Genomic DNA, 63,767 nt, shown 5'->3' on the forward strand with positions numbered 1-63,767 from the left:
ATCACCCGCATCTCTGCCTGTGTCTTTTACGGCGTTCTCCCCGTGTCTGTCTCTGCGTCGTTGTGTCCACGTCTCTCTTGCTATACAGCCGTCGTTGCATTGGGGCCTCCATAATCTAGTGCGACCTCATCTTAACTTGATCACATCTACAGTGACCCTATTTCCAGACAAGATGACAGTCACAGGCACCAGGAAGTAGGCCTTGGACAGATCTTTGGGGGGAAGGGGACAATCCAATCCATTATACCAAGTTATCATTTTGTATAATGTTTGGGTCAGGCTTTCTGGAATTATCAGGAAAATGCACAATTTTGTGAGGCTTGTGGGAATCCAGAAAGGAGCTCCTGGACCCTGTGCCTCCCACGGAGACCCTGGTGGGCCTGCCACACCAGTGCTGGGGGCAAAGCCGGGGGTCCCTGGCTGTGTGATCTGCTGTTAATGACAGGAGCAGGAACTGTGTCACTTAGGGATGGTGAGTGTGACCTCCCTCCCTCTGCCCCACCGTGATTCACCGAGTGGCGTCTGTAAATTATCCTGAGAGTAGAAACCATAGCTTTGCAAAGGCCTCTGCCCCACCCCTCCTGTGCCAGCTACCTTACCACAGGAAAACAGGCGAGTCAGGGCAGTGGGATGAGCAGATGGACGGCCTCCTGAGATGCTACTGCCCAGAGCTGTCCCTGCCTGCAGGAGCCCAGCCCAGCCTGCCCGGGGGGCCTGTCTGCTCACAGAGCTGGCTGAGCTGGAGCACAGCAGAGCCTCAGGTGTGGAACCTGTTTTTCAGAACTCAGGAGGTCCAGAAAGAGTGCCCCAGGGTGGAGAGGAGCCAGAGCCAAAAGGACACACCTACTGAACCTGGGTGCAGCAAGAGGGGTGCATCGGGGCCAAGCACCTACAGTGTCTGCAGCCTCCTCTGTCTCAGGGTTTGTGTCTCCACTTTAATAGCATGGAGACGCCCCAATAGGAAGTGTTGGCCGTGCAGCTCCACCATCTGTGCTCGGCCCTCCCTGGCAGTTGCCTGTGTTTCCAGGGCCGAGGATGCCAGGCTTTCTTGTAGGTATGGACCAAAGGCACCATCTACCCCCAGGCTCCCTTACAGCTTGTACTGGGCCACACTCTGACGTTCTGTGCCCTTTACACTCATCGTCCTTCCCTTTGACAGACGAGGACATTGATGCACAGAGAGGTTAAGCCACTTGCCCAAGAGCACACAGCCCTAGGTAACCAAGCCAGGGTCTGAATCCAAGCCAGAGCATCCTCCTTTTACAGACAGGCCACTGGGCCCCTGGCTGGGCGCCCGGCCAGCGCGGCCCCCACGGGCCGAGCCCGCAGAAGCTTGATGAACGTGCAAGGGTGGAACTAACGGGCGCCCCCGGCCCGGCCCTTCTGCGGCGGGGGAGAGGGCGCTGGTCCTCCCGGCCTTCCCTGCCAAGCGCCCCGCAGCTGGGGGGAGGAGCCTGGGGCGGGGCCTCGCGCAACGAGCCAATGGCTGAGCGGGGGCGGGGCTGCAGCGCGTCTGGTGGGCGGGGACTCCGGCGGACGGGCCAATAGCGGGGCGGGGGCGGGGCGGCGGCGGCGGGCGGGGCGCGCGGAGGCGGCGGCGGCGGCGAACAAAGAGGCGGCGGGCGCGGGCGGCCGAGCGGGGCCGAGCGCAGCCGAGCGCAGCCGAGCCGAGCCGGGCCGAGCCGGGCCGGGCCGGGCCCAGGAGCGCGCGGGCGATGCGGGCGGCCGGGCCGGGCGCGGCGGGCCCCTGAACCGCGCGCGCCGGGCGGCGAGGAGCCCGCGGCGGCCGCGTGCCCGAGCGCCATGGCCGGGGTCAGCTACGCGGCGCCCTGGTGGGTGAGCCTCCTGCACCGGCTGCCGCACCTGGACCTGCGCTGGGAGGCCACCAGCAGCCGGTTCCGGCCCGAGGACGCCGACTACCAGCAGGTGACGCGGGGGCGCGGGGCGGGGGCCCGGGTCACGGCCCCTCCTTGCCAAGGGCTGAAGACCCCCTCCCCCATCGGGGGTCACAGCCCCCTGCGCGCCGTGGGTCGCGAGCCCCCTCCTTCCTGAGGGTCTAAGGACACCCCGCTTTCCTCCCATCGAGAGGCACGCCGCCCCCCTTCTGGAGGGTCGCCTCCTGGGTCATGGGTCACTCCCTTTCCAGGGTCAGAGGACCCCCCAGTGCCTCCTTCCAGGGCCCGCGGCCGTCTTGCAGATTCTGGCCTCCCTCCTGGGGTCACTTAGGCCCTCTCTTCTGGGGTTATGTCGTGGGGCCACCTCCCTGCCCTCCATGGGGCCCCCTCTGCCAGTTGTCAGCTCCTGCCCAGGCCCCTGCCCATCACGGGGAACCCTGCCGGGTAGAGCCCCTACCCATAGGGCTCCGCAGCTCTGAGCCCTGCGGCTGCGGGGCTGTGGGACAGTCACACGGTGCAGTGTGTGCCTCGGGGACACCTGGCCTGCCCGGGGCCCCTGAGGAAGAGGCCTGCCCATAGGGACACAAGGTGGACCTCAGTGTGGAAGGCTGGAGGGGCTGAGCCTGGGCAGAGCAGGGGGTGGCGGGGCCCTTTGCAGCCCTCTCCCTGTGGACCGGGCTCTCCCCATGGAGCCCTTGGCCTGGGGTCATGCCAAACCCCAGTGCCAACCCTGTCACTGAGCCACTGCCGAGTGAGAGCAGGGCCAGGGACTGGGCTGTGGGCTTTGCCTTCTTCCTGCCTGGGGATCCGGATTCCAGCGGCCTCTCGATCTGGGTGCCTGGTCACCTGGAACACCTCTGGGCTTCTGCCTGGCGATCATTGCACGGCCTTCGGGTGGGGTGGAAATGGCTTCGCTTGTCAGGATGCCCTGGGAGTCCAGTATCTCGTGGACCCTCTCACACCTCGCCTATTCAGAACTCTGTTCTCCTTGGCCTCCCTTCTGCAGGAGGAGAGAACCAGAAGCAGGGAGTGAGGATGCCATGGGCACCCTAGCTCTGCAGGGAGTCCCAGGCTCCCGGCCTCAGTGCTCACCTGGTGCCTGCTCCCCCGGCACAGCTGACCTGTGTCTGAGCAGATTAGAAAGGGGGCGAGGGATTGGCCCAGGCGTGCCCAGAGACGACAGAATTTTATAAAACCCAACACCTATGTTCTAGAAGCCCAGCCCAGGGGGGGCGACCCGTGTAGGGGCAACACCTCTGTGCTCCCAGGAACTTGTGTGCTGGCTCTGCCACGTCTGTCCCCTGGGGACTCTGCTTCCACAGGACGGGAGGTTGGGCTGAGGGAGGTTCCAGGCCACTTGTCAGTTCTGCAGCTCCAGGGCAGCCCCCAGGGCACCTGGGGTGTCTGGCCAGCACAGAGCTTTCCTCCTGGCCCGTGGGGTGCCACCTATCCATGCCTCCAACCACCCTGACTGGCTGCCTCGCCCCTGCCCTGGGTGCTGTCCTCCCGTGGGCCTTCCAGCTGGGATTCCAAGACACCTGGTGGGGAGTGAGTGAGAGCCAGACACCTGAAGCCCTGGGAGGCCTTGGGGTGGTGGCCAGGCACCCCTCAGCACAGCTGGCCTCCTGCAGGGCCCTTTGCCCTCGAGAGGACCCTGGCTTCTGCGCCAGCCTCCCTGAGCACTGTTCCCTCCTTCGCTGTGGGAGGGCTCTGACTCACTCTCTCCTGCCTCTTCTCTGAGGAGCAGAATTAGCCACTGAATAATTCACGGTGTGGAAACCAGCCTGTCTCCATCCCCCGCCCCCTCTGCTCCTGGCGGGGGCTGGAGGGTGAGCCAGACCTGGGCATGCGTCTTGCCTCTGCCCTCTGTCCTGGTGCTTGCAGACTAGCGCTCAACTTCTCTGAGCCTTCACTGCCTCATCCCAACACCTAGGCCAGTGCGCCTTCTATGCAGGGTCATGGTGGGGATGCGAGGGCGCCCGGCTTTGCTCCCTTTTGGGTGTGCAGCAGAGGGAGCGTCCTCCCTGGGTGGGTGGGCAGTGGGGCGCCATGTGCCATGGCCTGGGGCCCCTTCCTGCTTCCCCTGGTGAAGCGTTCTCAGCTGTGGGGGGCTACTGCCTCTGTCCCCCTGGTGGTGCGGACTCATCTCCCTGACCTCTTGGCCTGGGAGCCTGTTTGTCTCTGGCCCTGACCTGCGCCGCAGGGTTCTGGCAGTCCCCTCCTGCCATGTGGATGGGGCCTAGCTGGGGTGGTGGGGGCTTCTACTTCCTGAGCCATCCAGGGGGAAGGTGGGGCCTGGTACAGGAGTGGGGGGTGGGTGGCTTGGGAGACCAGACTTTGCCCTTCTTTGCTGTTTCTTGCCCCTACCATCTGCTATTGGGAGCCCTGGTGAAAGCCACTGGAAAGCCCCATGGGCCACCCTTTCTCGGAGTGCTATGTGGGGACATCTATCACTAGCCCTTTGTCACACAAGCCTGGGAGATGAGGACTGTCTCCATTGCACAGATTAGCAAACTGAGGCTCAAAGAGGAGACTGGCTCAGAGTCACATAGTGAGGTCATACTCTCTCTACCCCCAGTCTCTCATTCTTGCTTACTGTCTCCACCAATTCAGGGGGTTCTGGAAGCTACGAGCTGATGGAGAAAAACAGTTACCACCTGGCGTAGCAGTGCTGTGGTGGGGTCAGGACAAGGCCTGCAGGAGCCTGGCAGTCAGGGAAGGTTTCCTGGAGGAGGTGCTACCTGACCTTCCATGGAGGCTGCAAGCCAGACTGAACGCCCAGTGGGCTGGGACTTGCCTGGAGCCTCGCCTGCAGTGGGCACACTGGCCCACCTTCCAGGCCAGATGGTAGCAATTGCCTCAGGTTTGCCCAGGGTGGGAGCTGTTTCTTATTAGAGCCCTGAGTGCTTGGATGTTTCTAGCAAGACCCTAAAGATAAGACTGAGGTAGCTATGCAGAGACCTTGGGGAAGAGGGTTCTAGGCAGCGGGAACAGCACATGCAAAGGCTCTGTGGCAGAGAGAAGCCTGAGCCTCAGCCCAAAATAAGAGAGTCCCTCTGGTCCGAACATGCTGCCTAGAGAGGTGATGAGCTCTTCGTGGCCGGAGGTGTGCGAGCCCAGACTGAATGACTATTCAGGGGGGATTTGAGACCACTTAGGGGTCTCCCAGCAGAGACCACAGCACCTTAGTTTAATGCTGTGCCTGACAGCAGCCTAGTGGCAGAATGGTCATGTCCGATGGGTGGGGCTAGCCCTGATGTCATCCTTACCACTAATCGGAAGGAAATTTGCTCTGGTTAAACAACGGCATTCATCGCCTCTCTTCTAGTTTATAAAAGGGATACACATCCGTGGAACATGTGGAAAATAGGACAGAGCTTGAAGGCAGAAAAAAGCCCTCCCACTGGAGTCCGTCCATGCACTTAAACTGGGGAAGGGTCACGTAAAACTAGAATCTCACCGTGTGCCCTTTTAGTCTCCTGCGTTTAGTCTTCATGTATTGGGACCATGTCCACGGTCCTTGGTTCCTGATGCTTGGCCTGCATCCCATGGTCACCGTCAGGATTCTGAGGCTGCGAGTGACAGAAACACCAACCAACAGAGCATACAAGGACTTGTGTGGAAGCTTCTAAACACCCCCTGTGTAGATGGAGCTCCTGAGCTGGCTTTGGGGTGCAGGCCCATGCACAGGGGAGCAGGCAGGGAAGCCCTTGCTGGGCCAGAGTGACTCTGCCACTTTGGTCATTGTCAAAGTCCCGGGGAGAATCCAGTTGGCTGATCTGGGGTCATGTGCCTGCCTTCGGCCAGCGAAGGGCTGGGCTGCTGGTTGTCTCTGCCGCCAAGTGTACACCCGCCAAGGGGTAGGTGTTGGGGCCAAACTCTGTGTGTCCTCCGCCTGGCACCACCAGGCTCTGTTGTTGGGCCCGTCGGCACCTGGTTTTCGAGGTCTGAGGATGGGTGCGGGGAAGGGACATCAGCTGTTTTGTCTCTGACCAGGGCTGTTGGTCAGGCTCTGGGTGGGTGGCTCTGACCCCAGGCCACAGCCTCTCTGCCTGAAAGGCTCATGCTTTTTTATAAGCATTTTTTTAGGAAGCCACAGAATGGCCCTGGGCCCCTCCCCCCACAGGCAGCTCTGCTGAGTCCTCAACTGGACAAGAGGAACCGAATCTGCAGACAGGGTTGGGTCACTCACGTGGGAAGTGCCCCGTGTGGCCCCTGAGGAGTTGGGGCACAGGATGGGCAGTAGCAGGACCCCAGGAGCCCTTGGTTGTGCTGTGCCTGCCGTTGGCCCTGTGCTGGGCCGGGGCACACACAGCCTTTAGGTGTATCAGGGGCTTCCTGTGGTCTTGGGGAGGGTGAGAACCCTCAGTGTGGCAAGGCTCCAATGGGCACACACTGGGCACTATGTCACCCAGAGCAGGGGCCACTTCCCAAAGGACATCCCCGAGCTAAGGTGCTGAGGAAGGGCCCCCAGTTGCCTGGGCCTGCCCTAGGTCCCTCCTGGAGACAGAATGGCAGATGCCAGCAAAATTGGGTCCCCTTCCTGCCCAGCAGGCCTCCCGAGGGCTCCATGGCATGACAGACATCTGCTGAGGCAGCAAGTGTCCTTGTCATGGGTGGGACTGGGAGGGCTGCAGTGGGCCTTGGTCAAGGCCAGGCCTCTAGCACAATGCCAGAGGCAGGATGAGTTGCACTTGGTGCCAGCTGGCCACAAGGCCACTCTTGTTCTCATCTGGAGCCAAGGAAGGTGCCTGGGTATGGGGTGTGCCCTCAGCAAGCAGGGCCAGGTGGAGCCAATATGTGCCAAGGTCATAGGTGGGCTGGGTGAGCTGCAGCAGAGGGGCTGCACAGAGCCCTTTATGAGCCTCCCTTTCCACCACCCCTTGCCCAAGACCTGGGCTTTGTGTGCCCAGATGGGCTCGTGCACACACAGGCCTGCACACGTGCCACCCTCCACCCTCAGTGCCCCTCCCTCCCTACAGGAGGCTTGCTGAGTCCTGGGTTCCCACGGGAGGGACAGGTAGGCTATGAGGGGCAGGGGTGCCAGAGGGGCTGTTTCATCCGGACCTGTCCTTTGTTGGCCGAGGGCATGGGCTGAGGCCGGGCTCCCCAACGCCTAGGTGACCACTTCTGCCTCTGAAAAGTGTGGCTGCCATGGTGCCACCTGCCCGGCTGCCCACTCGGCCTGTGCACCCCTGGCTGGGTTCCTGACCATCTGAGGGGCACTCAGTGCAGGTCTGGCCCGGGTCTGGGGTCGGGCGGTGTCCCCCAGGCCTCATGTTCCTGGTAGAGGCAAGCCCCAAGGATGCCACCAGGCCCATCTGAAGTGGGGGCATGGGTCCCCAGAGGTGGTTGCTGGAGAGGCACTCGCAGAGCCCTGGTGAAGGGCAGAGGGATTTTCTGGGTGTCATGCTGGCTGCAGGGAGGCCAGCCCAGGTGCAGTTCAGTGGTGTCTGCTCACTCCTCCGGCCCAGTGTGGGTGGGGAGAGCGGGGCCTCTGCACTTCCTCCAAGCTGGCCCCAGGGTTGCAGGGTGGGTGGGTGGCGGTCTAGGGGTGTCCAGCCAGAGCTGCTCTGGGGTCCTGGGGCTCTGTCCATGTTGTTCCTGGCGGAGGGGAGGGGCAGCGAATGTACTGTGCACTGTGAGGACTAAGGTGCAGCTGGTGCCTGTGTGCAGCCTGCTGGCCTGGACCTCGGACCTTGGACCTTGGACCTTGCAGACTGGAGGGGGAAGGGAGGAGGGATTGCATAGAAAGTTGGGCCCTTCCCAGGCTCCCGCAGGGCCAGCCACTGGCTGCGCTCTCCCAGGCACGGCCACGAGCTCACCGGCATGGAATTCGTGAAACCCAAGCCCGGCTCGCTGGAAATCTGTTTTTAATTTCTGGCCAGCATCTGGGAGCTGCAGCCAAGCGTGTTGGAGGGGCGTGGGGCTGCGGCCACACAGCCAGCTCAGCGTCCAGCTCGGCTCCGAGGCCCTGGCCCTCAGCTCAGCACCCACTCGGCCTGGCCCAGGAGGTGAGGGGCCCTTTCTGGAGCTTTCCTCAGGTGGCATCTGCCGGCTCCAGCCCTGCCTCCATCATTTAAGTGTGGGCCCTGAGTGTCTGGCCTGGAAAGTAGGTACCGCCTGCCCGGGTGGCCTGCAGACCAGAGAGCCTGTGTGAAGCCAGCTTCAGTGGGTGCTAAGGTGGAGGGCTGGCCCTTAAGGGAGCAGGCAGCTGTGGGGTGTGGCTTTCCTAGCAGGGGACCCCAGACACGGTTCGGCCCAATGCCCCCTCCCTTCTCCTGATCCTGTGCCCAGAGCTCCAGCCTGGACACGTGGGGGTTCCCAGATGGTGCCTCCTGGATGCCCTGATGACCAGGGTCTCTTTCTGTGGAGAAGGCAGCTCTGGGGTTGGGGCAGGACCCCCAGATGCAGTGAAAGGGCCCACTGCTCCCCTTCCTGCCTGTCTGCCGGACCCTACCCACAGGACCCTCACTCTGCCCCCTAACACTGCAGACTCAGGCCTGAACCCTGCCTGTTCTCAGCTCCATGCAGCCTGGACCTCGTAATGGGCCTTTGCCCACGCTGTCCCCACCTCTCATGGTGCCCCGCTCGCACCCACTGACCCCATATAACAGTTTCAAGGATACCCCCTGACAATTCTGCACCCTCCACAGTCCTCTGCCTGGCTCCCCAGCCTCTGAGCTTCCACGCTTGCACTGTGGGGTCTGGAGAGACACGGGCTCAGCCCAGTGGTGCTGTCTGTTGTGCCCTGTGGTCCCAGTGCCAGGCCCGGTGCTGAATACAGATGCTACATGCTGACACTCCTCAGTCTCAGGCCGTTTGTGTGGTCACTTGGGCTGTCCTGCTTCAATGAGACAGGTGGGCGTGAGGCAGTGAGGCCCCCGGCAGAATTTGGACTTGCCCCCTCTGGAGGCCTGCCCTTTACCACCTGGCAGGAGCTGCCTCTCAGGGGGCTGGGAAGGCTGAGCCAAGGTGGGCAGGCCTGCTGGCCCGGGTCTTCTCCAGGGTTGCCAGGGCAGCTCCCGGGCCTCACTGGGCTCTCTTGCCACAGACTGCAGGCTGCTGCCCCACTGAGCTGGGGTCCTGCCTCCACCCCACCAGCTGTGAGCCCTGAGGAAGACCCCTGACCCCTTGGGTGCATGTGACTTCCCACAATGAGGCTGATCAAGGAGGGGTCAAGCGGCTGTGGCTGTGACAGCAGGGTGGCGAGATGTGTCCTCTGGGGCTGTGGTCAGGGGTCCCTGTGAGGGTATTCCTTTGGGACAGGGCTGTTCAGCCTGGCTGTGGACTGCTGGCAGGCAGAGGGGTGGACGGATGGGCAGCTCTCAGGGTCAGATGCTGAGGGCATGGAGGCTGCCGTACAGGGAGCTGTGGGTGTTGGAGGTGTGGGTGTTAGAGGTGTGGGGGGGTGTGTTCAGCAGGCGGTCTGTCTGTGCTTCTGGTGTGTGTACCACGTGCGGCGTGCTCCTTGCAGGTGGCACAGGGATGTGCTGGTAAGGTCAAGCGTGGCGCTCCTGCCTGGTGGCCTGGGGCAATTTGGTGTGCCCAGTGCTGGTGCTGAGTCCACCATTCTGCACAGGTAGGGGGCCCATGCAATGTGCTGACGGGTCACTGAAGGAGCGGAGCAGCCGGGCCCTGCAGAGGCCTCGCGATCTCATGCCCTCTTGCACTGCAGTCCCTTCTGGATGGAGCTGAGCCTCCAGCTGCACAGCTTTCAGTATGATTCTCATAGGCCCTCCCCTCATGGGGCTGGCTCGGGGCCTCCTTGCAGCCAGCTGCCAGCAAGCCTGGGGCTGAACCAGGGTCCCCCTGTCCCATGGGGCCACCTCATACAGGACAGCCTACCCTGGGCCCCTTCCTGCCCCCTGTCTCCCTGCCAGGACTGGGAGGACCTGCTGGGGGCTTGGACTTTGCTGGGTCACCCTTATAGGCCTCAGACCTGGTCCTGAACTGAGATGGGGAGAGGCTTCAGACCCCAAACTCTGACTTATAGGTGCTTCCAGAATGGGCGGGGCCTTTGGGGGCCCTAGGGCACCTGGACTGTGTGAGCGCAGGACAGGGCAGGGCACTCTCCAGGATACACTTTGTGGTGGGGTTGCAGGGCCCTTGAGAAGGATGGGATGGCCCAGGGCTGAAAAACGAGTGGTGCAGCCAGGAGGGGCGGGTGGGCTGCAGGCGCCTGGGCGCACGGTGGCCACCCCAAGTCCTCACTGAGCCAAGGCATTCCTGGTGCTTCAGGTGGCCAGTAGCCAGCACTGTGGCCGTGGTCAGGACACAGGCCCAGGCATCTCGCCTGGCCTGGCCAAGTGCTGACGTCACTTCCATCACAGACGGAAAATTCCATGTGGTCAGAGCCCAGATGCTGATGAGACAGTTCCCATCCTCTTTCTGAATGGGCCCAGGGAGAACCAGGGGAGGCCAGCCAGGGGGAGGGGAGGCGGGCCCCACAGGGAGGCCAGCGGAAGCCGATCTGAGAACCTGCCTTCAGGAAACCGAGGCAGAGGTCAAGCTTGGCACCTGGCCCTGGGACAGGAGGAGGCAAGAGGCTGCCTGGCCTGGTGCTGGTTCGAAGTGCTGAGCTAGCTAGGACTGGGGTCCCCTCCTGTGTAAACCAGAGGGTGCTGTCACCTCCCTGTAGGGCTGTGTGGGGCTGTCCTGGCACAGGGCCCACAGCTTGCATTCTGGGGCCACCCAGGGGCCCCACGAACCACCCAATGGGGTTGCTGTTGAAGGCTCTGGGGAGGAAGCGTCCTGCCAGAAAGCTGCCCCAGCTTCTTGGAGCTTGGGGTGGGAGTCCCCGGCGCCCCACGTTTCTGAGTGCCCACTGTATGCCAGGCTTTGGGGCCACAGGGCACCGCCCCTGCTAATGGATGGGCTTATTGGAGTAAGTGTGGGCAGAGAGGGCCAGCGCACAGGTGGTGGAAATGGGGTCCCGTCCTCACAGTCAGGAGGGGATTCCTGGAGCTGGGCAGACAGACCAGAAAGGGAGGGCTGAGCCCGATGCCTGACGCCTGGCTTCCTGTGTGCAGGGCCGCAGGGGCGAGGTGGGACACCTAGGCCTCCATCTACCGCCGCCTCCCCGGGCTTGAGTAACTCTCCTGCCCTTAGGTACCCCTCTCCAAGCCCAGGTTACATTCTCACTCTCAAGGGCCTGGGCCTGGGGTTTCTTGGGCGTTGATCCCACACCTGACTGGGTGCCTGAGGCAGGGGACAGATGGGCGTGTCCTCCCCCAGGCGGGTGGCTGCAGGAGGCTGCCCCTGGCTGGCCAGGCCTGTCTTCCCCTCCCAGTCTCTGGCAAGTGTCTGATGCCCAAGGCTCTTGGGATCCCCCCACCCACAACCCTCGGAAGTTTACAGTCACTGCTGGGAGCTCATGGGGCAACTCCTTTATGTGTGTCAGTGTGTGTGTGTGTGTGTGAGATACGCATGTGTGGATATAAATGTGTGAATGGTGGGTATATGTGCATGTGTGAACGTGTGGGTGGGCTTGCATGTGGGTGTGAAGGTGTGGGCCTGGACACGCACATGCTCCCATTGTCTGTGGGCAGCCCTGGGCTCCCTCCCCTCCGGCAGCCAGGGTGACCACCCGCCTCCCGTCCCCAGCCCACTAGGCTGCATGTCAGCAGGGGGCCGGGACGTCCCTGGAGGTTCCCCAGGGAGGCCCTTTCTTACGTCTTCACACATCAGCCCATTTGATCTGAGCAACCACACCAGGAGAGGGATGCCACCGCCTCTGTTTTATACGTGGAGAAACAGGCGCCGATGTCCAAGTCCCTGACCCAAGGTCACAGAATCAGGCAGAGAGGTAGCTGAACCTGGGCATTCTAGTTCCCTGAGAAGTGGGCTCCCCTCTGGGGCCTGAGTTTGGGGGGGGCTGTGGGAGCCGGGCAGGAGGCCCTCCCCTGGGCCTCTGTCCAGCAGCGGGAGGCCCCGGGTCTCCGGGTGGCCAGGCCCAGGGAGTTTCATGACCTCTGCTCCTGAGGCAGCGGGCACCGGCAGGGACTGTGCGACAGCGCCATAAACTGGGGGGCCCCAACTCTGCCCTGTGGCTGCCAGGGCCCTTCTCCCGCCTGACAGCCTGGGGGGCGGGAAGTGCTCGCCCTGCCTCACGGGGCACACAGGGCCTGACCAGAGGCCATGCAGAGTCGCACATGGCCAAGCTGGGCTCGGACCAGTGGCCTCCCACGCCTGGCTGGGAAGAGCTGCTCACAGGCTTCTGGTTTTGTGTTTTAATTATAAAGGTAGTACGTGTTTGTGGCTTTAAAAAAATAGAAAAGCCAAAAAGAAAAAAAACCCAACAACAAAGAAGTAACGAAATCAAAGCTGTAGAAGATCCAGGAAAGGTACCTGTGCCGCCCGCCTGTACGCCTGCCTTCCGGGGGCTGGGCCCTGGCACCTCCCAGACGTGGGAGCCCAGCTGCGCCACGCCCAGATGCCAGGATCTCGCTGGGCCAGCAGTGCTTATCTTGCCTCAGCTTTCTCATCAGGCAAATGGGAGTGGGTGGTCCTGGCGCCGCTGAGGCGGTGATCCAGCCTGTGAGCTCAGTCCTGGCCAGTGGCAGTGCCAACTGCTCACCCCAGGCTGAGCTGCGCGCCCTGACCTGCCCACAGGCCCAGGAGGGTCTCCTGGAGAGCACCTGCCTGGGTGCTGCCATTAAGCAGCAGCTCCAAGCCAGCTGTGTTCTGGGGGTGGGGGTGGGACCCTGCTCCCCCAAATTGTGTCCACTGAGGGAGCAGAGGCTGTATGGGGCCGGTTAATGTGGCCTGCAGAACCGTGGGAGCCAGGGTGGGCAGGGCTTCGAGGGGGCTGCTCAGTGGGATGGGGGCTTCTAGGTGGGAGTGGGCATGCTCTGATGGAGGGTTCAGGTAGGGGCCACAGAGGCAGGACCAGGTGACTGACGGGGGGCTGGAGGGTAACTTTGGTTACAGAGGTGCAGACATCCCTTGGGGCCAGGGTCCTGGGGGCAGTGAGCTGTCCTGCCCTTTGCCTCTCACCTGCTCGGACGGGCCAGGCAGGGCCTGAGGCACCTCCAGTCTGTGCATGTAAGCGCAGACCCAGGGACCCCAGGTGGTGCTCTTCCAAGCACCCTGGGTATTGACTCCCGGTGTTGGGTGGGGTAGGGGTGATGCTGGGTCCAGGCCCCTCAAGGTGAATGTGCCCCCACTGTGACTGGGACCTCGCGGGGGCCTTGGGCTGAGAGGTGGCTCCAGCGTCAGCCCCACTAGGCCTGCTCCCCTTGCGCATCCAGCTGGTGAGCGGGCAGTCGGGTGGTCAGGACCCAACAGGTTCTCCTTGTGCATGGCGGTGGGTAGCTGCACCCCAGCTTGAAGGGCCATGGAGGGCACCAGCCCCACGCCGACTGTGCCCAGATTGCTTGTTGGGCGGCGGGTGGGAAGGGCTGGTGAGCCCTCAGTGGTCCCCTGGCCTTCCCAAGAGTGCCGTCCTGCCCCGCTGCCTGGCAACCGTCTCCTGGGAGACGGTCTCTGGGCGCCGGGGATGGGAGGCAGCGGTCCTAGTGCCTCCGGCTGAGCTTGTCCCAGGGGCCCCCAGGGGTGGGTGGGCCTGGGTGTCGCACCCCCAACAGCTCCCCAGGCTGAGACCCAGGGAAGGCCACGCTGCTGAGTGCTCAGACCTGGGAGGGAGGGTGTCTCCAGGGCCTCCTGAGGTCTGGGCAGCGCTGCGGGTGAGCGGCGCCCTTGGGGAGGCCCCCCCACGCGGTAGGCCTTCTTGCGGCCTGACTTGCCCTGCCCCGCGAGGCGCGCGACCCTGTGCCTCCCACCCTAGAGGGGGGGCGCGGGCCCCCACCCCTTCCCTAAAGCCGGTTATCAGTGAACTGGGTGGGGCGGCCGAGGGGGCGGGGCCCAGGGGCGGGGCCGGGCGGGCTGGCGCCTGTTCTAGCCAATGGGGGCTCGTGCTGCGTGGTCGCCGCCCCCTCTGAGTGCCGGGCCCGGGGCTCAGCCACCGGCAGGCGGCGCTGGTGCGCCAGGTCAGCTGTTCCTCGCGGGGGGCCTCGGCCTCGGTGACAGGCGTGCCCCCTGGATTGCGGTGCAGAGCTCCGGGCCCTGCAGGTTGCGGGGCTTGGGGCTGAGAAGGCGGCCGGGTCCAGAGCGGGCTGAGCGCCGAGGTGAGGACGGGCGCGGATGCTGACAGCCCCTCGGGCCTGCGCTCTGCCTGGTCCCGCCGAGCCCGTGCCCGCCTCCGCTGGGATGCCCCCGGCACCCAGCACCCAGCACCCAGCGCGCCCTCACAGCGTCTGTAGGAGGACCCCTGTTCAGACATCCCGGGAGGTGGCAGGCTCCCATGGCGAGGGGCGCAGGGCCTGGGGCGGTAGGTGTTGGGAGAGGCAGACCCGTGGCGTGCCGGCCTGCGCCCCCCAGCGGAGCTCGGGTCCCGTCCCGGAGTCCAGTGCAGGGGTGAGGACCCTAGTCTGCCCCCCCCCCCCAGGCGCTGCTGCTGCTCGGGGCCTCCGCGCTGGCCTGCCTCGCCCTGGACACGCTCTTCCTGCTCTTCTATTCCTTCTGGCTGTGCTGCCGGCGGCGCAAGAGGGACGAGCACCTGGACGCCGACTGCTGCTGCACCGCCTGGTGCGTCATCATCGCCACGCTCGTGTGCAGGTGAGCGGGCGGGCGGGCTGGTGTGCGGGTGAGCAGGGGGCGTGCAGGCTCGTGTGCAGGTGAGCGGGGCGTGCGGGCTCGTGTGCGGGTGAGCGGGCGGGCGGGCTCGTGTGCGGGTGAGCGGGGCGTGCAGGCTCGTGTGCGGGTGAGCGGGGCGGGCGGGCTCGTGTGCGGGTGAGCGGGCGGGCGGGCTGGTGTGCAGGTGAGCAGGGGGCGTGCAGGTGAGCGGGTTGGTGTGCGGGTGAGCGGGCGGGGGGCGTGCGGGTGAGCGGGCTGGTGTGCAGGTGAGCAGGGGGCGCAGGCCCCCCCCGCCCTCACGCGGCCTCGCCCTTTCCCAGCGCCGGCATAGCTGTGGGGTTCTATGGCAACGGGGAGACCAGCGACGGCGTTCATCGGGCCACCTACTCGCTCCGCCACGCCAACCGCACGGTGGCGGGGGTCCAGGACCGCGTGAGTGGCTGCCGAGGTGGGAGGGGGCGCTCTTCCTACTGCCAGAGCCCCACCTGCAGGCGTGGGGAGCTTGTGGACGGGTTGGGCGGGCAGCCAAGAGGTGGGCAGGCGGTGCGTGCGGGCAGCCCCTGCGCCGGCTCACGCGCCCCCTGGCGCAGGTGTGGGACACTGCAGCCGCCCTGAACCTCACCGCGGAGCCCAGCCTGCAGAGCCTGGAGCAGCAGCTGGCCGCAAAGCCCGAGCCCCTGCGGGCAGTCGTGCGGCTGCAGGGCCTGCTGGACATGCTGCTGGGCTACACGGCTGCCATCCCGTTTTGGAGGAACGCAGCTGTGTCCCTGGAGACGCTGGCTGAGCAGGTGGATCTCTATGACTGGTACAGGTGCGACCTGGCACTCTCCTGGCCCCCCTACTGCCCCAGGTTAAGCTTTTTTCCTTCTAAGGTCCAGGCAGCTCCCAGCACCCAGTGCCTGAGGTTTTATGGGTTGAAGGGGCTGGGTCTCCAGCAGCTACTCTGGCAGGAGTCCCCCATGGGGCTGTTTACTATAAGGACCAATTCGAGTCCACATAGCCCAGAAATGCCCATGGTGCCCCTCTGGGTCCCGGGCTGTTTGCCTCGGTTCTGCTGGCTCTAGGTCTAGATGCCTGGCCTGTCCCAGCACCCCCGCCCTTACCCCCACCACCCCGATCCTGTGCCCTGGGCCTGGCCCATACCTCCTGTGCCTGCAGGTGGCTGGGCTACTTGGGCCTGCTGCTGCTCGACGTCGCCATCTGCCTGCTGGTGTTGGTTGGCCTCATCCGCAGCTCCAAGGGCATCCTAGTTGGGTGAGTTGTGGGCCTGCGGCCTAGGGGAGGAGCCACAGCTCCTGCGTGGATGGACCCCCAGGTGTGCCCTGGGACCTGGCCTTCTGCCTGCAGCCTGGCAGCTGGCATGACCCCCCCACCTCCCTCCCCACCTCGTCTGGGGGAATGCTGATTGGCTTTCATTGCCCCCAGGGTCTGCCTGCTGGGGGTCCTGGCCCTGGTCATCAGCTGGGGCGCGCTAGGCCTGGAGCTGGCTGCGTCTGTGGTGAGTGGCAGCAGGGAGGGGTGGTCTTCGTCTGCTGGGCCTGGTCATGGGGCTGGGAAGCCATACTCGTCCCTCCCACCTCCCTTGGGATGTGAAGGCTGAGGGACCAGTCCTGTGCTTGGACACACAGCAAGCCAGTGCCCCCAGGGTCAACCTGACCCCAGGGTGGAGGGCCAGGCTCTGGCTCTGAGAGTGGAGGGCTGGGGAGGCCTAGCTTGGTCATCCCATTTTCCTTGCCTGCATCCATCCCAGGGCTCCAGTGACTTCTGTGTGGACCCTGACACCTATGTGACCAGGATGGTGGAGGAGCACTCGGTGCTGAGTGGGGGTGAGTGTGTGGCCGTGTCCGAGCTGACACCCAGGGGCTGGGCTGGGAAGACCCCACTGAGCAACGCCGATGCATCCTCGCCCTTGCAAACCCTCGGTTTGGGTCTCAGGGAGGCAGGACTCACCCAGAACAGGAAACTAGTGATTGAACAGTAACATCTTCTAGTGGGAGGCTCTGAGAATCATGGAGGCAGGTGAAATTGGGGAGGAGAGTGAGTGATGGAAGAAGCAGGTGATGATGGCTGCTCAGAGCAAGTAGTCAGGGTGCCTGCCAAAGAGGTGGCATTAAAACTGAACCTGAAAAGGCTGTGCATCTTGTGCAAAGGCCCTGAGACAGAGACAAACTTGATGTGTTTGTGAGGCAGAAAGTAGACCTGTTGGGAGAAGAGAGGGTGGGCCAGGTTATGGTCAGGAACTTGGACTTTATTCCAGGAGCCCGTTGGAGGTGGGGAGCAGGGGAAAGATGTGGCCTCTGACTGTGCCCTTCAAAGCTGCTTTGGGCTGCTGGAGCGGGGGGGGGGGGGGTGTCAAAGAGGGAGCAGGGGCTGCTGCATTCCTGCAGGCAGGAGACAGGGCGTCTTGAGCCAGCAGGCAGGCAGAAGTGTGCCAAGAAGTAGACCAGGCTATGCAGAGAGGGCAGAGCTGATGGGACTGCCCAGAAGTGTGGGTGTAGGAAGAGGCAGGACGACTCTAGGGCTGAGTTGGGGGCAGAGCACAGGGGTGCTAAGTGGCCCTCATGGGACTGTCCTTCCCCCTTTGCCAAGAAAGCCCCAAGGGGTGAGTGTGGGAGGGTGGTTTTTAGCTTATTTTGTCAAGGAACCATTTCTTCCTAAGCCTGAGGAGCTCCCCTATGGGAGAGAGGTGAGCCTGCTCTGCCAAGGGCTGGCAGGGCTGATGACAGCTGTCCCCATCACTGTCCCAGGCCTTGGTGCCCTCAGCCGGGCCTCCCCAGGTCCTTGCTCCGGGCTCCTGGTCCTGGGCGAGCGCCAGCAGGCCCAGCCTCTCGTGGGGCCAGCGCTCCGGCTCCATCTACAGGTGGCTGCATGAAGCCGGCGCTTTGTTATGTTTCAGCATGAGCTTGACGGGACCCCAGACCTGAGCGGCCACACACAGAAATATGCACATAGATGTGTCTTTGACACACGTGTACTTGTGTGAGCACACACATATAGACACGCAGACCCGCACACAGACACAGCCAGCCACACTTGCTCAGCCACCTGACCTCTCTCCACAGACATCCTGCAGTACTATCTGGCCTGCTCGCCCCGCGCCTCCAACCCCTTCCAGCAGGTGAGAGCTCAGGCCTGCTGAGGGCACAGTCTGAAGCACCAGGCAGGCCATGGCCCTCCATCTCGGATATTCGCAGCCCACCAGGCCCACTGACCCTGGGAGCCTTGGGGAGACAGCTGGGCAAACGCCCTGTTGACATCACTAATTGCCCCTTGGGTTACTGCCCTGGTGCCCTCAGCATAAGCCTTTTGGGGTGGCCTGCTTAATGCCCCCCAAATCCCTGGACTCCTTTTATTTCCTGGGTTGCCCTTGGCCAACCCTGCAAGACAAAGCCAGTTGATGGGTGTGGCGGGTCCCAGGGATGCCTTAGTAGAGGAGGGTCCTGTGTCCACTCTGGGATAACCCTCAGCCCCGTATCCGTCACTCCCCGTGACTGCATGGTCCGTAGGGTCCCAAGGACCACCCATCTGCTTTAAAGGTGCCATACGTTCTTCATCTGTATCTTCTGGTGCATGGACACCTGGGGGGCCAGGGAGGGTTGTCCCGCCAGCCCACAGAACAGAGTGCTGGGTGTCCTATGTGTGGGCAGGGCCGAGGGAGGGAAACAGGCTGCCCTGCCCGGCTGCAGTTAGCTTGTCTCTGGAGCAGAAGCTGTCGGGCAGCCACAAGGCGCTGGTGGAGATGCAGGACATCGTGGCCGAGCTCCTGAAGACCATCCCTCGGGAGTACCCGGCCACCAAGGTGAGGGGGTGGGGGTGGGCACTGGGCCTATGGGCCCCACATGGTGCAGGCGGTGACACCAAGAGGGTGCCTCCTGCCCCACCCTCCCTTCTACTCTTTCCTCCATTTCCCTGATGATGGAGGGGTTTTGGTGGGTTCTTTTAAAAAATTCTGCTCCTATTTTAAAAGTCATATGAATTCTTTATATTTGAAAAATGAGACAAATGGGAACAGATGCAGGAACAAAATAAAGGTCTGCCTGGCCGTGATTCCTTAACAAGGTGCGCCCCCTGGGGGCATCCTGGGGACTTGAGGGGACTCTCTTTTCCCCGTGCTCTGGGGCCCGCCTGTCTCACACACACACACACACACACACATACACACACAGTACCAGGACTGCTACTCCACAGCCGCCACCCACAGCTCCCGGAGGTGCTGGCAGCCTGCTAGAGTCGGGCTTGTGTGTGCACCGCCCCATAGCCAACCCTTTTAATAAACTTCACAAAGTTTACATTTCAGAGATATTTGCACACACACACTACTTTAAAGTTACTTCCTTTTATTATTTCTGTTACAGTTAGGGCACCTTCTTGGTTTTTGGCAACTGAGTGGATAGGTGGGTGTGTTAGTTTGTTTGGGTATCATCACAAAGTGCCATACTGGGCGCTTGTGTCTCAGTCCTGGGGGCTGGAATCCAAGATCCAGGTGCGGGTGGGGCTGGCTGCTCCTGAGGCCTCTGTCCTCACCTTGTAGACAGCTGTCTCCTCCCGGTGCAGGTGCACAATGCAGATCCACAGCAATGCAGATGCACACAACACAGACACAGTGCAATCACACAACAGCACAGACACACGGCACACACATGGTCGGGCTCACTATACAGTTTTTGGTAATGTTTTGTCACTTAAATTGTCATGAAAATTTTCCTTTGTCTTGAACTTTCTTAAAATGCAACTTTAAAAACCAGGCCCACATCAGGAGACATGGGTATTTCTGTCCCTCCTGTTACAGTAAAGGGACCACGTAATGGTGGCCGCATTGGACAGGCATTTGTGGGTCCCATTCCCCTCCTCTATGCTTGCACCCTCAGCTGCCCCCCTGAGGCCAGGCCACAGACTCTGGGGACACAATTTCTAAAACCCAGGGTCCTCAAGGCCTGTGCCGGGATCACAGGGTTGAGTGTGGTCTCCATGGCAGGGGCTGGGGCGGACAGATGTCTAGGAGGTTCCCAGGGCACCTGTGGCTGACCTTGCCTGGGGTGTTCCCCTAGGACCCTCTGCTCCGAGTGCAGGAGGTGCTGAATGGCACGGAGGTGAACCTGCAGCACCTCACCGCGCTGGTGGACTGCCGCAGCCTGCACCTGGTGAGAGTTGCCTCCGGGAGCGGGCCTGTGGCGGGGGCCTCGAGGGCTGCTTGGGAGAGTGGGAGCCCGGCCCAGCCTCCAGCCAGCGCCCTAGGGAGCGGGAGGGTGGTCCAGGCTGCTGTGGGCTGGGCTGCAACCCCAGCCTATCCATCTCACCCTGTCTTCCGTCTCTTCCTCTCTCTGTGGCCTCGCCGTCTCTGTCCCTGTGGCCCCAGGACTATGTGCAGGCCCTGACCGGCTTCTGCTATGATGGCGTCGAGGGCCTCATCTACCTGGCCCTCTTTTCCTTTGTCACGGCGCTCATGTTCAGCTCCATCGTCTGCAGCGTTCCGCACACCTGGCAGCAGAAAAGGTGAAGGGCTCCGAGGGGTCCTTGGGCTTCCCCAGGCCACAGCACACAGGATGTTTTAGGGAACTGCCTTCTGGACATCCCTGTTCCAATCCCCAGGGACAGGGACAAGTGCCTCTCACCTCTTCACGCCTTGTAAGCCCCTACAGTGTCTGTGAGGCTGGTGTGACCTAGGTGAGCATCCCCGTTTCTCACATGGGAAGCAGCCTAGAGGAGCGCCTCGCCCATGGGGCGCCTGAGCCCAGAGCAGGCAGGAGAACCAGGGCCCTGCCTCAGCGCTGGCACCATGCCCCACACTCTCCACACCTCTGCCTGGCCTCAGAATGTCTTGCCATCTCCCCATCCTGGGTACAGATGCGCAGGGTTGTGGTTGGGGAGACCGGCTGGCTGCCTGTGGGGACTCACTGCTGGGCAGGGAGGGCCTTGGGTGGCGTGGCCTCTGTGGCCCACTCAGCTGGGTGACCAGGATGGCAGCTACCTCCCATGGAGCCATCCTGTACTTATCTTTGAATTAGGGGTCCTGGCAGCCCCTAGCCCAGTCTCCACTGTCAGTAGTAGGTTGAGTGGTGTATCAGGGTGCCAGGCCCCTTCCCTTCTTGGGCCCCCCCAGTTTATCTCCCACAGTTACCACCTTCCTGCCCATTTGGGCTGTGGCTGCTTTTTGGTGGCCCAGCTTGGGTCACAGATCACTCAGCTCAGATCTCTTTCCATTGTCTGGGTTTCACTCCATTATTTTCTTTTGTGATGGCGATAATGCTTCTGCCGGTGGTGGCAGTGGTTATGATGATGGCAATGATTGCAGTGATGGTGGTCGTGGTGATGATGATGGTGATGATAGTGGTGATGGTGACGGTGGTGGTGATGGTGATAATGGGTGATGGTGATGATAGTGGTGATGGTGATAGTGATGATAGTGGTGATGGTGACGATGGTGATGGTGGTGATGGTGACGGTGATGATAGTGGTGATGGTGATGTGATGGTGATGATGGTGATGGTGATGGTGGTGATGATAGTAGTGATGGTGATGATGGTGATAATGGATTATGGCAATGATCGCAATGACGGTGATGGTGGTTATGATGACTGTGATGGTGATGTTGGTGATGTTGATGGTGATATGGTGGTGATGGTGGTAACAGTGGTGGCGGAGATGGTGGCAGTGGTAATAAAGATAGCAGCTATGGGAGAGTGTCTAAGAGTGCAGCCCTAAAACCACATGGCCTGGATTCAGGTCCTGACTACCCTTGTGCATTGGGTGACTGTCGACAATCACTTAGCCATGGTGGGCCTCATCTTCCCAAACTGTAGAGAGGGTTGTGAGAGTATACACCTCCTGGGGTTGGTGGACACTAGATGAGCCCCTATTGTAAGGGCTCAGCCCTGGGCTTGGCGGGTAATTGGTGCTCAGTCTACTGCTACCACTGTCCTGCTCATTTCACTATGAGGAATGTGGGGAAGACCCTGTGCGAGGTCACCCAGCTGGTGGTGGGGAGGTGGGGTATGAGCCTAGGCCTGGCTGGCCTGTGCCCTCACCACCAGGCAGCCCAGCCCTGAGTCCTTCCTGGGACCAGGCAGGGCGTGATGCACCTTGAGAGCCCAAGGCCCGGCCCATGGCTTCTTTGCCTCTCCCTGCAGCTGCCCAAGCAGAGTGGAGGTTGGCCAGCAGGGCCAGCAGAGTAGGGAAGACTAAGCTTGGGCCTCCTGGGGGTAGACAGGCCCCGTGGGCTCAGGTCTCTAAGGGTGTAGATGGGCCGTGTGAACTCAGGCGTCTTGGGTGCAGATGGGCCCTATGGGCTCAGACTACCCAAAGGTGTCGACTGGGAGCTGCAGGGCCAAAAGAGTGCACCTCGCCCCTTGTGCTCCCCCCGGAGGGCCCCGTTCCCTTCTAATCAGTGGACAGTCCACATCCCGCGTACAGGCCGAGGCACAGGGCCCTGGTCCCCTGTCTCAGAGGAGCAGCCAGGTGACTTGCCGCAGCCCCATAGCTTGTGTGGCCAGGCCAGGGGTGGACCCAGGCATGTCTGCACCGGAGCTGATCCTGCAGGCCTGGTGCGGCTGCCTCATGTCGGGGCTGAGCTCCTGCTCGTGTCCCCCGCAGAGGCCCTGACGAGGACGGCGAGGAGGAGGCCGCTGCGGGGCCGCGGCAGGCCCACGACAGCCTCTACCGCGTGCACATGCCCAGTCTCTACAGCTGCGGGAGCAGCTACGGGAGCGAGGCCAGCATCCCGGCCGCGGCCCACACCGTCAGCAATGCCCCGGTCACTGAGTACATGTGAGTCCCAGGAGCTGGGCAGCCCCGGCGGGGCAGGAGCTCAGTGTGGCCGCAGGGACATCAGCCCGGCGCAGCTTAGAGCTCAGGCCAGCCACAGGCTGGGGAGCAAGGGGGGGGAGGCAGAGCCAGTGGAGGGGGTGCTGCTGGACAGAGGCCCGTGAGGGGCCATGCAGAGGGAAGAAGGGGCCGTCCCACAGTGGGGGCCACATGAGGACTGGGCCCCCTGGGGGGGGTGCCTGGGTTTTGGGTGGGGTAGGCCTAGTATTGAGTGCTTCCTGTGCCTGGCAAACCTGGGTGAGGCCACAGGGAGGTCACTTGGTCAGATGGAGGGATACTGTGGCTAAGGGCCTGGGCCCGGCCATATGAGGGCAGGCAGGCACCCTTGGCCCCACTCTGAGCCCTTGGTTACTATGCTGGGTTTTTGGGATCCCTGAGTCCTTGCCAGCAGGCAGCATCCAGGGACAGTGGGAGCATACAGGGTGTGCATCCCTGCTGAAGTCAGGATGGCAGGGTGCCAGGCAGAGCAGGTGACCCAGGGTCTGCCTGGATCCAGGACACGCCCTGGGCTCAGAGCTGGGACCACCATGACCAGCAGTCACTCACAGCCCCTCTCTCCTTGATCAGGAGCCAGAATGCCAATTTCCAGAACCCCCGCTGTGAGAACACCCCCCTCATCGGGCGAGAGTCCCCACCACCCTCAGTAAGTCTCAGGGCAGGGGGGTGGGTGGGGGCACCACCCAGCACCTGGGTGATCGAGTATGGTCCTCTGAGCCTGCAGCGGGTCAGTGCAGCTGGGTGGGTTCCAGGCTGACCTTGAGGTGCGCCGGGGCCAGAATGGGCAGCTGAGGGCCCTACTCCTCTCTTTCCCCAATCTGCCTCTCCTTTTCCTGTGTGGACTTCCTGAGCTTACCCCAGGCCTCGGCCCGTGGCTGTTCCAGCCTGGCCTGGGGTCCCCTCAGCCCTCAGGGCTGAAACACAGAAAAGGGGACAGGGTGGTGGTGTGCCAAAGAGAAGGAGCTTACAGAGAGGCGGGGCCCCGGGTGGACTTCCTGGAGGTGGTGGACTGCAAAGGACAGATGACGAGAGAAGGCCACCTTGCTTTGGAAATACCTGCCCACATGCACAGTGGCCCTGTTGTGCCCTGTAGCACAGAGGTGGCCTGGGTGCCATGGCCTGGGCCTGTGCCATGCGGGCTCCCAGGCTTCACCTGAGCTCTGCTACCCTCTGGGCACTGTTCCGGCCCCCTGTGGCCTCCTCTGGCCCACCTGCGCCCTGGGGTTGAGGGTACACTCTCTCTCTCTCTCCTGCCCCCTCCCACCCCCCCTCCACCCCGGGCCCTCCTAGCGCTATCTGGCTGCCCTGGACTCTGGCAGCCACACGGGCTGGCAGTTTAAGCCCATGGAAAATGCCTGAATGCGGTGCAGCCGTGCCCTCAGTGACAGGTACTGACCCACCTGGGTCCCCTGCCCTGTGCACCGCCTGCCCACCTGTGCCTCCATGCCTCACGCCCTCTGCTCATTGCTGCCCCCTCACCAGGCTGGCCAAGGGCCCACCTGCCATGCCCCAGGGCTCTCCCAGGTCAGTGCCATGGGACCAGCTCTGGGGGAGGTACAGGCCTGCAGGCTTCATAGCCTCCAGCCCAGCCACAGGGACTTGTGGTGCTGGCTCTGGACCATCACCCTCACATCAGGGGCAGTGAGCCCCCTCCCCACCCCCAGCCCAGCTGTAGGTGGCCACAGCCCCTCTTGTCACCTCCCAGCAAGGAGACTGTCCAGCAGACCCTCGTGCCTGCTTGCACCTGGTTCCTGGGTGCAGCCAGCAGGCCTGGCCCTTGAAGTGCTGCCCTGCATGTCTGGAGGTACACGTGGGTGGTACAGACGAGCGTGCAGGCTGCTCCCAGCCGGCCCCACAGTGCTGTGCATCTGCATGGGCTCCCTCCGGTCTGGGCACAGCCCGCCATCCCTGCCCTTGCTGCATGTCCACGGAATGACATGGCTCCTGGTGCCCGCTGCTCCTCCCGTATCCCACCTGCCCCCTGATGGGCACCCACAACCTTCTGCCCACCTGGAGTTCTGGGAGGGTTCTCAGGACCAGGGGGCATTGTGCCTCCTGATCTGGGGGCTGTGGGGTGGGTTAGTGTGTGGCTATGGAGTCAGCTACCAGACTCCTTAACCACTGGTGAGCTGGGCACATGTCTTGGCCTTTTGTCCCCCCCCCCAGGCATGTGACCTTTTGCACATGCATCCTCCACATGTGTTTGTGAGCACAAGCACACACATGCACACGAGCATACACACGCATGTGCACTGAGGGAGGCCCTTGTGCTTCAGGTTGGACAAGGGTAGCTGAAACGTGCAGGCCATCCCCTCCCCGGTCGCCTCTGTCCCTGCGTCTATGACCTGGGAGGAGACCACCACTGGTCCCCCCCTGAGTGGGCCACAGCATCACCTCAGCCTTGGGGACCCTCCTGCTCTGGACCCTCGTGGACCATCTGCCATCCTGGGACACAGCCTGCCCCCCCCCCCGAATGGAGCTCTGCTCACGGCCCCTCAGCAGGGTCCTGCAGGGGGAGGACAGCCTGTGTGTGACCTTCAGGTCCTGGGTTTGGGAGGCCTCTGAGCTCCTGCTTTTCAGGTGGGGCAGAGCTCTGCCTGGCACAGTGCTCACATGCCCAAGACAGGGATGGGGCTGAGTGTGCTCATTTCATTGGGACAGGAGGCTGGTCCCCATCCTGTATCTGGGGCCCTCGGGGATTCACAGTCCCGGCACTGGGCCAGCTGGCCACTCCCAAGCCCTCCCCTGGGGCTGCCAGCCGTGCTGTCCTGGCCCATCCTGCCCCCGGGGGTGCTTCTGGCTTGTCCCCCAAGGCCCATGCCCAGCCATGCCCATGCCCTGCTCACCACCACTTCCCTGTCTCCCTGCAGTACACATCCAGCATGAGAGCCAAATACCTCGCCACGAGCCAGCCTCGCCCCGACTCCAGCGGCAGCGGCCACTAGACCGCCCGGCCAGTCACCGCCCCACGTGCCAATCACCCTGCTCCTCCCCCAGCCAGCACTGCTGCTTCCATGATGCCAAGGCCGCCCGCCAGACCCTCCGCATGGTGCCAGGCCCCTCGCTCTCCCCTCCCTTCCTGCAGGAGCCGGTGGAGATGCGGGAGCTCTGGGCCTCACCCTGTCCTTGGGTTCCGTGCTGGGACCCGTGGGAGGGCTGCCACGGACACCAGGGCCCTTGCGGCCCTACCCCCACGCCCTCTGCCCTCCGAGGATTCTGGTTCACAGGGCCCCACTCTGGGCCAGGCAGCGGTGCTGTGTCCCCGACGCCCCTTGCAGCTTGGACACCCTTGGGACCCTGCGGTCTCCCGGCTCACAGCGCCCACCTTCCCCCCGCAGCCCTGACGCTTCTGTGGTCACTTACTGCTCCTGTTGCTGGTACCGCCTTGCTTCTCTGGTGTCTGTGGCTCCCTCTTTCTCTCCCCTTCTGACCACAGGCCCCTCCTGCCAGTTGCCAGAAGCCTCCCAGGATCCCACCTTACCTGCCTCCACCCAGCCTCGCTCTCTCCCTCAGCACCCCCGGCACCTGGCCCTCCACAGCGGCAGGAGGACAGGTGTCACCCCGAGCCTAGGCCGCTCACCAGTGCTGGCCACCTTCTTGGTGCCAAACCCTCTCCCCGCCCCCCCAGACGTGGCAGCTTGTTCCACCGGTTCGTTCTTTGCACTAACCACACTCGTCATCTCTAGGGTAGGCAGGCTGCGGGCTGCTGGCGGAGCACACTCCCTCCTGGTCCCCTTTCCGTCCAGGACAGGTGCCGTGTCCTGGAGCCAGGCCTCGGGGGCTGGACCTGAGCTGCCTGTGAATGAGCCCTTGGCCCTTGCCTCCCCTGGGACTAACCACTAACCTCACCCCAGCGGCCCTGGTATTGCAGCCGAGCCGGCGAGTGTGACCCGGAATCCAGGACCACCAGCCGGGAGTCAGGCTGGAGTAGCTGTTTCTTCTTGGGGCACTGCTGGCGGGCATAGACCGATGGGCAGCCCAAGGCCCTGAGAGCCCTCCCCAGTGGGTGCTGCCCCAAGAGGATTGGGCTGTAGGACCGAGGTCCCTGTGCCTCGGTCTCCCTACCTGTGAAGCGGGAGCAAGGCCTCCCTAAGGTGCTTTTGGCTTTTGTGTACAATGTTTGCTGTTTCCTGCCACGGAGCGGGGCCAGCCCCAAGTCAGGACAGGAAGCCCCCTGCCAGCCCCAGCTCTGGCTTGGTCAGCCTCTCAGAGAGGCCAGGTGCCAGGCCAGAGGCAGCAGAGGGCCACCCAGCAGCCAGTGTGAGGCCCCAGGCCAGGGTCCCACAGCAGGAGCCAGGCAGCTGGCGGGCAGTCTAGAGACACAGGGGCCCTAACTCCCAGAGGCAGCCTTCCCTTCCTCTGGGACCTTCTTCCTTTGTGCTGGTGTTTGGGACCAAAAGGGTGGGCCCAGGCCACATCCGCCCACCCTGGGGCAGCCTCTGCCCTTGGGAGGGAGGGGAGGCAGTGGACTCACTGCGAGGGGCCCCTGGGAGTGGCTGAACCTCACTGCACTGCAGGACGTGCTCCAGGCCCCCACAGGCGGGGCCACTGCGCACCTGCCAGTCTCCCCTGGGCTCCACCTGTGGTGGGAGCATCCTGGCCTCTGGTCAGGAGGGTGGCCCCAGTGGTCCCACTGCTCCGCATAGCTGCTGGCAGGGCCCCCCAATGTGAATGTGGACGGTGTGAGCGGTGGCTGCCCCAGCCCAAGCCTGTGCTGACTGGGAGGCCGCTGTGCGTGTGTGGGCAGGTGGGTGCCCACTTACCTGTGACTTCCCGAGTTCCTTCCACTCACTGAAGTTGAGTTGAGGAATAGGGGAAAACCAAAGGGGTTCAAACCTGAGCTCAGTCCATGGAGTGGGGGTGCGGGTCCCACATTGGTTTTCTTTTCTATTTTGGGGGCCCCCTTCCTAGCCATCCTCCATCCTATTGACCCCTCCATACCCACTCCCACCCCTGCACCAGTGGGCATTGGGCCCCTCAGGCCCTGCAGCATCTTGGGGGGGGGCGTCCTTGACCTCGTAGGGGGCAGGAAGGCTACAAAGCCCACCAGGGTGCTGTCCCCACAAGGCTGGGTGAGCAGGAGGCGGGGCCCAGCTGAGACACCTGGCTGATGGGACCCTGGCTGCTACAGGTTGGGCAGCTGGGAGGCCTGGGCAGAGGCCCCTGACACCTTTCCCTGCCACACCCACCCATCTCACTATGCAATTCCAGTCCAGCACCATTCCCTCCCCACCCAGGACCCTGCCCAGCGCCAAGGGGGAGAGGGTGGCATCCCCAGTGGGGGAGGGGAGTTTTGGGAGGGGGTGGTTTAGCCATAACAGTCATGTGCTCAATTTTGTTATACATAATCTATGGATATAATTTTTTTGAGACCCGACCCTCCAGGTCCCCTTCTGGCCCTGTCCCCTCCCACCTGAATTAACAACTGAGTGCACTGGGACTGAGGCCTGAGCCACCAGGGCACTGACCTTCGACCTCCAACCTCCCCAGGGCCATGGCTAGATGTGCTGTCGCTGTTTCTGGGTTCTTTTGGGGGTTTTTTGTTTTTTTTTCAAACTGGGTTTGGGGTTTGATTTTTATATCTTTGGGGCTTTATTTTTCTTGGCAAATACTAAAATCTCGTCAATGTAATTACTGTGGTTTCTATTCCGCTTGAGTTTCATGTTTTAAAATAAACAAATTTTTAAAAACAATCCTCTCTTCCTGAGTTTTTTTTGGCTCCCACCAGTCTATGGGCAGAGCGGCCACGTGCGTGGACCCTGGGGCTGGGGAAGCGGAGTAGGGTGGGCAGCGGACCCAGGGTGTGGGGGCAGGGCCTCTGGTTAGCCGAGTTGCAGCGGAAGGTTTGTCTCATGGCCAGGGTCTGGGGCAGGGCCTGATGTCCCATGGCCGTTTTAAAAGCTCTTTTTGCAATCTGGATATGCGATAGGGTGCCGGAGGGGACATGGTGCTGCACAGAGGCCCCACTACCACCACCAGGAGAGGTGACAGGAAGGGACTCACTGTGCACGGTGTAGGGTTTGGGTTGAGCTGGTAGGGGATTTGTTGTCATAATTTGAGATGGACGAGGAAAGGTCAGAGGTTCAACTTGGAACATGTTGAGCGTGAGATTTAATTTATTAGACACCCCGAGAGGTGTGAGGAGAGCATGGTTGGACGAGTCTGGGATCGGGGAGCGCTCTGGGTGGAGATGGTCAGCTGGAGTCTCTGGCATAGATACTGTGTCTGAAGCCAGAGCCTGGGGGACATCCTCCAGGAATGGGTGCTGAAGAGGAGACAGCAGGACCAAGGACCCAGCCAGGGCCCCAGTGTCCGAGGTCTAGGAGGGCAAAGCAGTGACCGGTGAGGTGGGAGGAAGCCAAGGACGGTAGATGTCCTGGGAGCCTCATGGAGACAGTGTGGAGGGTCCATGTCAAATGCTGGTGGGGGTGGGCAGGCGAGGGAGGCTGGAGGGGAGGTGGTAGGGTGAGGACAGGAAACGGTGCCTGTCACCTGGGACTGTGGAAGAGCAGGGCAGGGACCTGGGGGCCCGAGGCTTCTGGTCTGGAGCTCAGGGTAAGACTGGCCAGGGGAGTGTCTTCCTCCGGCTGCTCGGGCGTGGGTGCTGAGCAGGGAGGCCTGGGTGAAACGGGTCAGGCCAGAGGCTTGGCCCAGAGGGTGTAGAAACGAGAGGCCAAGGGAGAAGGTGAGTTCAAGGGTGTGACCGGACCTGGGGTTTCAGGCAGGGGAGGACTCGAAGGGTGAGGATCCAGTGGGGTCAGGAAATCGGAGGGAGGCAGCTGGACAGAGGAGGGGGAGGCAGAGTGGGTGTCCTGCTGCTGTGGGGTAGGCAAGGCCTGGGCAGCGTCCTCCGAGGACGAGAGACCAGGGCCGGCTGGTGGACAGAGACTGTCCGGGACCCACTCCGCAATCCCCAATGGGCAGGGGGTGGCCCGAGAACCGGCATTTCCAGCAAGTCCCTAGTTGCCCCTGCTGGCCTGGGGCTCAGCTGTGACTCCCACCCTAGAGCAGGAAGTGAGCAGTCAGCCAACTGAGATCGAGGGTCCCGGGACTCCGCTGGGATGGCCGCGAGGAGATGCCCCAGAGCCAGGGGACAAGACAGTGGCAGGAATGGCCTGGGTGGCCTGCAGCTCAGGCTTGCCTCTAGACATTACACATATTGCATGGCCCAAGTGTTGGTGGTAACGTTAAGATTCATGATGTGGGCCTTTAAGAGCAAGCATGGGCGGGGGGCTGTAGAGAGGGCCTCTCCTCCCAGCCCCGTGGGGGCTGTGCCCTGGAGACTGGCCCAGGTCCTGGGAAAGGAGGGTTCAGGCAGAGAGAGAAGCCACCATCTCTGGCCACCAGCTGGCGCCCAAGGTCCATGTAAGTTGTAGATGAAGGGGTCCCGGAGGCCTGGGGTGGGGGCTCTGAGCCCCCAAACTCAGTGTGGCAATATAGTCTGGGCAGCCTCCAGGGGCCTGGGTCCCTCCTTGCCATGTACCAGGTGCCTCCTGTGTGTCTGGCCCGGGGCTCAGAAAGGGCATGGGAGGGGATCACCTCCAAGACCATTTGGCAAGGCTGGAGCTGGGAAGACGGGCCTGGGGCAGCAGCGGAACTGGCCAGCTGGTCTGACAGACAAAGGGACGAGGCTGGCCCTGGCCACCCACTTCCCCTCGACCCCGGTCCCAGGGAGGGCAAGGCTGGCTGCAGCCCTTAGCGGGGTCTATGAAGGCCTAGCTTGCTGGGGCTGGTCAGGGCTTCTGCACGAGTGTTCTGGAGACCCACGCTGCCCTGTGTCCCAGCCTTGCAGGCACGCTGGTCTGACGGGGCCACTTTCGCCTGCTTGTGCTGGGGCCTGGAGCGCCTGCCTCTGGGCACTTAGGTTCGGCAGAGCCTTCCTGCTCCAGCTCAGATGCCGCCTCCAGGGAGCTGGCCATGGTGGTACAGTGGCAGGAAGTTTAAACTGGGCAGAGAGGGGCCCCACCTTGGCACCCCTCAGCCTTTTCCAGACCTGACACCCGCTGCCCTGGCAGCCCAGAAGTCGGGGGGAGGCGAGCACCAGCGGCCCCCAGCACAAGGTTTCACCTTTTATTTTTTTAAATATATCTTTATTGATTTCAGAGAGAGGAAGGGAGAGGGAGAGAGACAGAAACATCGATGATGAGAGTCATTGATCGGCTGCCTCCTGCACGCCCCCGGCTGGGGATCAAGCCGACAGCCTGGCCTGTGCCCTGACCAGGAATCGGACTGTGATGTCCTGGATCCTAAGTTGATGCTCAACTGCTGAGCCACGCCCGACTGGGCTCACCTTTTATTTTTTAAAGCCGTGACTGACCAGCGTTTGAGGGAAAATCAGGCTGGGCCAGGCCACGGGATGTGTAGCCCCTTGGGAGGGGCAGAACCCTGTCTAACTAGTCATCCCCAGTGTGTGTGGGTTGGGGACAATGGTGCCCCTGGAGGGTGGGGCTTGCCAAGGTCCCCTCTTCTGGCTCCATGACTCATCACTGGGGGAGGCTCCCTTCCCCAGTTCCTGTGGGCCCCTCCTGGGCCCGCTTCCCCTTCTGAGGATAGAGAACTTCCCTCCCCCCCTTCCCCCCAGCTTCTCATTTAGAGAAGAGGCCACAGAGCCACTGGCCTGGACTCCTCTGTGCCCCTCCCAGGCCCAGAGCACCAGGAATTAAGCTGCATTTGCACTTGTCCCCATTGCTCAGATGGCAATGTCGAGGCTCTGGGAGGGCAGGACCTCCTCCCCACCCTGCCCAGTGCCCTCTGCTCTGCTCTCCCCACCAGTACCCCTCCACACACAGGGACAGTTGGGACGACCCTGACTCTATCGAGGATTCCACCTGCCACATCTGTGCCCGGGGGCCCCCCAGCTCTGTGGAGACCATGCCAGCTGCCACAGGTGGCCCTGGGTCTGACTTGGCCAAAGGCACCTCTGACTCACCCAGGCAGGAAAGAGGCCCATGGCTCTGCCCGCACTCGCACTCGGCAGCTGCTCTGTGTCACTTCCCCTCACCCTCCGATGAGATGGCTGCTGCTGCACTCCCCCCCACCCCCAGGCGTAGAACACAGTGGTGCCCAGAGACCACAGAGGTCACACTCCTTCCCTCACTGTCTCCGTCACACCAAGGCCGTCTATGCTGACTCAGGCCTGTCCATGGCCAGGTGGGGTCAAGCCCCAACCAGGCACCCACAGGCCAAGGCAGCCACCAGCCAGGGCTGTGCAGAAGGGGGCCCTCCCCAGCGCAGCCTGGGGAGCTGAGGATGTGAGCAAGTGGCTGGTGGGGGCGGGGCTGGCATTCTGCCCCCAGGAGGTCGGGGTGGGGTGGCACTGGGTTGCTTTCTGTTGCATTGCGCGGGCTAAGCTTGGAGCAGGGTGCAGGTGGGGGAGGGAGCTTGGAGCCCCAGGCCTGCTTGAGGGCAGCTGGAGGCCAGGAGCAGGGCAGGGAGGCTGGGAAAGAAGAGGAAGGAGGCTGCCCAGGCTGCTCTGGAGGGGTGGGCAGGGAATCCCCCAGCTGTGGGGGGCAGGCAGCCCCTCACACTCCTGCCTCCTCAGCCACTTTCAGAATCCTCACCCAGCTCCCGGGACCTGTCCGGGGTGGGCCAAGATGCAGCCCTTCCACGGAGGAGGGGGTAAGACCAGGGGAGGCCAAGGTCCAGGGCCGCTTGGCCTCCGAGTGTAAGCCCTTCACCACCCCAGAGGCCTGACCTTGGGCATCACCGCTCCAGGCCTCAGTTTCCCCATCTGCAAAATGGGACACGGACATGGCCTCTGTGGGTATGTGAAGGGTATGAATGAAGCTAGGTAAGGAGGTCCCAGGCCACAGAGGGTCACTTCTCTCCTCACCTCCCCACCGTGAGCGCACAGAGCCAAGCCGCAGCCCCCTGGAGCCTTTCCACACAGACCAGGACCCCCAAGAGCACTGCCCCAAAGAGCATCTTTATTCACAGCCAAGGACATCACCATAGCAACCACACTGCCATTCCCTGAGAACTTTTCCCTTATCGCTCACTTTCCTAGCTATGTCTTTGCAGAAAGAAAAACAGGAGACAGGACACGCGCCCAGCTAGGTGTGCGAGGCGGCAGCGGGAGGCAGGTCCGATGGGAGAGTCCGGACACCGGGACACATAAATACTTGGAGTGTTAGACGTTTCCGGCTTCAGCCACGAAGGGGGATCCCCAGCCTGGCTTCTGCTTTTTCTGATCCACAGAAAAGATAAAATAACACCCTCCCCCATCCCCCCAAAACAAAGACAAGACACCCTACTTTTTACCCATCCCCTTCTGAAAAACAAGCACAGTAAAAAAATACTGTCACAATATTTACAGATACGCCCACTATGGGCGACTTTCTCTCTACTTTGGAGAGGGACTAAATGCTCAGCTCTGACTCCCCATCTCGGGGAGACAAAGGGAAGAAGACCTCTGAGAGGGCCAGGAAGACCCCCGCCCAGAGGGCTGGGGGAGCCACTGTCCACCCAGCTGCACAGCCACTGGGGGCTTCCTGGGGACACTGGACCTGGGCAGGGGCCAGAGGAGGTAACCAGGCCACTGCCCCCAAAACCCAGCTTCCTTGTAGGGCTCAGTGGTCCTGGGGGCTCTGAGGCAGGTGCCTGGGCACAGGGCTGTATCAGCAGCAGGAGACGGGCACCTGCACAGCCGGGCAGAGCAGCCCTGACTCCCACGCTGCCCACAGACCCCACGAGTGATATAAACTGTCCTCACAGTGGCCGCTGACAGGTAAATCCTTCCAGGCCTGGGCTCCGGAGCCCGCTGACCTGTGGAGCAGGAGAGGCTGACAGGGACACCAGTGCCAGCTCCTCGGCAGAGCAGAGCTGCCCAGCAGCCTGCCACACAGGTGGGCACACAGTACACTCAAGGAGGCACAGCCCTGGGAGCCTCAAATGACAAGGCCAGGGTGGCACAACAGGGGTCCCCGGGCCCTTTGGATACCAGGGGCGCCCGGGGACGGGGTCTCAGCCGAGGCTGCTAGAAGCTGGCAGTGCGGGGACACCAGGGTGTGTCCGGGTACAGGTGGCAGTGGATGGAGCGGAACCTGTGGGGACAGAGTAGGGGGCTGGTCCGTGTGGGATGGGGTCCCACAGCACCAGAGGGCCCTCCTCTGCCCTGACCGGGGGTCCTGAAGGTGCTCTTTATAGTCCAGCTGCTGAGCCACATCCAGCCCCACCTCCACCAGAGCCCCAGGGGACTCTGGGTAAGCTGCGCCCACCTGGGCCTGCTTCCTCACCTGGATGGGTCCGCCTCCACTGAGAAGGGCCCCTTAATGTGGACCGCATTCCGCTTGTTTTCAAACGTCCCATAGCTCAGGGTCACCTGTGTGGAGAGGGGCAGAGTAGCGCTGGGCAGGGCCCAACACCCTGGCTCTGCCCAAGGCTGGCCACGTGGCTCTGAAGCAGGGAACTGCTTGCCTCTGCCTGCCTCGGGCCAAGAAGGAAGGCGATGGGCCACGTGGCACCACACCCCACTGGCTCTGCGCACCCCAGGAATAAAGTCCAAGGTACTGTGAGAGAGAGAGGCCTTCAGCTACAGGAAAGGACCCGAAAGCCACAGCGCAGGAGAGTGAAGACGAACAATGGGGAGAGTGGACAAGAGCGTTTTAGTGGGGTCCATGCCGGTAGGGGGATGTGGGTGCCTGGGTGGCAGCCAACAGTGGGGCCCTTCCTGACTCCCCTGCTTAGAGTGACCTCCCCCCTCCCTCCTGCACCCGCCCTTCCGGGGCCGGCGCACCTGCTCGCGGAGCTCCGAGGTGGGCACCTGCTGCAGGTTCTCCAGGTGGGAGTGGAAGAGCCCACTGCGGATGAGGGGCACACCCAGCAGGGCCTCCACAATGTAGCCCACGGTGCAGTCGTCTGGCAGCCGGATCCGCTCAGCCGTGCTCATGAAGTGGCCCCCGCTGTGGGAGCGAAGGGCTGCAATATGAGCAGAGGCGGGAGCCTGCTGCCCACCGGGAGCCGGGCAGGGCCCCGCCCGGCAGAGGCCGCACAGGGTGGAGGAGCCGGGCTCAGAGAGGAGGCGGACGAGCCCTGTGGAGCGGGGTGCAGACTCCGACTGTGTCCCTAAGGAGCCGTCTACCTGCAGCTCTCCCCTCGCTCCCTGAGCCCAACACCGCACCCTGCTCTGTGCCAGCCTGGTGCTTTCCTGTGAGCCAGGAGTTGCTGGTGCTGCAAGGGGTCTTGCCCAAGGGCGCCTGGCCCTGGTGCTAACACCTTGGTGCCTGCCTGCAGGAGGTGGGAAGTGGTCGGAACCATGTGAGGTTCGGGCCACCTGCTGCTGGGAAGATGAACCAAGCCAGGCCCCACTTGGGGGGGCCCTCAGGACCGAGGGCAACCTGGCAGGTCAAGCAGCCTCACCTATGCCCCAGGGCACTTACCTGGCCCACGGGCTCATCTTCAGGGCCAGCCCACGGCTAATGCAGAAGCCAGCTCCGCCCGTGGCAAACCAGAAGTGGACGGGACGCTGCAGGGCCAGGGAAAGTGGTGAGACCCACGCCAGGCTGCGGGGACCCTCAGCCTCCTCCCCAGGTGCCCGGTGTGTGTGGGCAGCCCACTCACCGTCTTGGTCTCGCTGACCCTCTCGGTGGCCTGGATGGGCCTGTCCAGGCTGGGCTTGCCAATGTACACGTCCTGCGTGTGCGGGTAGCTGGCCAGCAGGCGCAGCAGGGCCCGCACGTTGACGTAGTTATCATCGTCGACGTGGCAGAACCACCTGGGGTGGGGGGGGGCTGTCAGGGAGTTTGAGAGGGGTCCACGCTTGGAAGGGATGGGGGCTCCCACGGCAGAAGCCCGAAGGGGGCGTCCCTTGGGCCCCAGCCCAAGGCCCTCACTCACTTCCTCCCGGACTCGATGAAGCGGTCATACTCCACGGCCATCTTGCAGGACAGGGCCTGCCGGCTGTGGGCGGCCGAGCAGTTAGTGTTGACCACGTTGCCTGTGGACAGGGGGAGGGGGCTGTAGCTCAGAGAGGACGGCCTGGCCTGGAGTCACACAGCAGGCCGGGGAGAACAGAGCAGGAGAGAGCCGTGGCTGTCTGTCCCGGGGAGCCTTGGTTTCTCTAAGCTGTGCCCAGTGTTGGGCTCCCCGCTCAGCCCCCTCCCCCAGGCAGGACACAGGCCTGGGGACCCCCCCCCAGCCCAAACCGGTCACAGGCAGCCCAGCCCCACCCCTGCCCATTCAGCCAGCTTTTTCCCAGCACCAGCCACCTGTTGCTCAAAGGGGCCACAGCAGCTCAAAGGGGCTGAGGCGCTAAAAGGACCTCATTTGCATGAGAATCGGTGGGGGCGAGTGGTGGGGCGAGTGGTGGGGCGGGCCCTGAGCAAACCAGTTGAGTAAACTGCTCGTGGCCTCCGTGACCTCTCAGGAGGAGCACCGGGAGACGACTCCCCCGGGAGTGGAGCCCCCCTTGCCTCCCCAAGTTCAGGGCTCACCCATGCGCCGGGCCAGGGCCTCATCCTCCCCGTCGGTGAAAATGAACGTCTGGAAGGAGAGACATGGCCTTGAACAGGCAGCTGTGTCCCCGACCCCGGGCCCCTGCAGCGGCCCAGGGCTGGGCATCCGGGGTTTCAGCGGCTACAACTAGTCACGCCCACTCCCTGCACTTCCCTGGGCCTCAGCTTCCCAGCGTGCACACAGTGGGGCTCAAGTGCCCTGCCTAAGTGGAAACAGGGCTGGGGCTTATGCAGACCTCACCCCCCCAGTCGACAGCTGGGCCCAAGGTCACCTAGCAGCTGTGCTGGCACGAGCCAGGTGGGGCGCCCCGCCCACCCACCAGGTAACCGGCTCCAGGCCCGCCCAGTGCACCTGGCAGGGCGCACACCCTTATTGACACAGCGCCGGCCCCGGGGAGGGGGCAGAGGGTGGTGCAGGGACAGGCAGAGGAGGTCGGCTTTGGGAAGCCAAGTCTCAATCAGTCGAGGACAAAGGCCTGCGCTGGGCGGCTGCCAAGTCCTGGCGGACAAAGGGCCCGGCCAGAGGATGAATCACCAGGCATTGTCCGCCAGCTTTGTCCCGGGCTGCGGGCGAGGGGCGCCCGGCCGGCCTTAACTCGGCCGTGTTAAGCGAGAGTGGCCGCACTGCCCATTACCATACAGCTGGCCTGGTTAACTGGGCCGGGCTGGGCGCAGGTCCGACGGGCAGGGTGTGGCCACAGCGCTGCAGTCCTCTGGGCTGGGCCTGGGGGGGCGGGGGCACGTCCCTGGCTGTGTGACCGGCGGGCAGGTCACCGTCTCTGAGCCAAAGCAGCCGCCGCTGTTCTCTGGAGATGCCGACGGTCCAGGCAGGAGGCAGGAAGCAGCACGTGCCCCAGCCCACGGGTCAGTGCCCCCAGCACCCGAGCAGCCCAGCAGCCCTGCTCCCGCTTCTGGGCGAGGGAACCAGGCTGGAAGACAGACCTGGCCCCAGCCACATCAAGGCTTCACCTGTGCCAGCACAGGGCCACCCCCTGCCAGGATCCAGCCTTAGAAGGGGTGGGGGGCGGGGGGCAGGGCTGGGAGCTGCAGGCGCCCGCCTGGGCCAGTCGGCACAGGGGAGGAATGTTCCTTCCTCTGCCTGGCCCGCCCAGCGCGTGCCGCCGGGCGCACCCGGGTCTGGCTGAGCGCAGAGCTTGGGGCCCAGGGGGTGCTGCAGGCAGCAGGAGACCCCCCACCTCCATACCCGCCAGGCCTCGGTTTCCTTCCGTGTACAAACGGGTCTCAGGGAGGATCTAGCATGTGCAGGCCTGACCTGCAGTGCATACCCAGGGACCTGGGCGCCCACCTGGGGTGCCCACCCTCACCTGGGCGGCCTCGGCTCCTTGCCCAGCCTGACCCCAGACCTAAGCACACACTCGGGTGGGGCCACAAGCTTCCGATCACAGGCTTGGCTGAGGGAGTTGCAGGCTCCATCCACAGCCTCTCCGCACACGCTCGCCCCTCCTCACAGAGCCCGGCAGACACCCCAGGGCAGCCCGCACGCACAGACTCGCACTCAGCCCTCCCCGCCCCCCGCCGGCTCCCCAGCGTCTCAGCCAGGAATGCCGTGGGAGGCGGAGGCCGGGGCTGGCCCGTGCAGACGCACCGCTGCCACCGGATTAAAAGGAAAATGCTTTCTTAATGAGATCAAGCGAGGCCCGGTCTCCCGCGCTCGACGGTGCCCTAAAAACCCAGCCCAAGGCTAAGGAGATTAAAGTCACCTTTGTTCCAAAGAGCCAGGCTGCCGCCTGGGGAGGAGTACTCAGGAGGGTGGGGCAGCCGGGGGGAGGGTGCCGGGCCTCCTGTCTCCCCACATCAGAGCAACCAGCAGAGGGGCCGCCGCCGGCCTCACCCGCAGCTCAGAGGTTATTTCCCACTCGGGGTTGTTTCCCGCTCGATACAACGGGCACAAATAACCAGAGCTCCCACGTGCCCGGAGCAAAGCACCCTTGGAGGTGGGCACCGTTACTACTCCAGTGTACAGGTAGGGAAACTGAGGCCGAGGGGGCAGCCTCCAGCCTACGGTCGTACCCTGGGGCAGAGGTGGTGCTAATGCAGCCCTCCTAGCTTTCCAGGGACTGAGACACCCCCCCGCCCCCTCCCCGCTTCCCCGACAACGGGCAGGCGGAGGAAGAGCAGGGCGGCAGGGCTGGCGAGGGGGGGACACCCACAGGAAGCGGCATTGTTCCTGGAGCTGCGATTCAAAGAAACACAGGATGCCAAGCTCTCCCCCAGCCATTGTGGCCACTGCCACTGCCGCAGCCTGGCCCACTCCTGGGAGGAGTGAGAGAGGACCCTGTGGGCCAAAGGCCTAGCCCCTCATCTTGGACTTCAAGTCCAGGCACGGTGTGGACCCCGCAGACCGGATCCCCACAGTCACTGCCGTTGCTGGAAGTTTCTTAAACATGCTCCTTACTTGTGCTCGTGATGCCCAGATGGCACTTTCTGGGCATTTTCTACACATTCTAGCCCAAATGGCACCTCCTCCGGGAAGTCTCTCCTGCCCTGGTCAGATGCCCACTCTCAGGCTCACACAGCCTCTCTGGGCTCCCCACTGCAGCCCCGACTTCCTGGGTTCTCCCCATCAGACTGGGTCTGAATCACCCTGCCCAGGGCTGGGGAAGGCGGGCGCTCTGCCGTGACACACAAATTGATGGGGGGACAGATCTGGCCTCTCCTGGATGGGGTCAGCTATCAGGATGGAACCCTGAGTGGCCCTCCGTCTGGGTGGGAGTGGATGGCCCCTCCCCGCTCGGTCCTCTTTAACAATGCATTAGAAGGCAATGCTTTCCCCATTTCAGAGATGAGGCGACTGAGGCTCAGAGAGGCCCCGGGTCTTGCTCAAGATCACCCAGCTCAGCTGGGACTGGTACCTGAGACTCCTGACCACATCCCATGGGCTGGAGAAAGCCCCTAAAGTACAAGACAAGAGGTGCTCGGGGCTGGTGGCAGCCCAGACGGGGCTGAACGCTGGCAAAGGTCACAGCAGGGAGGCAGAGTGTGGGAGAGTGGCCGGGCTCAGGGATGCAGCCCCACCAGGACTGTCAGTCAGGGCTATGGGGAGGGTGAGCCCCTCATCGCCAGGCAACCTGAGTGGCCAGCGCTGGCGGCGGTTCCCATGGAGCGCATAGCTGCACACAAGAGGCCGGAGGCCTTTCTCGGCTGGAGAAAGGGGCTTTGTTACCTTGCCCAAGAGGCCAGCGTGAGAGCCGCCCCGCGCTGGGAATCCTAACGGCCCGGCCGCCAAACAAAACCCGCGCCCCGCAGCCCCCTCCCGCCGGCCCACTGAGCCTCTGGGAAAGGCACACTGTGTTCCCAGGAGGCTGCCATGGGGTTCCCAGGGCCCCCTCCCCAGGCCGGGGCCAGACAAGACCCGGCCCCCTAGCCCTGGTCATGACCTCACCAAGGCCCTGCCCCAAAACCGGACTCAGCAAGGCCAGAAGGCCTTAGGCCTGGAGGGTTTAAGCAGGGAGAAAGAGCTGCGGGGTCTTCTCTGAGCCCCCACTCACTCTCACCCCAAATGCCCAGTTAGTCCCTTGAATCTCCCAGCCACCCCTCCCCTGGCAGCGCCCACACTCTGCCCCCCTCCTGCCCCACCCAGCCATCTTCTGTAGCCTCAAGGGAGATTTTCAAAGTGGGGTGTGTCTACTAGGGAGTGCATGCTCAAGTATGGTACACGGAGCGCAGGTTCCAGGGAGAGGGTCTCCGCACACCCTCAAACCCAGGGCTCTCTTTCTTTTGAGAGGTACCCCCCAGGGCTCAGCAACACCCACCGCAGCCCCGACTATCTTCAGGAATGACTTGGCCCCTAGCCCATCCCCACGACTCCGCTGGGGCAGGGGACCTGCCCTGTGCCCAGGGGTCCTAATCCCTGCCATTCTACCTCTAAGGAAAGTCTTCCTCCCCAGGGAAGCCTCTGAGCCCTGGGTGGGTGCCCCAGGCAGAATCTGCCTCGGGGACGTTTGGGGACAGTAATGCCCTATTAATGCGCTCCAGTGTTTTGGGGCAAGAAGCACCGCAGGGCACCAACCCCATGCAAGGTCAGTGCATGCTCTCCCGGGCGCTGGAATTTGGCTGGGGAGGGTCCCATCCCCACACTTCCACAACTGCCTGGGGAGAGGGGCCCCACCAGGGGATGCACCGGTGCGTGGCTCTCCGCACAGACTCCGAGTGGCGGGACAGAGACGCAGCCTGGCGCGCGTCGGATACTGCCACCCACTGGGCAAGGCTGGGGTCCCCCCACCCCGCCCAGGCCAAGGGGGCTCACCATCTCCTTGTGGCGCGAGATCCAGGTCTCCAGAAGCAGGTCGAGGCGCGCGCGGTGAAACTTCTTGGTGGTCTTCACCGCGATGAAGACGTCGTGGGGCGCGAGCGGCTCCACCTGGGGCCGCGGGCGGCCGTCGGCAGGACGCGAGGCGCCCCCGGGCGGTGGTCCCGAGTCCCTGCGCGCGCGGGTCAGCAGGCTGAAGTACTCAGACAGGCTGTGCACCTCGCGGGCGAGCGCTCCGGGCGCCGCCGCCGCCTCCAGCCCCGGCGCCGGGGCCGCCCCCACGGGGCCCGCCAGGCTGCGCAGCGCGCGCCGGCCGCGCTCGGCGGGCACCGGGGGCGGCGGCGGGTCGGCCGTGAGCACCAGCAGGCAGGCGAGCAGCGCGCCCGCCAGGGCCAGCAGCAGGCGTCGGCCGCAGCGCTTGAGCATCGTGGGGTGCGCGCCGCCCGGTGCGCGCCGCCCCGCACAGCCGCGCCGAGGGTCCCCGGTCCAGCAGCGCGCCCAGCGGCGCTCGGCCGGCGCCCTGCGCTCTTAAAGCTCGCGGCCCTGGCCACGCCCCGGGGCGGCGCCTCCGCCGGGCCGCGCCCTCGCCACGCGCTGACTGGCTCCCGGGGCGGAGCCCCGCACGGGTCGCCCCGCAGCGCCGGCAGCGCCCACGTGGGGCCGCGGCGGGGGTCTGGGAACCGACCCCGGGGCGCCGCAGACCCCGCCTTCTGTGCTCCGGAGCGCGCCCGGCCCCTCCCGGGTCGCCCCGACGGGCAGCCCAGGGGAGGGAGGCTTTGCGCCCGTGGCCCGAGCCGGCGGGGGCTGCACCCTCGCGTCCGGCACGCGGAAGGGTGCGCCCTGGGCGCGGGATGGGGGCCTCCCGGGGCTCGATCCTGCCGCAAGGGACGCCCTTACTCCCCTGATTTGCGCTTCCCCTCCCCAAGCCTGGCTTCCTCCCCACGGGACGGGGTGGGCCAGGTACCTGGGGCGGCGCCTGGGTGGACCTGAGGGCTCTGGCCAGGGCAGCTGTTCTTCATATCGTGGGGCTGAGCCACCTGAGCCACAGGTAGGGAGGGGCGCGAGGGTCCAGCGCGAAAACACCTGTACCGAATTCCACCTCCAGGCCCCCGGCTAGTGTCCTCGAGTCCCGGCCAAACGTCGGGAGATCGGTCCCCCGAAATCCTCCAGGCGCCCCGTGGCGAGGAAAAACTAAGGTCGCCCCTCCCCGCGCGGGATGAAAGGCGGCCTTCTGTCCCATTTGGTCCCTTTGCGCTCGGGCCAGATGTGGCCCAGCTGCGCCCCGCCCCGCCTCCCTGGCACAAGGCGGCGGCCACCCCCGGCCCTTCCCACGGGCCGGCCGGCCCTCCGCACGAGCAGGGGCGGCAGGAATGCGGCCAGCCGGCCGGGGCGCGGGCGCGGGGCCCGGAAGCGCCGGGCCCCCAGCGTGGGATCGGGATCTGAGCCCCGCGCCGCCGCGCCGTCCGGAAGCGCAGCTGGGGGCGGCTCTCCGCTCGGCTGCGCCCCCTCCCGCCCGCCTCTGCTCCGTGACCACCGAGGTGCCCCGGTTCCCCCTCAGCGCCGCCTCTGCCCAGCGGCCCGCTATCTCCCCTGCGCCCATCCCCCGTCTGCGGTGGCATTTTTAGGTGTTTGCATGTCCCTTCCTGCTTCCACCCCTCCACCTGAATGTCAACTGCAGGAGAACAGGCCTGGAGCATAGTAGGCCCCCAGCAAAGATGTCTTGAGTAAAGCCTCCCCCCCCCCCCCCCCCAGGCTCCTGCACATGGCCCATTTGCTCTTAGGGCCCCAGCCCCTCTGTCGTGGGTGGGATTGGGGATGGAGGTTCCCAGGCCTGGTTCTGCACCACCCCCTCCTCAGGTAATTAGCAGGCGCCACCTCCGCAGGCAGATGCCTGAGCAGATGGTGCAGCTGTGCCCAAGTGACAAGTCTCCCCTGGTGTCACCTCCTGCCATAAACCCCTCCCTCACCATCCAGAGCCCCACCTCCCAGCCTCTAGGCAGCTGGAGAGGTGGGGGTGGGCAGGAGAGAAAAAGAACCCAATGGTTGGGCAGGTCACCCCCAAACAGCCCGCTGAGCCCTAGGCCAGCCCTGACCTCTGGTCTGAAGAGTCTGTGCTGCCCTGTCCCTCCCCCCACCAGCATCTCCCCTCTATTCCAAATCTGGGCTATTCTGAAACAGCCTCCTGCACTGCCTTCTCTCCCCCGGACCTTTGGGGCACTCCCACCCCCTTGTCCCCAATCCACCTGGTCTGTGTATCTTCCACGCAGAGGCACTCAGCTCTATTCATACACCTGCCCCCACATACACAAATCAAAATCCTCCAGCTCAGCCCCTGCCCCAGGTCCAGTCCCGGCTTAGTATCCGTGGGCCTTGTGACCTAGTCCCAGCCCCGTTCTTGCTGTTTCCTGCAATCCCTGCTATCCTCCTTCAGCCCAAGCACTGATGAGCCCCCAAACTTTTGCACCAGCTGCATCCTGTTTCTGGGATCACGGTCAGTAGCATCTGTAGTGAATGGTACCCACCAGGTCTGAGCATTCTGCAAGAGGCGGGAGGGATGCTAGCACACAGCCATGCCACCTCACCCCCCACCTGACAGGGTCCTGGAGCCAGCCCCTCTGCAGCCCCAGCGCAGGGTGGGTTCCCTGCACCCCAAAACACCCTGCTTTCTGTGACTCATGCATCCCAGCCCTCTGACACACCAGGCAGCAGGAGCAATGCACTCATTGCACAGAAGGCCAGGTGAGGCTCAGGGAAGGACTATTGGGTTGTACCCAGTGAGTGAGGGGGGCCGGAGCAACTGGACAGGGGGGATTGGCCCAGCCTGGTAGAGACATGGCACAGAGCCCAGCACAGGTTTTCTGTGCCTCTCTGAGGCCAGGCTTGGTGGGAGTGGGGGATCCGGGTGCGGCTCCCTGTCTGGGAACAGCAGGACAAAGCCTACAGCATTCTTGTGGGGGCCGTGGGCTTTGGCAAGAGTGATTCAATTTCTTTGCTGTCAGGAGAATGGAATTTCGTGGTGACTCCTTGAGGTCTGAAAGCTGTAGGGGGGTGGCCAGAGTAGCCACCCCCGCCCCCTCCCCAGGCTCAGGTCCAGCCTGAGGCGCTCCCCTTCCCTGCCCTCATCCTAAATCCAAAGGCTCCCTCCAGGGACTCACTGGGCCAAATAGCATGGAGGTGGGGGGGGGGGGGGCTGCTGGGCTCAGGACAGGAAATGGAGAGCCAGGGAGGTTGATCAGGTTGCCAGGAAGCCCCTTGGGGCCTTAGGGTCCTCAGGAAGGAGGCTGGGTTGGGGAGGCTGCACCAGGGCCCTGTGCCAGGCAGGGCACATGGACACAGCCCAGGGGCTGCAGGCCTCCGGAGCAAGACTGCTTGCCTCCAATCCTAGATGGACTTCTTGGTTTTAAGACCTTGGACCTGGGACAGTCCTCCTCCGAGCTTCAGTTTCCCCACCCCTAACACAAGGATGACATACTGTCCATTTCACAGGCAGCCTGCCCCCTGGGCCAGGGACACGTGTCTGTGTTGTTCTGAGCCACTGACCTCGCTCAGCTTGGCCCTTCCACCAGCCCCAGCAAGGGGCTTCTGGCAGCAAGGTAGCTGGATGGCTTGAGACCTGCCCAGTGAGGTAGGGTGGAGAGGTGGCCGAGGAAAGGGGACCCACATGACCAGCCAGGCCCGGGGGACCCTGCTCTGCCTCCTGGTCAGGCTCCAGGGTGGCACTGTGACCCCGTCTGAGCTCAGGCCCACTTCCCAGCCAGGTCTCAGTCCGTCTGACAGGGAAGCTCAGTCAGTCCCACTCCCAAAGGGAGCCCCTTCTCCATGGGCTCCTGGGGGCCTCGAGATGGCCTCTCCTGTGTCATCTCTTTCCTGGGAAGATCCAGGAGACTTAATGGGTGACCCATTAACTCGCAGGAAGTCATCCGAGGCATACTGCTCAGTGTCCTGGGACAGCCATCTCCCATCCCAACCCACAGCAGAACCGGGGGAGGGGAGGCACTGTCCCTAACTCCATGGCGAGGTGGTGGCAGGAAGGCAGAGATGGGTGGTGGGGCCTCCTGACACAACCATCTGACCGATGGAGATCCCTGCCCTCAAGGCTGCTGTGAAGGTGCCGAGAGCTGGGAGCCTCCTAGATGCCAGGGTGTCTGCGGGCTTCCTGATGGCACGGCCACGGTGGCCCACTGAGGGCCCCAGCCCAGAAGCTTCGGGCCAAGAGGCACTCAGGCAGGAGGGGAGGTGATGGAAAGGGGTTGGCTCAGAAGCTCTGTGGCAGGAGGGAGGGGTACAGCCGACAGCAGCAGCTGGTCCCCACTCCTGCAGCTGGGTGGGCACTGCCCCATGAGAACAGGCAGCCAGCAGCTGTGAATAGAGTCCCCAGCCCGCCCTGCCTGCCTGCCTGCCTACTCTGCCCAGAACCCCTCTCCCCCAGCCGCTCTGTGTGGTCTTGGGCCAGTTCCCTTCTCTCTGTGGGTCTCTAGATTTTACTTGACTCTGTAATAGGGATGTGGCTTGCGCCTGCCCTGCCCTGCCCACCCAGGGCTGGCTGGAGGTGGGCACTCTTCACAGGCGAGTGAGGAGGTGAGCACTGGTGGCCTGGCCCTCTTGCCTGAGCCTTGGGGCCTGTGTGGTCAGAGTGGCCAGGTGGCAGAGTAAGGCTTTGGGGGACACCCATCGAGGCCAGTCAAGTGCTACCTCTTTCAGGAAGTCCTCCCCAAGCCCTGTGCCCCTCCCTCGCCTCCTGGTACTGACCACATGAGATTGCAACTGCCCTTTTCCCTGCCTGCCTCCCCCAACAGAGCTCCGTGAAGGCAGGGCCGGGCACAAATAGACGCCGGCTGAACAGATGAGTAAGGGCATGGATGATGGATGGATGGATTACAAATGGCTGGGGTAGATGGGTGGACAGATGGGAGGATGGATGGATGGATATGGTTACACGAACATTCAGAGGCTCAAGGGAGTGCTCCCGTGCCTTTCTCACAAGCCACCCAGCCCCGGGGAATGTGGGACGCAGGGCAAGGAGGCCCACAGAGCTCTGAGCTGGCCCTGGGGGTGGGGCCCGAGGGCAGGGCTGTGGTGGGCAGGGGCTGATGCCCACGGCAGGTGTCATATGCTGTGTGCACACCTGCACTGGGAGCATTTCTAAACACCACCTCAGGAAGGCCTCGGGTCTCACTCACACCGCTGGTCTTGCAGATTGGGTGTGGGGGCCAGGAGAGGAGGAGATGTGCCCTTGGCCTCACGGTCTAGCAGCTGCATCTCTTCCTGGGGGCTCCGTGTTGAGGCCGTCTGGGCTGGGGCTGGACTGGGCTAATTTGATTTGCAGCCCCCAAGAGCAGAGCCCTGGCCACCAGAACCCATTACTAATGTCCTGCAGAGACCAGACACCCACCAGGGAGACACCAGAGCCACTCCGCCCCAGCCGGCCTTTGTCTTGCCAAGAATGGTCAGCTTGTCCTGCAGCCAAGGGCAGGCCAGGCAGGCAGGGCTGTGGCTGTGCTGGTGTCCATGTCAATGGACCAGATCCCAAGACCGGTGAGAGGGGGGGCTCTAGGCCAGATGGAGGTCGCAGGGGTTAGTCTTGGTTCAAGGGTGCCCTGCTTACTGTGTGATCCTGGGCTGGTCTCTATCTCCCAGACCGCAGGCTCCTCCTCTGTAACAGACTGATGGGGTGGAGGGAGACATGGCATTGATATAACACCCCAGGCTGCCCTGGGTGGGGGGGCAGGAGGCTACGTGCTCAGGAGCGGCAGTCACGCCCACAGAGAGATGAGCCACCACCTTGGGACCCACCCATCCGCCTGTCTGTCCGTCTGCCCATGCACCCACCCACTGGACAGCATCCCTGGGCACAGTCTCCATACTGGGCTCTGCCCAGCTCCAGGGAGCTTAGGAGATGGCTCTGAATAGCCCTGGCCTGCGGAGCTCATGGTCTCCAGGGGAAGACTCGTCAGGAACCCAGATGTCCTCCAAACAGGCAGAGGGGGGTAGGGGCTAGAAGAGGGGTGAAGACCAAGTGTGCCAGGGCTGGGCAGGGGGCGAGGGGGCCTCAGGAAAGGCTCCTAGGAAATGCTTAAAGGTTTGGCCAGGTGGAGGTGGGTGGAGGGGTTGTGCAGTTGGCCGGGTTTGGGGTAGACGAGTGGTGAGAGATGAGCCTGGAAAGGTGAGCAGGACCCTGACCCAGGGTTCGGGCTCAGGGTCAAGCCTGGGAGGCAATGGGGAGCCATGGAAAGTTTGTGAGCAGGAGGGATCTGGTCTAACCACTCTGTGATCCAGCCTGGACAACGGAAGTCAACCCTGAGCCTCCCTAGGTGTCTGTCTGTCCCTCTGGGCCTGTGTCCTTGTGTCCAGGGAGGGAGGAAGCTGGGAGTGGGCTGGGGCCCCCTTGGCCTTTGTTATTTCTCCTGCTTTCCTTGGATGCCCTGGGACAGCAAGGCTTAGTCTGGGGAGGATTTTCGGGTAGGGCAGGGCCAGGGTGCTGGGAGGTGGGCGGGCCCTGGTGAGAAGGGACCGGAGGCAGAAGAGATGGGAGGGGCTGGGCTGAGCTGGCATCAGGGGGACCGGACACAGAGGCACTGCCCTCTCTGCAGCCTGGAAAGTGTATCCACATCTTCAGGAACTAACCTGGGGATCTCACCCCCAGAGCGGCAGGGGCCCCATGGGGGGGGGGGATTGGCAATGTCTGGAGACATTTGTGGTTGTCACAGCTGGGAGGCGAGGCAGGAGTAGTTCATCCAGTTAGTAGGAGCCAGAGACGCTACTAAACTTCCTACTGTGCACAAGACAGACCCCAAACGAAGAGCCACTGTGCCAGGAGGCTGAGGTGGGGCCCTGGGGCGGCCTCCCTGCCCCTCCTGGATCCCTGGGTCGGAGGCAGAGGGGCACTGCTGGCAGCGAGGCGCAGGAGCGGCTGCCCCCCTTCCTGCAGGAGGTGACATGAGAGCAGAGGATGTAAGGGAGACACTGGGACAGTTCGCCCATGGGGAACGGAAGGATTCCACTGGGGGCTTCCGGAGGTGGCCTCAGCGGTGGCCTCTGCCGGGCACTGGGGGCTGGGGCAGGGGCAGGGCTGCCTGGGCAGGGGTCCGGGGCTTGGAGAGGGCAGGGGTGGCAGAGCTGAACCCCCCTGACTCTGCCACCCCCTAGCCTCCAGGTGGTTCCAGCCGCAGGACGGGGGGATGGGAGGGTTGGGGAGGGGCCTCCTTGAAGGCTGTTTGCTCAGCCGAGGTTTAATCTCCAAAACAGGAAGGCTGTATTGACAGAAGCAGGGCCGGAATTGTGATGTGCCTGCCAGGTTAAGTTCCCCAGCCCCCTCCCCCTGCCCCCACTCTGGGGGGCTCCCCACGGGCCCCACCCTCAAGTTCAAGGGCTCCCACCCCCTCCCACATCCCTAGGGCGAAGCTTGATGCCAGCCAGGCCTCCCAGAAAGGTCATCCACCGCCTCTGCCAATTGCAGGGAGGGCTGGAGCCAGAGGGCAGGAGGGGGGACAGGAAAGTGGAGGGGTCGGGGTGCTCCAGGGTCACAGGCCTAGCAGGGCGTGTCTCCCGGTCTCCATTTGCAAATGAGGAAGCTGAGGCTCAGAGAGGGAAGTGAGCTGGCCTGGGTCACACAGTGGTGAGGTGGGGGGCCATCTGCCCTGGGCCCCCCCAGCTCTAAGCACACGGGGTATGGCGCTGTCCACCACCACCACCACCTGACTCCGGGAGTGCCAGGCACCCTCCCTGCTCAGGGCTCAGCACCCTGCAGGGACAGTAAGTGTTTGCTGAGGGACCCTGGCCACACCACAAAGCCCAGCTACCTGCAGAAGAAGCCGCAAGCTGGGTGCATGGGCATGCCTCGGGCAATGGCCACTTCTCCTGACAGTGACACCAGCCCCACGGTGACCCAGTGGCCCCTTTGGGCTACAGAGCAGCTGACTGGGCAGGGCAAGGTTCAGCGGCAGGGTGAAAGCCCCCTCAGATGGCCTTGGGGAGCCCCTGCACCTCTTTGGGCCTGTTTCCCTGGCTGCCTGGCAAGGGTGGACTGTGGATAGTAATTCCAGGCCAGCTCCATGGACACAAGGGCTGGCCCTCCGAACCCTAGAAAGGAGCTCTGGTCTGACACTCTCCTTAGCTCCCCACTACCGGACCGGGAGGCCAGTCCCCACCCCTGGCATTGGATGTCTGCCAACCTCCCAACTTCCTCTGTCCACTCCCTACAAACCCGGGCTCAGCCAACCAATGTTACTCAGGCCTCCCCGCTCAGCTGCCACCTCCTTACTGAAGTCCTCCAGGCTCCACTCCCTTCTCGTCTACCTCTGGGAACCCTTCCAGCCCCCCATCCCTGGCACACACCCTGGCACCCAGGAAGTCCTTAACAACCGTGGCAACCAAATGGAGCTAAGGGTTTGCTGGACATGCAAAGAGCCAGGAGGAGACTTAAAGAGCAAAGTCCCATTTCACAGATGGGAAGACGGAGGCCCTGAGAGGGCAGGGCCCTGCCCACAGTCATATAGGAGTTAGCAGTTGTCTCCAGCTGCCCCTGGGAGCGAGCACCCGCTGTGTGTATCCCATACCTCAAGAATTTCTGAACCATCCCCCAGCAGGGCCTGCAAGAGGCAGAAGCAGGGAGGCAATAGAGAGAGGCCCTGGCCAGGCCTGACTCTCCCTGGCTGCCCCAGGAAACCAGGCGGGGGCTGGACATTCCCAGGCCAAAGAGCAGGTGGCTGGAGACAGACCCAGAGTGGAGGGAGCAGGGGTCCTGCCCTCCACACCCCAGCCCGAAGCTTGGCCTATGGACACCTCTCGGTAGGGGAAGAGAGGATCCCCAGCCTTGGCTCTGCCCCAACTTGATCTGGGGGTCCTAGATAGATGTTTTCTCTCTTGTCTCACTGTTCCCCCAAACTTGAGTCTCTCCCTGGGGCCCTGAGGCCTGTCCCCTGCCCCCACCGGGATGGACACCTCGGGACAAACCTTCTTCAGGCCTGGAGCATCCTCAGGGGCTGGCCGCCCCCCTCCTGTCTCGCTCTTGCCTGCATTGCTGTCACTCTATCCCAGTGACCCAATTTCCCTCCTTGTCTATGTCGGTGGGTGGGGGACTCTGGGCGGACAGTGTCCCCCTTTGAGGCGAGGGCGGTGGTGGATCAGGTGTCCCAGGCAGGGCTGTCTGCTGGGGCCCTGACTTTCAAGGCTTCAATAGCCCACGATTAGTTTCCATCCCCCGGGACCCCCTGTTGTGTGGCCATTGTGACAGCGTGGGAACTGAGGCATCCTGGGCCCAACAGGGATGCGCCTCCCTGCCCATGGGGCCCCCGGCCTGGCGCTGACTGGCATCCTCCAGGGAAGGAGCACACGCAGGCTCATGTGCACACGCAGCGCGGGGTCTGGGGCGGCCTGCAGCCCGGCCGTGCCGTGTGTGAGCCGCACGGGCTCCTCAGACCCTCCAGGCCCTGGCCCACCGCCGGGCCGGGGCGGGAAGAGCGCCCCTTTCTCGGGGGGCCGAGCAGAGCGCGCTGCAGCTCAGCGGTTCCCCACGGTCAGCACGCGGCCTGCGACCTGTCCCCAGCAGCCCCGGGCTGCCCTGGTCCCTCCACCCCCTGAGGCTTTCTGCAGCCTTGGCAGCGTCCTGCCCGGCCCCCCGCTCAGGTGCAGGCTTGGGCCATCCCGCGGCAACAAGAACTTGGGGAGTATGCCCAGTGGACCCCCGGCTCTCAGGGAAGCAGGGATTGAGCCAGGACAGGAGCGAGGGGAGAGACAGAGCCCCACATGGGCCTGCCCCTGAAATACCACCCTCAGGCCAGGGGACAGAATGCTCCCCACTCACTCGCTCTGGGGATGGAGGCGGCTGGGGCCACAGCAGAGGTCAGGGAAGGCTCCTGGAGGAGGAGGTGGGGCAGGATTAGGATGAATTGGGGGGCGATGACTCAGCCTCCAGTAGCCCCATTTCTCCAGGCAGCGCCTTCCTGACGGGGGCCAGCCTTCTGTCTGAAGCTGCTGCCACTGGCTGGACAGGAAGCACCCACCCAGCTCAGCCCTGCCCTGCCCAGCCCTGGCCTGGCTGCAGCCTCCCACCTTGGCCTGGCCGCCTCCCTGGGGAGCAAGGCTGGGAGCAGCCTGACCTGCCTCCCCCTTCCGAGTCTGCAGCTGTGCGGGACGGAGGCAGCCAGCTCGGGCTCAGGGGCCAGCTCTGGGCGTGTGCGCACGTGGCCACACGTGTCCTCTGCACACAGCCACACGCCCGCCAGCTCGCATGTGTAGACCTGCCACCACCAGGCCCCCTCTCCCCCGTGCACAGGGGCTCATCCACACGTGTGAAGGCAGGTACCTGTCCGAACACGTGCAGGGATACATGTGTGTCCGGGCCACCAAGAGGAGGACAGCTGGACCTCTCTGCCACTTTCGACACAGTGGCCCCACAAAGCAGGTCCTCGGGACCGAAACTGGGAGGGCAATGGTGGCAAAGGCAGGAGTGTCCAGGCCAGCGCAGCTGGGGCACATCACCCCCATTCCCCCAACAGCCCCTCTCATCCCCACGCGAGATTCTTCAGGGAGGAAACGCGAGGCCTCAGTTAGGACCTGAAATTATCAGCCTGTCCCCGCCACCGGGAATTTGGCCTGCAGTTACCACCTCTGCACTGGGTGCTGGATAGACAGGCGCTGGGCCTCTGTGCCCCCTCCCCCGGTTCTGGGTACCCCAGGCACCTGCCTGGCACATGGCTAGAGGGGCCAGCTACCCCTTGACACCCAGCACTCCCCCGGGCCTCTCACCAGCAGGACATTCCTCTCTCAGCCCTCAGGTCTGGGCATGAGCACTGGGTAGGTGGCCACCAGGCCCTGGGCCAGCAAAGCCCAGTGCTCGCCCCCCGTGATTGCCCCACAGGCAGAAGGCGCCTTCCAGGCCGCCGTCACCCAAAACCGGTGCCAAGATGCAGGCTCAGCCGGCCTTCCAACGGCCTTTTACAATGAATGGGGCCTGGCTCCAAGCTTGCCCGGCCCGGAGTGGGAGCCAGGACTGAGCTGGGTCCATGGCTCAGGAGCTGGAGGCCTCCTTGGCCCTGGACACTGGCCCTGCAGAGTGAGAGCCCTTCTGTGTCCCTGTGAGCCCAGCTCAGGTCCCGTCTGCCATGTGTGAAGTGGGGTACTGGCCCCACTCGCCTGCCTGGCTCCCAGGGGCCCAGGGAGGGCAGGGACAGTATCTCTGGTCACAGATACAGAAACTGAGGACAGGAGGCACCCGGCCTGGTCTCCCCTGCGAGCATCAAAGGGTCAGGACAGCCTAGGCCCCAGCTGGTCCACCACCTGCTGACCTGCTTCCTCTGGGGACAGACGGTGGGAACAGGCCAGGTCTCTGCCTCCCAGCCCCCGGGTGGGCGCCTCCTGGGAGGCCTGGTCAGTGGGCTCAGGTGTCCCGCACAGCCGGTTCCTCTGCCTCTTCCCATCCGTCTGTGGAGCTGGAGGGAGGGTCATTCCCCAGGGGCCGCCAGGAGGCGGGCGGGGTGGCCGTCTGGCTGTAGGCAGGCCAGGCTGGCTCTGACGCCATCTCCTGCAACCCCAGGGGGCAGGGCTGTCCAGGTGTGTCCACAAGGACTCCTCTGAGGCCCCTTCCCACGCCCCCTGTGCCCACCCTCCAGGGTGTTGTCCAGGCCTGCAGCCCCAGCCTGCTCTGCTGGGCCCATCTGGGGTCCACTGGCTCAGGCAGGCGGGGTGGACTCCTGGGCGCAGCTGGCCAGACAAGTGCTTGAAAAACTGTCCCAACGAGGAACCTTCACTCCTCAGCCACAATGGTCCTTCTTGGGGGGTCAGGATGAGGACCCCATTTTGCAGGTAAAAGAGAGGCTCTGGGGAAGGGGGGCGTTAATGGGGGAAAAAGGGAACATCTGTAATACTTTCAACAATAATTTTATAAAAAGGGAGGCTCAGGGGAACGGGGCCCCACAGCCTTCGAGCCATGAGAACCTGGGGCGGAACACTCACCCTGCCACTCCCCGCTGCGTCAGACCTGCCCGTGGTGTCGCCCGTGGAACCTCTCCTCGGTCCTAGGCCTTGCTCCCTCCCAGGGTTCAAATCTTGGCTCTGTTCATCATTAGTGGGGTGACTTCAGCTGGGTCACACGACCTCTTTGTGCCTCAGTTTCTTCAACTGTGATTAGAAGCTTGTGGTGAGGGTCGTGTGAGCTAATAATGCACACAGGCCTAGCGAGAACATAGTCTTAGGTCACTATTGCCATTGTCATTGTCACTGTCAGCCCCTCCACCCTGCACTGTGAATTTCAGAGCCCATCCTGACCTACTCACTGCTGCCAAGTCTCTGGGCCCAGGCAGCTTATGCTCAGGGAGTGTTTTCAAACCATGAGCTGGAGTGTGGGCCCAGATCTGTCCCGCTGCATCGGAGTCCTCACGGGGTTGCTCCTGGGTCTGCTCAGCCACAGCCTAAAGGGGTTGCATGCTGCAAATCAGGACACTGGGCCTGAGAGCGCAAACCCTCTGGACAAAGGCACCCCAGTTTTGGTTGGGGCCAAGGAGTTGTTGGGTGGGCTGGGCAGGGAGGGGCACTGAGGCTGCGGGTCAGAGTATGAGGAAGGCAGGACTGGCGGGGGGGGCCTTGGGTTCCGGCGGGCGGGAAGCTGGGCCTGCTCCCCGGCGGGTGGGCCTGCTCCAACTCGCCAACCGGCAGGGCTCCGGGCCACGGGCGCCCACACAGCAGCAGACCCGCGCACCCCCACGAGGCCTGTGCCGGCATCCACGGCTGCTGTGTCCACACAGGGTGGTGTGGCCGAGGGCTTCTGTCACCTTCACCCCAAAACCAGACTGGGGAGGGGGCACTGAAGCTGCCATTTGCCCCCAAGCCCAGCTGCCAGGCAGCAAGAAGGCCTGGCCCTGCCCCAGCCTTGTCCAGGGCCCTCCCGCTCACACAGGCTCCACCAGGACCGCATTCGCCCATCCGCTCACTCCTTCCCCTGCAGTCACCGGGACGCGGTGTGGCCTTGGGCAAGTCTCTTTTCCCCTCTGGGCTGTGATGTCTCCCGCATGGCAAGGGGTGCCCGGCCCTCAGGACTTGTCAGTCAAGGGCCTCTGGGAGGATTGGGGGGCAGGAAGCCCGGGGTGGGGGCAGCCACAGCTCCAACGGCACAGCCAATGGCAGCTGCGAGGGTCTCCCTGGAGAGTTCTGGAATCTTGCTCTCACCCACGCACGGCAGAGAGAGGCTCCCTGGCCCGTCCGTCCCCTCCTCTTCCCTTCCCTTTCTCAGGCCCCCGATAATCCCTCCCACACTGCAGGGCTTGGAGGAGCTTGCTGCCCTGCGAGGGCTCCCCTCAGGCCCTGTGACAGATGAGGAAACTGAGGCTGCCCGGACTTCTCCCACCCCTGCCTGGGGATCTCGGGGCCTCCATGGTGTCCCCCTGGCTGGCTTCTCTCACCACATACCCCACCAGCCTCATGTCCTCCAGCCTTGGCCTCTCTCACTGAGTCTGCCCTCTCTGGGGCCCTGCCCAGCTGGCACCCTCACCCCCATCTTTACACTGCTGTCCCCTCGCCCCCAGCATCACTCAGGCCCTGGGAGCTGAGGGCCCTGATGGGACAGTGGAAGGAGGACCTGTCCTAGGCCCCCCCAGGAGTGCATCCATCTCGCTGGCAGCATGAGGTCCTTCAGTGAGAGGCAGTGAAGCTGGGCTGCCACATCCCCCACCCCCGCCAGATGGTGTGGAGGAGGCCGTGGGGTCAGCAGTCTGGCTCTGCCTCCCCCAGGGAGCGCTCACCCATGCACTGAAAGACCAGGAGGCCCCAGCAAGGTCCACTGGAGCTGAGCTCCTCACTGTCTGACCTGGAGCCCAGAACTGGGAGTTGATTTCTCCCTGCCTGCACTGCCCAGGTGATGAGCTCCCCACCACTGGAAGCATACAAGTAGAAGCTCCACAGAGGAGGCATCATGGGGAGCCAAGCCAGGCCTGGAGGCCCACCTAATGAAATTCTGAAATTGCAGACTCTGGGATCTGTCTTCTGGAGATCAGGGATCCCTGTGGCGAGGTTCTGGGTCCAGGAGGCAGATGGGACAGTGGAAACCTCCAGTATGAGGTCAGACCAACTGGACTTGGACCTCATGTGCCTCTTGGTTGCTGTGTGTCCTTAGGGCTCAGACTTCCCTTTCTGAGTTGAGAGCTCCCACTCAAGCAGAGCACCCATTGCCCGCCACAGTCAGCCACATCCTCGGTGCTGGGTCCCTGCCCTGGTGGAGCTGGCATTCTGGCAGGGATGAAGCTACAGAAATAGCCGGTGCAGGAGTTAGGAGGGGCAGGGCCTGCAGCCTCAAGGGGAAGGTGACCTTGGGTGAGTGGGAGGGAAGGAAGGGTCCAGACAAGAGAACAAACAGCTGGGCAAAGGCCCTGAGGCAGGACAGTTTGGAGGCCTGGAGGCCACTGCAGCTGAGGGGGTGGGAGACCGATGAGCGTTCAGGACTGGAGAGTGGGTGAGCAGAGGACTGGGAGGCTAGGCCTGGGGACCCACCACCCCACAGGATAGGAGCTGACCACTTGGCAAAGGCACCCTTCCCACCACTGGAGTCCTCAGAGGGGGAGAGCTGGGGACATGGGGACAATGCCAGGACAAAGGGCCGAGGCCAGGGGGCTGGGGGCCTCAGGGGCTGGATTTACGGCCTCCACTGACCCCAGCAGAGAAACCAGCCTTGTTGGGCACGGCAGAGTCACCAGCGACCAGCCCGGGGGTGGGACGGCCAGGATGAAAGGCCCAGAAAAGGATTAGCTGTGGCCCGAAAGGCCACGCAGGGCACCATGGCAACCACGAGGCCACGGAGCCCTGAGAGAATGGAGCTTGTGTTAACACCCTGCCCGGCCTCCTCAGTGGGGCTGGGGGCTTGTTAACCAGCTTACCAGGCGGCAGCCCAGCCCATTGACATGGAAATCCAGCCCTGAGTCCATCAGCCCTGAGAAGGCGAAGGCCGTGGGACCCTGCAAGGAGGCGCGGGCGGGGGACCTTGGGCTGGCTGGGTGGGCAGGGGGCAGGTGCTGGGCCAGGACACACTGAGCTCCTGCCTTCCTCCCCTGCACCCTGCATCCCTCACAGCCTGGAGCCACCTGGAGCCTCCGTCCTTGAGGCCTGGAGTGTCATGGTCCTGGCAGGGACGCTCGGGCTGGAGAGGGGCTGGGGTCACCCAGCCAGGCCCCCACTAGACAGGGGTCTGTTGAGGCCTGGGGGGAGGGGAGTCAGGTGGGCCCTGGGGGAGACCTGCTAATGCAGTCGTGTGACTCGAGACCACGTGGTCACAGTGGTCATGTTGGCCTGAGCCAGGCCCCAGGGCCTTAGTGTGGGGCAGTGGGACCAAGTGGCCCGCTCAGTCCCAGACTGGCGAGTGGAGCCTGGGCAGAGCACTGGGGGCAGGTATGGGCCGTGGCCAGCACCCCACCCCGAGAGACTGCCTGACCCCCCACTGCCTGCTGACCCCTCGTCCCAGCTCCTTCATTCAGACTTCCATTCTGGAAATGCGGGCTCCAGGGTGACCTGTCCCCTCACTGGGAGAGTCTCAGGCCTGGCTCAGGACGCTTAGAGCGTGGTGCCCTCCTGCCACCCCGGCCCTCTCCTATTGGACGTCCCTTTGCAGACCTCTGGTCTCCAGCCTCACCCACCCACCCCACAATGGCTACTCCAAACCCAGGGATGTCTCCAGTCTGAGCATGTCCAGGAAATGCACCTGAGTGACCAGCCACAGCACCCAGCAACTTCCAGGACGGCCCGGGCAGGACTTGGAGGGGGGGGGTGCAGCCCCAGGCACAGCCTTTGAGACCTGTCGGTCAAGTTGGGCTACGGCTGGAACTGGGGAAATCTGGCCAGGACTGGGTGGGTGGGGAGACAGTGCCCCCACCCAGAGGGGGAGGCCCAGCCCCTGGCCCAGTGGGAAAGCCCCTTCCAGGCCCAGCTATGCAGAGCTGCTGGGGCAGGCCCGGGCGGGGGGGGGGGGGGGGGGCAGGCGGCAGGTGTCTAAGCCCCTGTTGACATGGGATTACAGCCACCTGGCAGCCCCGCCCTGGACGGCCTCGCTTCCGGCTCTGGGCAGGACCCTGGGAGCTGGGGCAGGGCAGCAGGCACTGTGAGCAGGACCTCAGTCTCCTCATCTGCAAAGTGGGGTGCTGGATGTGGGCACTGAGGGTGTGGAGCGCCTCAAGGCCTGAACATCCGCAGTGCTGTGGGCTCACCATCCCTCCCCCCCGGGAGATGGCAAGGCTCTTCCAGAGTTCGGCTAGCTAGAGATGCGATCTGGGGAAACTGAGGCTCAAGCTGGGGGTAGAGCCTAAGCGGCTTCTTGCTCCTGCCCCCATGGGCACCCCACCCCTCAGCACGGCCCTCCAGCCTTCTCTGGGGTGATATCACACATGTCCCAGTACCACAGGTCACAGAAGCCCTGGTCCGTATGGGGAAAGCCCGGGCACAGTGGTCAGGGGTGGCTGGGGCCCAGGTCCACCCCCACCCCCACCACTGTGGGTGTTGGGTTTCCTCAGGGTGAGGCCCCAGCTGCACACAGCTGGCGGGGGGTGGGGGTAGGAACTTGAGAAGGCTGTGTCCCCCATAGCTCCCGAGGAGGGGCCATAGGAGCCTAGGGCTGGGCTGGCTGGCAGGGCCTCCCCCTGTCCTCAGCCCCCCAGCTGCCATCTGTCCCTGTCCTTCCTCGGGGTAAGAGGAGGGGCCAGCCCACATTCCTCTGCACACGGCCCCTCCCCACATCTGCCTTCCCAAACCTCCTTCCCTCCTAGCAGTCCCCGGGACCCCTCCCCACTGTACCTGACAGCTGCTAGGGGTCTGGAAGGCAGTGACCCCTCCCCTGGCAGGGTCTGGGGACCCAGGGTAAAGAAGTGCTCAGAGAGGAAGCAGCGCCCCCCACCCCTGGTCTCCCCATGGGTCGCTGTACACATCCCCCATCCCCCTGGTCCTCACACAGCTGTGGGTCCTGAAAACCCACTGCTGGAAAGCCTCAGGCGGGCAGCCCTCCATCCCCCACTTGGGCGCAGGGACCTCCTGGACCTGGGGAAAAAGCCAGAGGGGGCCGAGAGAGGAAGGCCACTGGGCAGTGGGGACAGGGTGAGAGGGCCTGGGACTAAGTCAGAATGGCACCCCTGTCCCCGACCTGCACTCCGGGTGCTGTGGAGGTCTCTCATGAGGAGGCAGACTGATCAGGTCTTCTCCCACAGGTCCTGTGTGCCCTCATAGGGGAAGGAGGGGGTCAGGGGTCCCTGGGTGGGTGACGGAGACCACGGGCCAGAGACAAGGGAGAATGGGTCCCTGAGGAAAGTGTAGACACCCGGGCTGAGGGCTAACCTGTAATGACCGTCTCATCCTCAGCATGCTCAGGACATCCTGGAGGAGGGGTACTGGAAGTCAAGCCATAGCAGGGTGCATAGGAGCTTGCCAGGCAGAGAAGAGTGTGGTCTCTAAACTTCTGTGGGCCCAGCACTTCATTCACTCAGCCAACATTTGATGAGCACCTGCTGTGTGCTGGGCCCCACTCTGGGAACAGGGACATGCTCCCTTGCAGTGGGATGATGGGAGAGGAAAACAGGGCCCGACCCAGCCTGGGGCAAGTTCCTGAAAGAGAGGCTTGCCAAGTATGGGGGGACAGTGAAGCCAAGGCCTGGTGTCCGCAAAGCTAGAGTGTCAGAGGACTGGTCAGGAGGCCAGTGTGGACCGGGGGTGGTGTTGCCTGATCTGGAAGTGGGGGCCACGCCACACCTGTGAGTGGGAGGTGCACGGTGCAGCTTGCAGGGGGCCCCCACCCTTCTATGCACCCCCAACCAGGCCTCCATCCAGAGAAGCCCGAGCCTGGAGCCAACTCAGGATGGGGCCTTGTAGTTATGGCTAAGGGGCCACCCCAGGGTGCCTAGGGCTACAAGGGCCACGTTTGTGCAGGGAACAGATGTGGGCGCCCGGGGACCCAGGGACACACAATCACGCACAAAGACACATTTGGAGACAGGACACAGACACAGGCCTCCCCCCCTCCCCGCCCCCAGCACACACAGCCGCCAGGCGATACCCTTTCTTCCCTGCCCCTTTCTCTGGCTCTTCAGCAAAGCAGTTGCTCGAAACTAATTGAATTTTCCGCCTGGGAAGGGCCTGGGAGTTAAGGGCGGGGAGGGGGCTGGGAAGAAGCTTGTTAACAGGTCTGGCCCTCCCCTGTCCCCCCCCCAATAGTTCCTCCTCTCTGCAGTGGGGGTGGGGGCGGCCAGGCCCTGGTGGCCTAGGAACAATGGACAGACAGACAGGATACAGCCCTGACCCTAGCCAGTCTGAGTGGATGAGAGGAAGGCCCGGCCTGGCTGCCTCGGCCACGAGCCCCCAGGGCGGCCTCAATGTCCCCGCTGCCACAGAGAGAAGAGGGTAGGGCTACGAGGCATCTGGGCATCTGGACATAAACCAGGCCGGCCACACAGCAGATGTGGGGGCCGTTCTTTGAGATTGGGGACTCCAACTGTGGACGAAATGGGGCCACATGCTAACCTGACGAGCTCAGGGGAGGCCTTGCAAAGTCAGAGACCTAAAGCAACCACATAGGATGGTCTGGAATGAAAACTAAAAGCCGTTTACGGTGGGTCGTCATGTCCTAGGCCGGTATCTTCCCTGACAAAGGTCCATCTTTACGTAAACTGAGCCTGTCTCTTGTCTTTTGCATCTACAATAACATTCCTTTGGAATGTGAGGGTAATTCCCCTTTTTTCAGATCCCTCAGGGCACAACCAGCGCACCAGGCGGGACCACAAATCTCCTTGTGTTCCCTGTGGACTGTGCGCTCTCCTGCACACACCTGTGTCAAAGGGTACGTGTCTGTCATTTTAGCTTTTATCCACCGCCAGAGGTTTCCCCGCTTTGCTTTCTCCCACCTCCCTAATCTGTCACCAGTGGATTTCATGTGGCCCGCGTGCCTCTCCTCTTTTGATTGTAATATATAAAATAAGGTGCAAAACTGCCATCTCCAGAGCATTATCTCAATCCCTTGAGATTTTGCTTCTTGACAGTTGTCGGCAGTTTGGCTCAAATAAACCCATAAAAATTCTTTACAGGTTTGAATGTTTCTTACGTTGGCACTTACTTGGCATAGTCAGCAGGGTTCCAAAGATGCTCGCCCAGAACCACCCTGCAGACTCGAACCTGGTGCTCGTCGGTTCCCCACCCATCTGGTGAACTTGGCTGAGTTGTCTCTTGGGTCTGTGGCGAGCAGTTAGACAGCCGTGAGCAGAGCAAGGGCGATGGGCCAGGTACAGAAGGTCACCAGGGTGAAAAGTCCTGGGTGCCTATCTAGCAAAGGACAACTATAGAGTGAGACCTGCCTCCCAGGGTGGCCTTTCCTCTCCTAGCATATGGCTGGTCCTGTGGTTTGGATTCCCTGACCTTTCCTCCCTAAAGGTAACATCTAGGCCTCAGTTGTATTTCAGCTCCAGGCCCAGAAAAGCAGCAAAACCAGACAAGCAAAGCCATCGCTGACCTCAGGACCAGCTGCATTGACTAATGACCCTGCCCTGGCGCTGACCAATCAGTCAGTGGAGACCTGGACCCTAAAAGGACACACCTGGAAAGCTGCTGACTATTCTATTGAGATCTGCCCCTGGGACCTCCCCCCGAAAATCTCCACCCTTAAAACCATTAGGACTAGGACCCAGGTGCTCTCCCTCCTGAGCATGTCTGAACCTTCCCCCCCCCCCAGGTGCATCACCTTTACCTCCCTCACTTCTAAGTTTCTTTGCCTCTATAACTTTTCTTTCTTTCTTTCTTTCTTTTTTTCTTTCTTTCTTTCTTTCTTTCTTTCTTTCTTTCTTTCTTTCTTTCTTTCTTTCTTTCTTTTTCTTTTTCTTTCTTTCTTTATGTCTTTATTGATTTCAGAGAGAGGAAGGGAGAGGGAGAGGGAGAGAGAGAGAAACATCAATGATGAGAGAGTCATTGATCGGCTGCCTCCTGAATGCCCCCAGCTGGGGATCGAGCCCACAACCCAGGCATGTGCCCTCACTAGGATCGAACTGTGATCTCCCGGATCCTAGGTCGATGCTCAACCATTGAGCCACGCTGGCCGGGCTATAACTTGTTTCTTAAGCTCATTACTTCTATGAATTACTTCTTCCACCTCTGTGGTTTTATAAATAAATGCTCTCTTACGGTCTGAGTCTTGGCTCTGAATTCTTTCCTGGCCAGGACTCAAGTACCGAGGTTGCTGAACCCAGGTCTGGTCTGACCCCACGGGTCTAACACCTGGTGCTGTTCCCGCCTCTCCATCCAGTCCCTCCTGCCCGCGTGCTGACCCTGGGCGATGCTGCGTCCCAGGCCCAGACCACAGAGGGTCCGGTTCCAGGGTGCCAGGCTGGCCACACCCCAGCACCCAGTCAGGCACTAGGGGGGACGCGGATCCTAGGTGCACTCGTGGGCATCACTGCCTGGACGGAGGTGACTCCCAGCAGCCCCTGGGAGGAATGCCCTGGGGACAGGGAGTCAGGGACAGTCCTGGGCTGTCAGACCAGAGGGGGATGGGGTTGGAGGGGGAGGGAGGGAGACCAAGATGAAGCTACAGAGACAGGGAGAGACAGAGAGATTGGTGGACAGAGACAGTGGAGGCAGACACTGGCTTCTGAGAAAAAGCAGTGTGAGTGAGATAGGGCCCTACCCTCTGGCTCGGGGCCCTCGACAAGGGGCTGGACAGCTGAGCCCCTCGCTCGTCCCAGCGGGGAGATAAGGAGAAGCTGTGATAAGCAGGGTTGTCTTGGCAGTCAGGGCATGGTCCTCCTCATGGGGGCATTTTTTCCCTATCGAATCATCCTGGGCTCAGTCCAGGGCCCTGTCCCCAAGCCCTGGGGGGACCAACACTCCCCTCAAGCCTGCAAGGGGCCATTCCCACAGCCTCTCCCAGACCCGGGGCTGCCCCGTGCTGAGCTGGGAGCAAGGGTTGTGTGGGGGTCAGCGAGGGCCCCACTCATGCTGCATCGGAACGTCCACTTGGACAGCAAGTCCCCGCTGCGGCCCCTGGGGCTGTGCCGCCTGCTGATGACAACAGTCTGATTCCACTCAGCAACCACCCATCTGATCTTCGGGAACCTGGGCCAGAGACAGGGAGGGGCAGTGGCGGCCTCTGTCCTCAGACACTGCCCATCTGGGGAGGGGGTGTGGCAGAGGAGTTCAGCTGCGGGGGGCCCACCCCAAGGCTCCACCACATCCTCTGTGACCCTCCAGTCCTGACCCCTGGCATCCTGTCCCACGTGAACAGATCGATGGGTGGGCATAAGTGGTTGGACAGATGGATGGACAGGAAAGATGGGAGTTAGGACTGATGGACAGAGATGGATGGTGGGTGGATGGATAGGTAGATGGATAGATGGATGGATGGATGGATGGGTGGATGGATGGGTGGATGGACGGACGGATGGATAGACAGGAGATGGACAGGAAAGATGGGAGTTAGGACTGATGGACAGAGATGGATGGTGGGTGGATGGATAGGTAGATGGATAGATGGATGGATGGATGGGTGGGTGGATGGATGGATGGACAGACGGATGGATAGACAGGAGATGGACAGGAAAGATGGGAGTTAGGACTGATGGACAGAGATGGATGGTGGATGGATGGATGGTGGATGGATGGATGGATGGATGGATGGATGGATGGATGGATGGATGGAGGATGGATGGGTGGATGGATGGATGGATGGGTGGATGGATGGGTGGATGGATGGATGGGTGGATGGATGGATGGGTGGATGGATGGATGGATGGGTGGATGGATGGGTGGATGGATGGATGGGTGGATGGATGGGTGGGTGGGTGGATGGATGGGTGGGTGGGTGGATGGATGGATGGATGGATGGATGGATGGATGGATGGATGGATGGGTGGATGGACGGGTGGATGGATAGACAGGAGATGGACAGGAAAGATGGGAGTTGGGACTGATGGATGGAGAAATGGATGGTGGGTGAGTGATCAGATAAATGGGCGGGTGGGTACACAAAAGGATAGATAGGTGACCTGAAAGAAAGCCAGATGGATGAAGAACACACAGATGGGCAGAGAGTCAGAGAAAGGAATGGATGGACGAGCAGATGGCAGGCACTTGGAAAGCTGCGGCAGGCAGAACAGTGCTCCCCCGGCTGCTCATGCCCTGGAACCTGTGGCCATGTCACCTTCCGTGGAAAGGGACGTCGCGGGTGTGAGGAGTGAAGAGCCTTGAGGTGGAGAGGCCTCTCTGGATCGTCCGGGGTGAGGGGAGTGCGACCACAGGCCTCGGTCCGCGAACTAGAGTCAGAGGGTGACGTGAAGCCTGACGCAGGGGTTGAGCAACAGCATCGTTGGCCCTGGAGCCGGAGCCGGGGCCACGGGCCAAGGGCTGTGGGCGGCTTCCAGGAGCTGGAAACGGCAGGAAGCAGATTCTTTTTAGCGCCTCCGGAAGGAGCCCGGCCCCGCCACCACCTCGGTTTTGGCCTGGGAGACCATCCCTGACCCACAAAACTAACTGTGAGATAACAAACCCGTGTTGTTTTAAGCCGCGAAGTTGGTGGTCATCTCTTTCAACAGCAATCAGGTAAACGCGTAGATGGGTACTCGGAGGGATAGGTGGGCGTCCGGCTGCCCCCAGGGCTCAGCCCTCAGACGCACACAGGTGGGCCCTGGGCTGCATGCTGGCAGTAAGACCGCTGGCTGACAGCCAAGTGAAGGTCAGGGTTTAGACACCCCAAACTCCCAAGGCATGGTCCAGGACATGAGCATCAGAGCCTACTGAGATGGGGGCACACACAGAAAGATCCAGAAGGCAGTCTATAGCGGGCCCTGGTCTAGGCCCCAGGGGAACCCAGGTGGCCCCTGTTTGCAGGGTGGTCAGGAGCTCTCACCTTCCTCCAGGTCCCAACCCAGCCAGCACCTGTGCACCTGAGAAGTCAGGCCTGTGGGGCCACGCTCACACACACACACATGCACAAGCACATGTGCACCCACGTCCACGCAGGCCTATCCTGGCTCTCGCGTGGACACACCCCTGCGTGGCTACAGAGGGAGGGGCTCCACCCTGCTCTGATTCAAACCCATGACCTTGGCAGTGTCCCTGGACCTACCCTGGGTCTCTGTCTCCCTGTCTGTGGGCTCAGGGGCTTGGGCTCTCTGGTGGCCACTGACCGTGGGTGGAGGCGGGGGCAGGGCCTCAGAGCTGGCCGTCCTGGCCCCACTCAGGTTTCTGACCACCAGGCTTCCTCCCCCAGCCCCTCTGGGAAGGGACCATAATTAACTTCTTCCTGTTCCGATCAGGAGCCGTTTCCAAAAACATATTTCGAAGGATTATTTTGCAAAGGAAATGTTTTGAAAAAATCTCGTGTCCCGTCCCAGCCCGGGGAAGTGGGGACAGGGGTGGGGTGGCCCTGGAGGCCGGGGTGAGCTGGCATGCTGGACTCAGGGCCCCAAGCCCCTGTCCGGGGCAGGGAGGGGGTGGGAAGGGGGCAGGCCAAGGAAATGAGAGGAGGGAGGGGGCGAAGGGGCCAAGGGCCCCCACCTCCTCCTGCCTCCTCACAGCCTGGCCCTCCGCACCCCAGGCCCAGTGTTGCTCAGCCCGTCCCTGTCCCCAGAAGGCCCCACAATCGCATGTTCCCTGGGAGCCCCCGGCCTCACTCCCTGCCCACCACTCCCCTCTCTCCACAGGGCTCTCCCAGCCTCCCTTGAAGGTGCCCCCTGGCTGTCCTCGCCTGGGGACAGGCGT

General features: G+C 62.9%; 2 protein-coding genes across 5 annotated transcripts; one reads left to right on the forward strand and one right to left on the reverse strand.

Moving 5' to 3' along the window:
- Positions 1-1,737: 1,737 nt before the first annotated feature.
- Positions 1,738-28,042, forward strand: TTYH3 (tweety family member 3). 3 transcript variants are annotated; one of them, XM_016212972.2, is made up of 14 exons: positions 1,738-1,926; positions 14,344-14,513; positions 14,852-14,963; positions 15,122-15,342; positions 15,690-15,785; positions 15,957-16,029; positions 16,282-16,357; positions 17,594-17,649; positions 18,238-18,330; positions 19,580-19,672; positions 19,888-20,024; positions 22,122-22,295; positions 22,920-22,995; positions 25,220-28,042. In XM_016212972.2, exons 1-14 carry the CDS (start codon positions 1,804-1,806, stop codon positions 25,292-25,294), a joined length of 1,575 nt encoding a protein of 524 aa, XP_016068458.2. In that variant the 5' UTR covers positions 1,738-1,803; the 3' UTR covers positions 25,295-28,042. The 3 variants fall into 3 exon arrangements, with proteins under 3 accessions (XP_016068458.2, XP_087673157.1, XP_087673156.1); XM_087817031.1 differs by lacking the exon at positions 25,220-28,042 and adding an exon at positions 23,640-23,771; XM_087817030.1 differs by lacking the exon at positions 25,220-28,042 and having other exon boundaries at positions 22,920-23,604.
- A 3,692-nt stretch (positions 28,043-31,734) lies between these two features.
- On the reverse strand, positions 31,735-40,548 carry LFNG (LFNG O-fucosylpeptide 3-beta-N-acetylglucosaminyltransferase). 2 transcript variants are annotated; one of them, XM_087817033.1, is made up of 9 exons: positions 40,066-40,548; positions 36,575-36,647; positions 35,780-35,828; positions 35,184-35,283; positions 34,908-35,061; positions 34,727-34,812; positions 34,084-34,249; positions 33,584-33,669; positions 31,735-33,391 (listed from the first exon to the last, which is right to left on the reverse strand). In XM_087817033.1, the coding sequence occupies exons 1-9, from the start codon at positions 40,494-40,496 to the stop codon at positions 33,325-33,327; spliced, it is 1,212 nt and encodes a 403-aa protein (XP_087673159.1). In that variant the 5' UTR covers positions 40,497-40,548; the 3' UTR covers positions 31,735-33,324. The 2 variants fall into 2 exon arrangements, with proteins under 2 accessions (XP_087673159.1, XP_087673158.1); XM_087817032.1 differs by lacking the exon at positions 36,575-36,647 and having other exon boundaries at positions 31,736-33,391; positions 40,068-40,548.
- Positions 40,549-63,767: the final 23,219 nt, after the last annotated feature.

This window comes from Miniopterus natalensis, chromosome 4 (genome assembly GCF_054644295.1).
Source record: "Miniopterus natalensis isolate mMinNat1 chromosome 4, mMinNat1.hap1, whole genome shotgun sequence".
Taxonomy (NCBI): Eukaryota; Metazoa; Chordata; class Mammalia; order Chiroptera; family Miniopteridae; genus Miniopterus; species Miniopterus natalensis.

What these genes read in the sequence shown, in the direction of transcription:
- TTYH3 (XM_087817030.1), top strand. Translation starts at nt 1,804, where the DNA reads ATGGCCGGGGTCAGCTACGCGGCGCCCTGGTGGGTGAGCCTCCTGCAC. An exon ending in AGGACGCCGACTACCAGCAG is followed by an intron (nt 1,927 to 14,343) that starts GTGACGCGGGGG and finishes CCCCCCCCCCAG; the next exon opens with GCGCTGCTGCTGCTCGGGGC. An exon ending in GGGAGTACCCGGCCACCAAG is followed by an intron (nt 18,331 to 19,579) that starts GTGAGGGGGTGG and finishes GTGTTCCCCTAG; the next exon opens with GACCCTCTGCTCCGAGTGCA.
- LFNG (XM_087817033.1), bottom strand. Translation starts at nt 40,496, where the DNA reads ATGCTCAAGCGCTGCGGCCGACGCCTGCTGCTGGCCCTGGCGGGCGCG. An exon ending in TTCATCGAGTCCGGGAGGAA is followed by an intron (nt 35,062 to 35,183) that starts GTGAGTGAGGGC and finishes CCCCCACCCCAG; the next exon opens with GTGGTTCTGCCACGTCGACG. An exon ending in CCTCGGAGCTCCGCGAGCAG is followed by an intron (nt 33,670 to 34,083) that starts GTGCGCCGGCCC and finishes CTCTCCACACAG; the next exon opens with GTGACCCTGAGCTATGGGAC.